Raw genomic sequence first — 64,063 nt, 5'->3', positions numbered from 1 at the left:
GTTTTTTTAAAGGTTTAAAAAGTGAATGAATGTACTGATCTTTAGTTTCCAGTTACACAGTTTATATATGTGTATACCTGAGGAAGCACCCCAAATTAAGATATGAAGCCTTCTCTCACCCCAGAAGGCACCCTACTGTCTCTTCTTGTCTTAATTACATCCTCAGCCTGCCACGGAGCTCCTCATATGACTTCTGTCACCACAGCTTCCATCTTTCTATTCTTTAACTTCATATACTTGTAATCCTATAGCATCTGGCATTTTATGTCTGGTTTCCTTCGATGTCTTCCACATTTTTAAGATTCCTTTTTTTAAAAAAACTTGATTTTATTCACCTTTTTTTTAATGTGGTGCTGAGGATCGAACCCAGTGCCTCGCAAATGCTAGGTAAACTCTCTAACGCTGAGCAATAACCCCAGTTCCCCTCAGTTTTAAGATTTCTTGTCTGTACCTCCATATCCTCTCTCTGTATTCCTTCTGGGAACTGCCCTTTCGCTTTGCCACATTCTAGCCACAAGGGGGCAGCAGAGGCCGGGTAAACCAGGTGAGACTGCCTGGGTGGCCTTTCCATTGGCCCAAGAGTGATCTGGCATCCATGGAGCACCCTCTTGCTGGGTGCTTGTCTTTCCTTCCTCTCTGGGAGGGAGTTTCCAAATCGTTCTGGACATGCCCTCCTTTTTTTTTTTTTTTAATAATTTTTAGTTATCAATGAACTTTTATTGTATTTATTTATATGTGGTGCTGACAGTTGAACCAAGTGCCTCACACATGCTAGGAAAGCACTCTACCTCTGAGCCACAACCCAGCCCCACATGCCCTCATTTTAAAGTTATGTATTTTTAACATGCAGCTAACAAATATGTATACATTTATTCAGCTTATAAAAACAAATAGATGTAAGGGTAAAATTTTTATGATAGAAGTTCTGATGTACTCTTTTCCTTCCCTTTTGCCAAGAACTGCTGACCCCAACTCTTGGAGTTAGACTGTGCCTTGTGGCAGACCTGCCCCTGTCAGTGTTTGTCCACGTGACCCTATGACCTTGGATAGCTTCCAAATATTGTAGAGGCTCCATCCTTCAGCTCTAGAATGAGAACAGTGAGAACCAACTCATGGTACTGTACTAAATCATCATGGGGATGAGGTATAAAATGTTCAAGGTAAAATGACCCTCAGTGAATGGTGTGCCTAAGTATTTCTTGGTGGTTATTAGAGAGCAGAGGCCCTGGCTGTGCCTGGGGGGAGGAGTCTCTGTGACAGGAGAGGAACAGGGTGTGCAGCATCCTACGGACTGGTAGAATGTGCTTCTTGTGGCTGAATAGGGCCTCTTCTGCCCTAGGTCCCTGTCTATTTCTCTGAAGGGTAGAGGTCCACCTTTGAGACATCTAGGCCTTTTTCCATGAACCAGTTCTAAAATCCCTCTACTTGGACTCATCTGTTTTACCCTTGACCATACATGGGCCTGACCTACCTGGGATTGGGAAGGTCAGTAAATTCTTCTCGGGTCACTGTTGGGTCACACATATGGTCAGTGCCTGTGCTGGCTTTCTGCAAGTGATCTGGCATTGCAGTAATTGGGGAACATGTTTCAGATATTCTGGGCCAATGTGTCCATTATGGTGTCTCATCTTCTGATAGGCAGACCAAATGCCAGGTCCTTCCAGCTTCCCTTTTCTTAAAAAAATATTTTTAGTTGTAGATGGACTCAATACCTTTATTTTATCTATTTTTATGTGGTGCTGAGGGTTTAACTCAGTGCCTCACATGTGCTGGGCAAGAGCTCTACCACTGAGCCACACCCCCAGCTCTCCTCCTTCCTTTTATATGGCAGCTTTCTCTCACTCTGCTGTCATTCCTTTTAAATTTTTAGTTATTGTTTGCTTTTCATTAGTCTATTGCATTTCATTCAATTCTCTATAGGCATGTATATTTTTTCCCTCTGGCTTCACTCCCTTACTCTTTTCTATCTCAGAGCTTGAGTGGGAGGGATACTTTACCTCCCCTGGAAGTTCAGATGAGGAAAGGGGTGGATTGCTCATGCAGAGGGTGGTGGGGCAGGTGCTCAGCCAGGAGGGCTCAGCTGCTGAGTTCAGAGTGGGGCTGGGCCAGACCCTGGCTTCACTAAATGAGAGAGGCATAAGGAGGTCTGTCAGACACTTCTGGTTGGATATTTGAGGATGTGTTCAATCCGCAGTATGAACAGAATTGGGGGTCTGGGGGATTAACTACTTTATATCAACCATCACATTTTAAAAATATTAATGCATTTCATACATTTTACATTAAGCATTGTTTTGTGGTTTAGGCATTTATCCAAAGCTATTTAGAAAACACTTAATATAGGAAAAAGAAGAGGTATTTATTACAGGTTGGTCATAAAAGAAAGTTAATATTAACCTCATTAGTATTAGGGTCATTTAAGTTTATACATGAAAAATTATTTGTGGTTCAGTGAATAGTGTTTCTTGTCAAAGCAGCTGAACGGTGATCCTGATGAGCTGGGAGAGGACAGTGCTGATGTTAGGTGTCCCCTGCCAGTGCTGTTCAAGGATTCTGCCACTGTTCTTTAAGGAGACCTGACCTGCACTTTGTCACTGCTTCCACCCCCTCCTCCCCAAATGGAAGGCAACCTTGGAAGGTAGAATGCTCAGGTCAAGGTGAGATAAACTTTCTGGCCATGTAATTGAGGCAACTGAGAGTCCAAAGTCCCTTTCAGGATCTTGCTCACTTGAGTTACCTGGGGCAGAGGCTGGGCTGGGCTGGAGATATGGTGGTGGGAGGCAGTCTCCTGGTACATTTAACCTCTCCCTCATGTAGGAAGTTACTAGGTTGATGTTACTAGATGGCAGGGCTCATGGCTTTACTTCTGCAACTGTGATAATGAAATGGCATAAGTAAAATTTATGTAGCACAGTTCTTGATACTTAGTAGCGATTCAATATAATTTTGTTTTCTTCTTTTTGTCAGATTTCCCTTATGATTTTAGGCCTTGGGGAGTCTGCCCTCTGGGCAGTGATTGGTGGTGGCATTGTGGGGTGGTGGCGGCATTTCACCTCTAAGTGCATTTTTTCTGCAGTGTTCCAGGAAAATTGTGGGCATCCTTTCTTGCTGCTCTGCTCTGCTGCCTTCTTCCTGGTAAAGAGAGTGATGTCCAGAGGGCAGGGCACACTCTGCCCAGGCTCCTTTTGTAAGCTTTCACTTTAGATATTGGAAGGAGCCAGAGAGGGGCTGCTCCTATGACTGGGAGTGCTTAGTGGGGGTCCCAGTTTCAGAGACTCTGCAGAGATCACTGCAACTTATGTCCAGCTCTGCCTTTTCCCCATTTCCTCGGGACCAACTGCCTCTTGGAAGTAAGGAATATGGGGCCTCAGCATTAGACTGAGAAGCAGATGATTGGGCTCTGAGAGCAGCTTGAGGCAGTTGCAAATTCTGAGAGAAGTTTTGGGGCCTTCTGGGGTCCTTGTGATTCTGATCTATCTCCACCTGCTGTGTTTTGAATGCTTCTGGAAGTCACAGCCTTTCATAGGGGGGAGATCAAAGAAGCAGGTAAATTGGCTTTGAAGACACTTGTGACCTAAGAGGAGGAAACCAGGGAGAAGCTGGTGGCAGGAAGGAACAGAGGATCAGGTGGTGGCACAGGAAGTGGTGTATGGGTAAATGGAACAGTTTTGATCTAGGAAGACCCAGGGAAGCTTAATGAGGGTTCTTCCTTTATTCACTTGTTTTAATGATATTATTGTAAAATTTTCTGGGACTAGGCCCTGTTCTAATTACATGTAGTGACTATAAATTCTCATCATTTTCATTACAATCTTGGGATATAGATGTTGTAACTATGCCCATCATACAGATAAGAAAACTGAGGCCAAGAAGTTCATTTTGAGAGTGGCTGAGCCTGGAGGGCAGCATAGAAGATGTCTCCCAGAATTTATTTTTCCTTATACCACAGACTGCCTTCTCCCTGCTCCTTCCAAACAGTAGGTGATGTGGGGTCTTTTTTCTGACTAGGGCTCTTTTATCTCTATGCTCTGTCTCCAGGAATGGTCCCTTACCTCTCAGGCAGAAATCTTTCTCAAAGAAACAGAAGGCAAGGACAATCCTGTTGGTGGGGAAGTGCTTGGCACCTGCCAAATGAAGCCCCATATCTGAGCCCACAGTGGAAGAGATGGGGCTGAGATTCAGGTTTAGGTGAACTCCATGTCTAAGAAAGCAGGACAGGGTTCTGGGCTCCTGTGATGGGCACCACAGCCTCCTTGAGAATGTGTGTGTCTCTGACACTGCCCAGGCCAAACCTGGGCATAATTAGGGGGAAGAACAAGAGCAAAGTAGGAGCAGGATGTCATTCCTGATAGGGGCCCTGAATCTGGGCCCTCCTTTCTGGGAGAGTCATGAGTGGTGAATAACCGAGAGATATAGGAATCGTTTTCACCACACAGCTCCAGGTATGGGGAAAGAAAAGGCCAAGTAGAGCTGCCCTGTGTTTGGGGTGGGAAAGAAAGGAACAGTTTCTTACCAGATAATTCTATGGTTTCTTGGTCCCACAGTCTTCTCAAAAGAGCTGGAAGGATCCTGGGCTCAGCTGTTTGTCAGTGTCAGGGTTGTGGGGGGCTCAGCACCCTGTTAGTATGATGTGCTAATAGGAAATGCTTTGCTCCAGCAGGGGACTGCTGTCCAGCCCTGAGCCCTGCTCTCTATGCTGAGGTGCTGGAGCTCTGGGCTGGACCTGCCTCCTACCTGCAGGTCTTGGCCCTCATCCCCATCTCTCTCCCCAGCTCTAAAGATATGGAAGGGTGCTGCAGTCGCTCCTTGCTCTGCTGTCTCACTTCCCTGCTTCTCCTTGTCCAGCTGTCCATGGGTAAGTGTCCCCATCTGTCTTCCTTTGTGGTTTTAAAAAGCAAGATATGAAAACATTTGAAAATATATTTTCCCTCATTTTTTCTTGCCATTTTTTTTGTGTGTGCTGCAAGCATTCATTCATTCATTTTATCCCTGAAATATTAATGAAATGTTGATTGTTAGGTGCTATTCTATGAAAGCATCAGACAGAAATCTTGTCATAAATTTTACCTTCTGGCAGGAGATAGTGATAATAATTGCAACTAGGCAGAGAGGCCTAAGTGTGTTGGAGGAGATGACCATGATGGGAAATACAGCAGGGCAGGGTGTGGGCATTCAGGGGCATGTAGGCAGGTATGGGCAGGCAGCAGTGTTCAGTGAGGTGGTGTGTAGATGGGAACATCATGCAGGAGAAGGAGGAGTGAGTTGTAGGACCATTTGGAAGGAGGATTCCTGCAGGGGGAGCCTGTGCAGAGCTGGCAGTGTGCTGAGTGTGAGGAAGCACAGAGGCCAGTGTTGCTGGACTAGAGCCCATGGGGAGAGAAGCCACAGGTAAGTTCAGAGGGGTCTTGCCTTGTGTTGCCTGGGGAGTAGTGGGGAGCCATGTGGAGGCTTTGAGCAGAGCAGCAACATGGATTAGCTCATGTGTTAAAAGGATCACTGAGGTCAGGATTCCTAGTCATCCTCCAGTTGAGATTTAATGGTGGCTGAGACCAGAGTGGAGTGGCACAGGGTTTGAGAGTAGCTCTTTGGAAGCGCATTGCAGATATTCCACAGAGGAGTCATGTGGTAGCCTCAGAAGACCAAGAGCACCATGGGGTGGAGAGTGAGGTGAACTTGCTTCTTGAACATACAGTGATGGGAGTTTTCGTGAATGAGGAGAGCAGGATCTTCATGGCAGTAATTAGCATTTGACTCTGTGTTTTAATGTACATATATATTTCTCTCCTCCATCATTGGAGGAGAAAAATATAGAATGAAGTCAAAAAATTAAAATTGGAAGAGGGGAATTTCCTGGGTGTGGCTGAATGACCACAGTCTGATCTCACTGTAGGTGTGCTCTTTTTGTGTTTCCAGCTTTGTCCTGAGACAGGGCAATTTAGGCCTGGTGTTCCGAAGGTGTGCTCCCCAGACCACCCTTGGAACTCCTTGTACATGCACGTTCATTGGCCCACCCCAGATCTAGTGAATTAGACGGTCTGGATTGGGCCCAATGATGTGTGCTCTATAAGGCATCCTAGTGGTTCAGGTGCATAAATGCTTGAGAACCACTGAATTAGAAATTACTTCATAGAAGGGTCTGGGACCAGGAGCAGATGCCAGTGAGGGAGTGTCTTTGGCATCATTTTAGGTCCACATCATATGATCAGAAAATCTATTCCAATCCATCAAACCTCGGGTATCATCTCATGTGGCCCCTGCCCCAGCTTTCCTGGCCTTCCCACCTGATAGTGTGTGTTCTCTGTTTTTTGGTCTGTGTCTCTCTAGCTTTTTCCCCCATGTCTGTGTCCACAGAGCAGTTCCAGGTTATTAGCCCTGATTGCCCCATTGTGGCAGTGCTGGGAGAGGATGTCATACTGCCCTGTGCCCTAGTCCCAGGCATCAATGCAGAGAACATGGAACTGAGGTGGTTCTGCATCAATTATCACAAGCAGTGTTCATGTACTGGAACAAATGGGAACAGACTGAGGAGCAGATGGCTGAGTACAGAGGGCGGACCTCACTGGTGAGGGACTTCCTCACCCAGGAGCAGGCTACTGTGCACATCCACAAGGTCCAGGTTTCTGACAATGGAATGTATACCTGCTCCTTCAGACATGGAGGCTTCTCTGAAGAGGCTGATTTGGAACTAAGGGTGGCAGGTTAGTTAATTGATATCTATCCTGGAGACCTTGGGAGTACTGGGTTTGGTGGGAATATCAGGGATCATCTAATTTAGCCTCACATTTAATAGGTGAAATAGAGAAAAAAATGGTTCATTCAGTTTTTCATTGATCAATACAAACACTGTAGATTGGGCGTCTCAAATATGGGGGGACATATTCTGTGCACCAGAGATATATCAGTATAGCATAGATCCCACCAGTGAGGAGTTTACCTTCTAGAGACAAAGGAAGAATAATTATAATAAATAATTCAGTACAACATGTGATAAGGTGATAAGTACTTAAGAGAAAAGACCAAGTAGAATTAAAAAGGGGGCTCAGGATGTGGGCTGCGAATTTAGGACAAGCTGCAGTGTTATATAGAGTCCAAGGCAGAGCCTTACTGACAGTCTGAGCAAGGTTCAAAGGAAGTAGGTATTTAGCCAGGGGGCTATCTGGGGGAGGGGCAGAATTTAACACTGAGGGAGCACCTGGAATGAAACCTTTGAGTTAGAAATATTGTTGATTGTTCTGGGTATAATGAGGCCATCATGGTTGGTAGGAGGAATGAGGAGGAGGATGGTAACAAGTAGCAATGATGGAATAAAGAGATGGTCCTCTAATAACACCACTCTCAGGTGTCAGGATGAAGTCATTAGGAGTGGACACCTGGGCTGATACAAGAGCCCTGGATGTTGATGGGCTGGAAGGTGAAAAGGCAGAGGGCATACAACATGGTGATTGTGGCTACTTGCATTTTACCAGATAGTTCTTGGGATTGAGTGTATGGGACTTGAGGGTCTCAGATGGTGGAGTTTGGGGAGAATTGTTGGAGAGAAAGGCAGTTACCAGGTCAGTAAAGGCTTTGTGTGCTGTGTTATTGAGTTTGGATGCAGAGTAGGGGGAATCCTAAACAGAGCCATGCTGGGAATGCTCATGTTGGCAATTGTGAATGGATGGATGGGAGGTGAGAAGAAGGAGGCATGGAGTGCAGTTATGGTGTGGAGAGAATGAGTGCCTGACCTGAGGCATGGCACTGGGGTGGGGGAGGAGGTGTCAGACAGGTTTAGAAACCAGATTCAACTGAGTAGACTTGTGAGCACAAAATTTGGAGGGGGAAGAAAATACTTGAGAGACTTTCAGAATTTTATTTAAAGCATTTGTTGTTTCATGGCAGGACTATTGATAATTATGTGTCAGTTCTACTGCTGTAATTATGCTGTGTAACAGCCACAATTTCAGGTGTGTTTGGCAATAAAAATGTATTTAATTTAGGCACTAACCAAATTCAACTAATTGGGACTGATCTTGGCTAATAATCACCTGGGTTTAGTTATGCATACTTGGTTATATTTCATAAATATAATTAAAAACAAAATCTCCCATACTAGGAGAAAATACTTTTAATATTGATTGAGCATCAAACCAGAATGATACATATCATGCATTATCTCCTAAGGAATTACACAACCAGAAAGGAATTTCATCTTTCTTTTTATAGCCTGTATACTTGTTTTCAAGATGAACAATAAGTAATTCTCTACTAAGAGGGCTCAAAGCAATTTGTTCTGCATATGTCATTCTAAATTTACCTGATAGTTTGGAGACCATCCGTACCATATAACAGGCTTTATCTGGAAGAAGAATAAACTCCTCCAGCTTTATGACATGAGGTGGTTTTACAGCTTGGAACAAGATGCCCACATAAGTTTGACTCCTACCTTTACACAGAAAAGGGGCCAAAGGGTTGGTATCTTCCCTGATGTTTACATTTCAAATAAATGATTCCCAGATCCTTGAGAAAGAAATTCCTTAGCTACAAAGCTGGCAAAATCCTAGCCAGTTTTCAAAATCATGTGTAAACATTTCAAATGAGGAGAAAGTGCCATTGTGTAATTGCAGTTTCTCAAAGCAAATGGTAGAATAAAAAGAGAAGAATCTTCTTTTATTCAACAGGGAGAATTGAGATTTTCACTTTTATTTTTCATTTGTTCTTAAGTCAGCTGAAACATTCACCAGGTGCACCTTGGTTAAGTGTGCTCACGTTTCAGGTGGTCATTTGACTGAACTAGGGCAGCTGAAGCAGGTGGACCAGCAATGTCACATGATCCATCCTCAACTGGGTAGCCCAGGATTGTCCTCCTGTGGGAATGGCAAGGTTCAAGTGCTTTTCAAACTTCTGTGGTCACATTAGCTAATTTTTCATTGCCAATTTGAATCCCATGACTGGGCCCAGAGGCAAAAGGTAAAGGCAGTAAAAAGTGGAAGTGGAAGAACTGACTATAAATAAGGGTGAAGAATTGGGATTTTTAATAATCATTTTATCACAAGTGGTCCAAATTATGAAGTCAGTTTTGGAGTTTTGAGTTGAAACGTTTGTGAGGAAACCTGGTAGAGATAACTCATGGGAACATGGGTGTAGGGGAAGAGAATTCAGGAAACTAAGTAGTCATGCAATACAATTTTGGAAGTGATATACACAAAGAGGCAGATGTCCCAGGAGAGTGTGTGAGGTGAGAAGACTGAGATTCATGGAGGGAGCCTTGGGACCAAATTCTTCCTGTTGCCTCTGGCCTCACAATTTTGGAAAAGAGCCCACTGCCCTATGTGGATCATGCTCCTCGTTTAATTCCCTCTGGTAGGTGACCCTTCTGATAGAACCCCCAGAATTCAACATGGAAAACCTTCCCCCTGAAGTTGTGTAACTCGTAGGCAACTCTGGGGTCTCAGGGCCCAAGGAGGCCTCCTGGGGCTCCATAGCTTCCTTCCTTCCAGGGATGGGTGCTGATCCTCAAGTGCACATAGAAGGGCCAGAAGAGGAAGAAGTGTGTGTGATGTGCAAAGCCTCAGGATGGTTCCAAAAGCCCCAGGTGCAGTGGAGAGACCTCAGTGGAAAGAAGTCCCCAGCGCTTTTTGAAGCTCACACCCAAGACAGTGAGGAGCTGTTTAGTGTGGAGGCCACTCTGGTGGTGAGAGACAGTTCTGTGGGGAATGTGACCTGCTCTGTCCTCAACCCTGTCCTGGGCCAGGAGAAGGCCATGGCTATTTATATCCCAGGTCAGTGCTGCTTCCCACTCCCAGCAGAGCTGTGGGGAGGGCTGGCCTCTCTGAGTGTGCTGGCTCTCCTGGGTGTGCCCCTGACCTGCTGTCTGCCTGGCCACAGAGCCCTTCTTCCCTCAGGCTTCTCCCTGGAAGCCAGCATTTGCTGTGATCCTGACCATGCTGGGGCTCCTACTCTTGGGGTCTTGTTATTTTATCAGAAAAGAACATTCCAGAAGGAGGTAGAAAAAGGAGCATCTGCGGCAGCTTAAGGAGGAGGAACAGCAGGCAAAGGAAGAGGCGCTGAAGGCCATTGGTAAGACCCCACAGGGCAAGGGCAGACCTGGTGGTGAGTGGGGCAGCTGACAGGGGCCAGAGTCTGGGGTCCAGCTCTCTAGGGACACCCATGGTCCTGGGCCCTGAGGAGGTGACTGAAGAGATTAAAGGGGATAGGTAGAGTCAGTGGGGTTGGGTGGGTTTGAAGTTAGAAATTCAATAAACAGAAACATTTTCCTGGGGTTTTTCAGGTACACAGTCTTTCCTTTTCTTGGGGATGGGCGTTCATGCTGTTTTTCATTTTCTTTCAGATGAACTCCAGGCAGATATCAGCAAGTTCTGCTTTCCTGCCTGAATTTTGTATGTTTCTTTGTTAGCAGACATTCTAGTTCCTAGCTCCCCTATTTCTTGTGTTGTTTTTCAGATCATAGAAAAGCTGCTTATCTGTCTGGTAAGTGACTCTCCAGGCATCTCTTGTTTTCTTATCCTACCTGGTGTCCCATCTCCTACTTTCTATCTAGGCAGACATTTGGGTCCCCGTACATGGGAAGCTAATTGGAAGCTAGTGGAAGCCAGAACCCTGCTCCCTGAGCTTTCCTAGCTGTTGGCTGCTATTTCCTACCTAGAGCTTGGAAACTTGGGTGTGATGGTGGCCCCTTGTCTGTCATGTATTCTGCATCTCATTTCAACCTTGGCTTCCCCACGTTATATTGTTCAGGAAGCCATCCATGAATTATTTGAGGGTCTTCTTTAGTTTTGGCAGTCAGGAAGGTTTTAGGATTAACCTTGGAAACTATCTGTGGCTCTCCCATGCATTAGATTTCCCAAGACACATAACCTTTATCCACAACCTACTAGATAACCTCATAGTAGCTGTGGAGGTGGGTGTAACCCTTTGGGAACTGGACAGCCCACCTATAACCTTTTTGGTGAAGGACATTCTATGGAAGGCCTTTGATGTTCCCTGATATAAAAAAAAAAGCAAGCATGGGCTCCATTTTGCAGGTTTAGAATAGAAGCTCGATCTGTATGATCGACTACCCTGTCCCACCCCTGCTTTCTAAAAATATTTTCTGTGTCCTGTAGTTTTTTTCATCATTTTATTTTTCTTAGGTTTCATTTTGCAGCCAGCATATTCCACTTATGGGAACCACATTACCATCACCTGTGTGGGTCTCATGTGAGAATATGAATTTTTAGCTTTCAGTGCATCTAGCTGTTGGTTTGCACTTAGAAGCTTAAAGGCAAATACTAAAAGTTTGTTAAATTATCTGTATAAGTAAATGGAGTCATTAAGTTTAGGAATGTGACCTTCTGTTCATCTCCCAACAAATCACCATTGAGAGATTATTTTTTCTCCAGCTCCCAAAGGTGCTAATCCAAGTAGGCTGCCCACTACAAGTGAGGATGTGGCAGAGTAAACCAAGTACTTCTTGAAATAGTGGTTCTTATTCTCTAGAAAAATTTCACCTGTGAAAAGTGGGGTTTTTAAAATTTATTTTTATTTTTTTTTTTGGTTGTAGTTGGACACAATACTTTTATTTTATTTATTTATTTTTATGTGGTACTGAGGATTGAACCCAGGGCCCCGCATGTGCAAGGTGAATGCTGAACCACTGAGCCACAATCCCAGCCCCCAAAGTTGGGTATTTTTACCGAAGAACTCACCTTACATTCCTGTCTTTAAATCATTCTTCATTTTTGGTAATTTCCCAAATTATTTTTTTATTTTTACTTTTTTATTTTGTGGTGGTTAGTGTGAATCTGGTGCCTCCTGCATGCTAGGCAAGCCCTCTACCATGGGCTACATTCTCACCCCTTTCCAAATATATCTTTGCCAGAGAAGGCCTGGATATAATAATATCTCTGACAATTGTTGAGTAAATTATATTTTATCCTCTCAAATATATACACACATAGTATAACTTTTATCCTTAGTAGCAAAACTGAATAAAGAGAGATAGAATATGGACTTTTATGAGTTTTGAGGCAGATAGTTTTCTGACAGAGAGCAAGGAGTGGAACAGTGGTAGAAGTTGGCTTGTCAAGCAGCCATCTTGATCTGTGGTCCAGGGAATTTCCCACAATACCCTGCAGTCCCTGAAAACTGTATGAGGCCATCTCCTTTCTGGCTCTCTTCTCCTGTGGGTAGTCTCATCTTTAGAATGGAGGGAGGTCAGGGCAGGTACATTCATGCTGAACAGGCTTGTTTTAGCTGTGGTCTCACCACCATGTGTTCCCTTTCAGCCTGGAAGAAGGCCCACCTGTATGCAGGTAAGTGACTCTGATGTTTCCTTGGCCTTCTCTCCTCCTGGCTCCTCCTCTGCCTTCTGTATCAGTGGCCTCCACCCAGGATGGGATGGGTTTTCATGCTCTCTCTTCTCTAATTTGTTTCCCACCCCTCCCAGTAAACACTTTTAACTTCTCTTGGTTTTTTCTTTAATAATCGTCACACATCAATCTGCCCTGTCTCCAAACTAACCAAAAGCCAAGAAAAATAGGAAAGCAAAATTCTCCTAAAAGGAGAGAAAAATGATTATAACTTGTACTGGAAGATCACAAGGACTTTTCCTTGGGTTTGGACCACAGAACTCACCTCACATTTCTGTATTTTAATCATGCTTCATTTATTTTATTTTATTTTTTTACTTTTAGGTGGACACGATATCTTAATTTTATTTTTATGTGGTGCTGAGGTTCAAATCCAGTGCCTCTCACATGCTAGATGAGCACTGTACTACTGAGCCACAACCTCAGTCATAAATAATTCTTCATTGTTGGTAATTTCCAAAATGTCTTTTTTAATTTTGATTTTAGTTTTTCATGTTCTGGAGCTAAGGAATAAACATATTCTAGGCCCACCATATACTGCAGGCTAGCATTAGTTGCAGATCTTGAAAACATCAGGTTCAACTGGTATTTGTTGTTGGTGCAGTGACACTGGAGAGTTCAGTTGTGAGGAGAGCCTGGATGGAGCAGGGTTGCAACTGGGGATAGGATTTGCTGGTCTCTATAAAATTTCAGAAATCATATTTGACAGCTTAGGACTTACATCTTTCTAATGTGGGGCCTTGGTTCTGTATTCTCTTTACCCCAGATTCATACTGTTTAGGTCCAGGTTTGGTTTTCTTCTTTCTTCCTGTTCGTTGGTAATTGGTCTCCTCTCAGCCACCTCATGCTCTGACTTGCTGTCGTAGCTGGGTTTCTTCTGAGCACCTTAATTGTTGAGAAATTAGTTTTTGGTATTCTGAGTTTGGGGTCCAGGATGCTTAGGGGGTCTGGAACCACTTGAAAGTATATGCAAAGTTCTGTGTTTGTGTTTCTGTTATAGGAACAAAATGAAATTAATAATGTTCACAAAAATTTCTCTGCTTTTAAGAGAATTTTGCTTTGTTGAGCTTGATCTTGGAGATATATATATATATATATATATACACACACACACCTTTATTTTATTATGTATTTGTTATATATTATATATTATAATATATAATATATGATATATAAATATATTATATATTTATATTAATGATATATTATATATATATATTTTTTGATTCATGAAAATTATAAAGGGAAGAATCTGGAGATGTTAAAATTGTTTACGTGAGGAAGGGTGTGGAACAAATGAGAGAAGAAAAGATGATGTGGAAAGAGTGAGGAGGTGAGAAGGAAAGTAGAGTGCTCAAGATTCATGTATTAATTTTAGGTGTGCTGAAGCAGTGAGAGATGGAAAATCACATCCTAGGTGGTGTGAATTGAGTGTGAAGAGGATTTGCGGGTTAATTGTGTGCATGAAATATAACCAACTCCTTGACATATCTTTGAGAGATTTCAGTGAATACATTGTGTGTGTGTGTGTGTGTGTGTGTGTGTGTGTGTGTGAATTCCATTAAGCCATTTCCAAGTGATTATCTCATTGAGTTTTCCTGTAATAGTGAGACCACTTCAACCTTCCAGAGCAGTTAGGACAGGCACATGCTAAGGCAGTTTCCAATGCAATGAAAGATTGTCCAGAGGACTCTTTAACTCTGGGGGTGAGTTTAGGACCTGTGCCATCTGAATTTGTCTAATATGCCCTTTCTTCTTTGGTTGTATCTTTTTTACATCAGGGATGTAGACTGTGAGAGACAGAGAAGTGTGAGCCATGGCATCAAGGAGGCTTTGGGATCAGATGTATGAGGAACACTCTGAGAATCTTAATAATTTTTCTGAGGACAAGTTTATTTAAAAAAGAAGTATCAAATAGTCTTTTTTATAACCATCTCCCCATTACTTGATGAATTAATGTCTATATGTTTTCATGTATAACTTGCATACTCTTTTATTTTGTATGGATAAACACTATTACTATACTAGAATCCACACTTTCATATTGATAGGTCCATAGTGTGAGGTGGACAAATGTCTGATCTCATCTTGTTTATGAAATTGTAACAATGAGTTATAAACTAAAATTTTCTGTGGGAATTATGTGAACAGTGCATTATAAGGCACACAGCATAGTACTTGATACACTGGGAAGTCTCAAAGTTTTTTTTTCTTTCAGTCCTTCTCTTTTTCTCCCCTGTCTGCTTCTTTGACCTCCCTTTGCTTCTCCTTTGATAATCTCAGTCAGTTAGTATATATAAAATTATAATTCTATACCAACTAATGAGTTGGTGAAAAATGAGCAAAATTTACTTTTCTCCAAAAATCATCTGGGTCTGCTCAGCCATTTTATATGATCTAGTTTCTATCAAGCAACTCAACAAAGATGGAAATAGCAATGTATGTGATTGAACCTGTATTAGTGGAAATGGAGGGCACAAATTTAAACACAAATCTTTAAGAAAGAAAAGATCTTGTTTATTTATTATTTTCATCATTCTGATCTTGTTCCTGAGGCTTTGGGATCTCTGCCCTGTTGGAGGCAAAAGCTTTTCAAATGAAGACATTTTCAAGTGTGTGACATATGTAGAATTTGCTTTGGTCAATGACCTTCCTATCTTCTTCCCAAAAGAGAGTATGGAAATTGGAGGAGACTTATATGGCCTTGGGACAGTGGGGGAAGAGGGACCATGTGTTTTCTCTTAGTTATTTCAGGTCCTCATCATCAGGATGCTAGTGTGAAGTGTTTCATAAGACCCTTGGTTTGGTGTCTCCTGAGAAAAGGCAGGGCTCATCTCATTGCTTGGTCTCCTTTCTCCTGACCCTGAAGTAAAGTCCAAGGTCTGTGTCACTTATTCCTGGTTGCCATTAGGCTTTTTCCTATGACCTTCAGACATTTACTGGTTCACTGACTCACTGGGCACCTATATGTCTCTTCATTTTCTAGCAGAGCATGTTATATTTTCTGGGTCCTCAGCTTCCTGTGTGCAGGAAACAGGCAGTTTTATGTTTTCTGCAAGCACATTTCTCTGCCAGTACTTTGTTCTATGTTGGGTGTGTCACCTATGTAGGCATATTAGTTTTCTATTTGCTGTCAAATTACTACAAAATTAGTGACTTAAACCAACACAAATATATTATCTTACATGTTTGTAGGCCAGAAGTCCAAGAAGGTGTGGACAAGGCTGTGTTCCTTTCTGGAGGCTGTTGTCTTGTGCGGTTTCTAGAGGCCATCTGTATTCTCTCATTTGGAGTCCCATTCTTCCATCTTCAAAGCCAGCAGCACAGCATATTTTTGACCTTGTTTCTGTTTCTCTATCTGCTTCTCCAACACAGCCAAGAAAGGTCTGTTTTACAAGTGTTTATGTTATTCATTTGGATTGATCCAGAGAATCCAGAATAATCTCCCCTTACTCAAGAACCTGAATCTTAATCACATTGATAAAGTTGCCTAGTCATATATTTAACATATTCACACACTCTGGAGTTTAGGAATATGGGTTCTATCATAGCTGGAAGCTTTAAAACTCTTCAGGCAATTCTTATGGTAGGCAAATGATTAGGTCCAATATTTTTGGGTTCTCCCATATCTGTAAGGATGCTTTTCTCCTATTTGTCTGTGAGAAGTGTAAGAAAAGTCACTAGTGTTGACCTCTCACTGGATATATTTGTTTCCTGTTTTGAACTTCTTTCCCTTCCATCTTAAAACCCTCTCCATTGCCACCTAAATGGGTAAGATTTCGCTGAGTTCCCTACACTCATGATTTATTGTCATCCTCCAAATTCAACTAAGCTGGATGTAATTCTCTACTCATGGCTTAGAATTAACCTTACAAGTTCAGCATAGTCAGTTCTTTATAAGTAAATGGAGGTCTTAGAAATTTTGATAACCTCAATTGTATCACAAGATGACCTAGTTGTTAGGATGGTTGTGTGTCTGTATCTTGAGAAGGTATTATTTGGTAGTTAAATCTGAACAGTGACCTTTCATATTGACATCCAGCATTTTGATCCTGGGGTGTTAAGCTTTTTGGCTTAGTCTTCATGGAAGGCTGCAACAGGATGTGTGAGCGGTGTGTGTGTGTGTGTGTGTGTGTGTGTGTGTGTGTAAGAAATAAATACAGCAGCTGAATATTTTCTCACAGATTTTCCCTTCTTCCTCCCACATTGCTGTTTCAGAAGACTGAATGCTGACCTTGATGTGTAGAGACTCTGCAAATCCCTGATATGAGATCTGTGTTCTCTTGTAGATTGGCAGAAGGAACAATTACAAGCCTGTGAGTGACTGTGTGCTTCTAGATGTTCCTCCTGTTGCCCTCATGGTTTCTGGCGTCTCCTTAAATTCTCTGTGGTGATTCAGGTGCTGGCATCACCAATGGTGTTGATGTGGCAGAAGTGATGGTCACAATACTGGTACTGGTTCTCAAGGGACCTGTCACAAGTCTAACCCCCAAATAAGTCTCTGGCTCCTTTCTCCTGGTTGAGGACATGGGCTTGAGTTATAAGACTCGTATCTCAGGAAGCTTACCCCCTCCTCAGCTCAGGCAGCAATGTGGCTGGGGAGGCTGTGTGCTTTGTTTTGGGGCAGGGGAGGACTTTGCATGTTCGATAACTCTCTCAACAGGGCCTGTCACTCTGGATCCAGAGTCTGCTCACCACAGATTTTCTGTTTGTCGTGAAAAGATGTGTCTGACCTGGAAGGATCCCTGTGTGTATCATGATTAAAAATGCAGTGTGTTGGGTCTTGAGGGCATCACATCAGGAAGATGGTTCTTGGAAGTGGAGATAGAGAATGACCTCATAAGCAAGTGGACTCTGGGAGTCTGTAGGAAAGATGTGAGCAGAACAGGCTGGCACAAGGTAGTACCAGATAGGGTGTTTTGGGTCATGGGGCACTTTAACAATAGATATTTTGCCTGGACTGGTTCTATGACTTTGTAATCTTCTAGGCAGGATCTTTGCAGAGTGGGGGTCTTCCTGGCCTACAGTGAAGGGAGTGTCTCCTTCTATAACATGATGTCTGGTTCTCACATTTTCTCTTTTCCTCCAAATTCCTTCTCTGGAACTCTCTTTCCATACTTCATGTTTATGTATGGAGATGTGTCCATGTCAATCTGCTGTATGCCAAGTGAGTCTGAGGGGCTCCCTATACCCCTTCACAATTCACCTCTTTTGGAGGAGATCCTGAGCACCCCAACAGAGAGGATCAGCTTGGGCTGTGGTGTTGATGGTGCTCCCCCAGAGGCTGAATCTCCATTACTTCCCTGACATTCCAAGGTTTTATCTTCATAGTGTCCCTTGCTGTCTATGATCCTTTACTCTGGCTGTTCCTTTGGCTACAGACTCATGTGGCAAAATCCCCTGAGATGATGCTTATGAGGCTTAGTGGGCTTTTCCTCCTGTTCTTTGTTCAGACTTTAGATGTGTGAGAGTTCTGTTCATGTCTTATATTCAGGTAGCAGAAGATAAAAGTTGACTGTTTTGTAACTGGTTTAGGGAATATGGAATTTAACTCTGAGGATATATATCAGACAGGTGTGTCAGCACATTCATGTAGTCCCATCTAATGGGGAGGCTGAGGCAAGAGGATCACTTTAGCACATACATTTGAGACCAGGTAGGGCACATACTGCTACTCTATCTCAAAAAAGAAAAAAAATCAAACAAAGGGGATACCCCAATACTGGACTTGAATGTTTGTATAGGAACCTTGAGGTTGTGAACAGTCCCCTGTTCTATTTTTGCAGATTTGTACTATCAGATGATAGAAGTTTATTATCCAGAAATTTCCAAGGAAATGATTAGTCTGTTAGTCACCTTTTGTTCTCTGTGAGAAAATCAACCTATAAGGAGGAGAGATTTATTTTCTTCACAGTCTTAGAGGTTTCAGTCCTTAGTCACCTGGCTTCATTGTTTCTGAGGCAGAATGTCAGTCATATCATGACAGGGAGCAGGTGGTGGAGTGAGTGTGTTACCTATGGCAGATAGAAGGAGAGAGAGAGAGAGAGAAGAGAAGAGGAGGGGAGGGGAGGGGAGGGGAGGGGAGGGGAGGAGAGGAGAGGAGAGGAGAGGAGAGGAGAGGAGAGGAGAAGAGAAAAGAAGAGAAGAGAAGAGAAGAGAAGAGAAGAGAAGAAAAGGAGAGAGGAGAGAGGAGAGAGGAGATAGGAAAGAGGAGAGAGGATAGAGGAGAGAGGAGAGAGAGACAAGGAGCCGGGACAAGACAGTCTTCAAGAACACATCCAAGTTTTCTACTTCCTTCCTGTTCTAAGTCCCCACCTCCTAAAGTTTCTACCACCTCCAAAAGGGCAACCAGCTGGGGACCAAGCTTTTAACACATGACCTTTTGAGGGTATTTCAATTCAAACTCCAATGAAAGATGGAGTTTAAAAGTCCAACATTCTATGTAACCTGCTTCATATTCTGGGATGAATGGAACATACCTATTTTTACATAACTCAGTAAATTTCTGGTACCATTGAGAATGTGTGATATGTTAATACAGGGAATAAAGGAAAGGAATTGATCCCACCCCTCTTATAAAAAAATCAGTACATATCCAATATACAGATTATTGGGTTTTATTGTGATGATTTTATACATGCATGTAATATACTTTGATCATATCCACCATTCCTGCTACCCTCTTGACTTTTTGTGTCAATACTGCAACTGAAGAAAGAGAAGAAACACTAGAGTAAACATAAATGAAAATGAGAATTTTCAGATTCAAGATGAATTGCAGATCATGAGTTATTATATTTCCTCTTAGTATTCCAAGTCTGATGTTAAGGGTGTATAGAAAACCATAGCAAACAAGAAGAAACAGGACTATTGAGGTCTTAGACCCTGCAGGAATAAAGGTGTGTTCACTCTACCAGTTGTTCTGACTGGGGGAGAGAAGACACAGAATGAGAATTGGAAGATAGAAAGTACATGTAACTACACAGTCCTTCTAGAAATGAGGACTGTAAAAATTTGTATATTTTCTCTTTGCTTGTGGCTTATATGTGTGTATTTGTATGTATTGAGCATTTGCTTCCTCTCTCTTTTTATATTTATTAGTTTATACACAAATTGTTATCTTTCAGGTAACAGTATAGTCAATGAGACTGAGTGAATCTGAAGAGTAAATACTATAGTAGTGTTGTATACAGTGACTGGAGTGCTTCTTTCCTTTGTGGGGGAACAGATGAGAACCTCTTCATTTGTCAGGTGGCTTTGTTATGATAGATTTGTTGTCTTATGGAAATTCAAATGTTTGTAAAATGGTGTAACATGTAGGCATAGATAAATAAAATCAAAGGTATGGACAGAGTCCATTATCATTTCATTGCATTTCTGTTCCAAATACACTCCATGTTGGTCTTCTTTGTGTTCTTGGAACTGGACCTTGTATACACTTCTTTGCCATCTGACACAATGTGAGATTGTTGGTACAATGCACTGGAGGGGCCACTGCAATGCAAGGTACTTCTGTTTCTCTCTTTCTTTCTTGTTTTTGGTACTAGGGATTGAACTCAGGTGTGTTTAACCATTGAGCTACATCCCCAACCTTTTTAAAAAACATATATTTTTCTTTAGTTGTGGATGGATGCCATGCCTTTATTTAGTTTATTTTTTAATGTGGTGCTCAGGATCTAAGCCAGTGCCTCACACATGCTCCACCATGAGCTACAATTATAGCAACCCCAATCCTTTTTAATTTTTATTTTGAGACAGTGTTTTTCTGTGTTACTCAGGGCCTGGATAAATTGCTGAGGCTGGCTTTGAACATGTGATACTCCTGCCTCAGCCTCCTAAATTCTGTGATTGCAGTCATGGGCCACCATACTAGGCTAGGGTCCAAGCTTTTAACACATGAGACTTTGGAGGGTATTTCAGTTCCAACCTCCAATGAATGATGAATTTTTAAGAGTCCAACTTCCAGTGGTGTGCGGAGGGATCAAATATAGAAATGACTATATTGATATCTTTATCTGTATTTTTAGTCTCTGCCCTGAGATCCTGAAAAGTCGTTTCTCTCCCTGATCCCTGAAAATAGCTCTTAAACCCCTTGGAATTTCCTGATGGAGATGAAAGGAGAGTCTTTTGTTATCAAAAATAAGCCCCTTTCAGCCATCTGTGTTTATGATAGTAAGATAACTTTTAGAAAAACCTGGTCCCCTCAGGATGGGGGCAGGTTGCCAAAGAACAAATTTTATAAGTAGAAAGTTAAAATCAGGGAGGAAATAGGGCTGAAAGTTGAGTTAATTTAATTTACAGCATTCAATGATTTAATCAATCATAATTACACAGTGAAACCTCCATAACAGCTTTGAAGGAGCTTCTGACTTGATGAATAACAATGTATCCATGTGTGTGTTGGGGTGGTGCCTCTCAAACTCCACCATGGAGACTGGTACCTCTGTGCTCGACACATTTCTCAGCCTCACCCTATGTACATGTTCATTTGGCTATTCACTATGTCCTTTGCAATATCTTTTGTAATAAATAATAAATTGGTTAGTAAACAAAGTTATTTCTCTTGTGAGTCATTTTAGAAAATCACTCTCGAAAATCATCTAATCTGATGGATCTTGGGAATGGAGGATGGGCCTTGGGAATGAGATAGAAATTTAGGGATACTAAGGAAAAAGTCTCTCCAGGAGAAATGTGCCTGTTGGGATGTGGAACAATAACTTGTAAACTGCTCTTGACTTGGAATAAGAAGCTAAAGGGACAGAAAGAGACCAAAATATAAAAATGCACCAAACAATTCCATAAATTACTTTATAACTTTCCAGTTCCATATAAATTTTCTGTAATAGAGCAAAGCAGGAACAAGATTTCAATACAAATACACACTAACCTCATGAAGCTTGGTGCTCACGTTGTTGGATCAATTGCCTGTCCAATCAGCTGAAAACAACACAGAAGACCAGATTCCCTAACGGAAAACCATCTTGCTGAATATTCTCCAATCTTCAAGGAAGACCTTTCCCTTTGGATCATATATTCTACCTTTGTACCCTAATAAAATAACCTGAACTTTATCCCTGGTAGTGCGTCTCTTATTGCTCTTGAGATTGCCCATTTTATTCTCTGAGTGTTCCTATATTCTCTTTTCACTTTCTAATGATGCTCTTCCTCTTTTTGATAAAGTGCAACACATCCTTAAGTCTTTTCTACAGTATGGGCAAAGGTCTGAATGATCTAAGCAGTGATTTCCTCTTCCACTGGAGAGACTTCATTGGACCTCCTTACAGTGACAGAAACTTCAGAAATAGTTGGGTAACTTAAGGAGGCATCTTGTGTATATCAACTGAAGTCATGGGGGGGCATTTTTGCAAGAGTGTGATGTCCACTTAACTTGTGGGGTCTCTGCTAATTCCTTAATGGAATTATAGGACACCCAGAAATATGCAGAGAATTGGAGAATAACTTGGTGTGGAAAACCCAATACATTTGGTATTATAAGTGTTCTGTGGGTTATTATGAAAGAGAACACCTGATTAATTGGAGCATTACAGAACCCTTTCAAACTTCCAGTGGGCCATGATCCATTTTTCCCCAATGAGTTCTCATTGGGGTCCCTATTGTATATTGCTTCTTTTCTTGGCTACCCTGCCTCATCCCAAGAAGTAGTATCTGCTCCCTATATATGCAATTTCTGCATTCTTCAGAAACTTCTTTTAGTAGTTATCCACCTTTTATTAGTTAATTCTTCTTCAGGAATGAATCAATCTATGTTAAATTTTTCTTGTTGAAATGATTTCTGTGGTTTCTGGACTTTGATATAAGCATCTAAACCACAATAACTTAGTACCTTTTGAAGGAGGACACTGAATTGCTTACAGCCTGCAAGAACGTGTAACTGAGGCATTTATTAACTTACTAAAATGGTTAACTTCATCAATAAGGTTTTATAAATATCTTGAGGTTTTTGTGAATTTTAAGTATTTCCTACATGTAAATATGTTATTTTTCAGTTTAATGAAGGAGTGTCAGCAACAGTGGAGGAAGGAAAGGAGAAGGAGAAGGATGGAGGCAGTAGTGTTGTTCTCCTCACTCCACAATTGTTGCACCCCTATTTCCCTCTCAGTCTACTTCAAAATTATATTGTCTGATTTAGATGGTGATGACATTAATGTTAGATCATGTTGCTTAGGATTTCATGGTCATATGATTGTCACTGTATTTTGCTTGTTTCATTGCACTGCTTAATCTTCCCTCTCAAATTACCTGTTGCTACTTGGAATATAGATTGGTTCATTGTGATGCCAAATGGAAACATGGGAATGCATTACAATTCTTATTACACATATAGAGAACAATTTTTCATATCTCTGGTTGTATACATAGAAATACAAAACTGAGGGCAACTGAACTCACACATGAAAGAAGCCATGATCAGGCTTGGTTTCCACTTGCTTTGTTTCTTCATGTATTTTTATGGTATGATTTTAGCTTTGATAAATGACTGAAGCCATAGAAGCTCTGGTTGGAGTTAAGATAGACTTCAGTAGCATATGATCAACCCAAATGGAGTCAAGAGGGCATACACAACTTAACCAGATCAATTTCAAGCAAGGAAATAGAAGACACCATCAAAAGCCTACCAACAAAAAAATCTTGGGACCAGATGGGTTCACAGCTGAGTTCTACAAGACCTACAAGGAAGAAATAATGCCAACACTTCCCAGGTTGCTGGACACCCCCTTACTAGTTTCTCACAAACATGTGTCCAATATAGTAGTTTGTAAAAATGAGTAAACAAGGCCTCTGGCCTTGAGCTGGGTCTTCACACAGAAATCTACATTTCTAAGATAAGAGAAGTTACCATTTGGGCTCTGTGGTAATAGATGGAGGGGAAGGAAATTTTTGTAAAATTTATATATGAGAGTGGAGTGCATTACAATTCTCATTACACATATAGAGCGTATTTTTTCATATCTCTGGTTGTATACATAGTATATTCACACCAATTTGTGTCTTCATACCTGTACTTTGGATATAATGATCATCACATTCCACCATCATCAATAACCCCATGCCCTCTCCCTTCCCCTCCAACCCCTCTGCCCTATCTAGAATTTGTCTATTCTTCCCATGTTCCTGCTTCCTATCTCACTATGAATCAGCCTCCTTATATCAAGGAAAACATTCAGCATTTGTTTTTGGGGATTTGCTAACTTCACTTAGCATTCTCTTCTCTAACTCCATCCATTTATCTGCAGATGCCATGATTTTACTCTCTTTTATTGCTGAGTAATATTGCATTGTGTATATATGCCACATTTTTAATCCATTCATCTATTGAAGGGTATCTAGGTTGGTTGCACAGATTAGATATTGTGTATTGTACCAGCCATTTTTATTTTGAGAAAGGGTCTCACTAAGTTTCTTAGGGCCTGGCTAAGTTGCTGAAGCTGGCCTCAAATTTGCAATCTTCTTGTCTTGACCTTCTAAATTCCTGGTATTACAGGTATATGCCACTGTGCCCAGCATCATGAAGTACTTTCTATTACTATAAATAAATAATTATTCTAGTTGAAGACTCATTTATTTTCAACACTACTTTTACAAATAAATTCTTGTGGTTCATTTTAGGGAAAAGGTGAATCATTAAAATGAATTTTAAGTTTAAATTGGGTAATATATATTTCATAAAGCTGCATTTCCATCCAACCAATTTACATAAATTTAAGGCATTAAAATTTGAGATGGTGTTCTGATGGTCTAGGAATTGTTAATAACATCTGCTCATCATCACTCACTTAACTTTTTAAAGATAATATTTATTAAATGAGGCATTTTTCAGAATCATTAATTTATTTAATCTTCACTAGGACTCTATGAGGGAGATGCACTATTTTATAAGTGGAGAAATAGAGGCATAATTAATCTAACTTTCCAATGATTAAAAATTTACATGATAGAATTTGGATTTATATTGAGATTTCTTAACTCTACCCCTCCTTCCCTCTACCAAATTATCTTTCCTAATACATATAATGATGCTTTAAACTATTCAATTATTATGTGTTGGGAACAATGTAGACAAAATTTCCTAAAGAGTTAAACTTTTACAAGACACAGAAAGTACATAATTAACTGGTCCAACAACCTTAACCTCTATATTTAGGCTAGACACTTGGGATTCCTTGCTATTCCTAGAAAAATAGCACACAACATGCTGTCTTTATATGGAATGAATTCTCTGCTTGGAACTGTTTTTGCTTTATTTTTCTCCATATGAAGTCCTGCTATCAGGCTCAATCTCTTCTGGGTGTTCTTCCTTAACCATTCTTATCTAGGTCTATCCTTTCCACTCCTGAAATAAACTGATTTAGCCTTGGTACTGTAGTAATGGAAATACACATCTTATGTGAGAGCATGTGTCCCAGGGGGTATTTCTTTTGCTATGTCAGTGTCTACACAAAAGGAGAACTCTCCATCTCTTATTTTTCTCCCCCAAACCCAATACAGTGACTAGAATATAATAAGGTTTCAAAAAATGTAGTTATTCTTAGTGTATGAAAATCATGGTAGTCATTACTATATGTAGGTTCTATTTAGTATTAAAAACATAATTTTATCTCAATACACATCCTTATGAAAACATTGAATAATTATTTTTTATAGATTTTTGCAGATCATTTGAAGCTCAGAATGATTTAGTAATTTGCTAAAGTTCATATTGTCCTGTGGACATTTTTCCCTGTAATGAAAAATTATTCAAAACCATGATTTTTAAAAACAAATATTTATTTTTTAGTTGTAGGGGGACAAAATACCTTTATTTATTTATTTATTTATTTATTCATTCATTTATTTATTTAGATTCAAACGGTGTATAAATTCTTATTTTTTCATGTGTACAGATTGCAGGATCACATTGGTTATACAGCCACGTTTATACATACTGCCATACTAGTGTCTGTTGTATTCTACTGCCCTTCCTATCCCTGCGTCCCCTCCCCTCCCATCACCTCTCTCTATCCCATCTATTATAACACATTTCTCTCTCTCCCTCCTTTTTTCTTCCCCCTCACACCATCTTATATGTAATTTTGTATAACAATGAGGGTCCCCTCAATCATTAGGGATTGGCTAACTTCACTTAGCATAATCTGCTCTAATGCCACCCATTTCCCTGCAAATGCCATGATTTTGTTATTTTTTACTGCTGAGTAATATTCCATTGTGTATAAATGTTGCATTTTTTTATCCATTCATCTATTGAAGTGCATATAGGTTGGTTCCACAGTCTAGCTATTGTGAATTATGCTGCTATGAACACTGATGTAGCTGTATCCCAGTAGTATGCTCTTTTTAGGTCTTTTCAGTATAGTCCAAGAAGGGGGAATAGCTGGGTCAAATGGTGGTTCCATTCCCAGCTTTCCAAGGAATCTCCATACTGCTTTCCAAATTGGCTGCACCAATTTGAAGTCCCACAAGGAATGTACAAGTGTAACCTTTTCCCCACATCCTTGCCAGCACTTGTTATTGTTTGACTTCATAATGGCTGCCATTCTTACTGGAGTGAGATGGTATCTTAGAGTGGTTTTAATTTGCATTTCTCTGATTGCTAGAGATGGTAAGAATTTTTTTGTGTAATTGTTGATAGATTGTGTATCCTCCTCTGAGAAATGTCTGTTAGGATCCTTGGCCCATTTGTTGATTGAGTTATTTGTTTTCTTGTTGTTTAACTTTTTGAATTCTTCGTATACTCTGGAGATTAGTGCTCTATCTGAAGTGTGAGGGGTAAAAATTTGTTCCTAGGATGTAGGTTCCCTATTTACCTCACTTATTATTTCTCTTGATGAGAAAAAAAACTTTTTAATTTGAATATGTCCCATTTGTTGATTCTTGATTTTAACTCTTGTCCTTTAGATGTCCTATTAAGGAATTTGGAGCTCGACTCCACTAGATGGAGATTAGGACCAATTTTTTTCTTCTATCAGACACAGAGTTTCTGGTTTGGTTCTGAGCTCCTTGATCCATTTTGAGTTAACTTTTGTGCGTGTTGAGAGAAAGGGATTCACTTTCATTTTGTTGCATATGGATTTCCAGTTCTCCCAGCACCATTTGTTGAAGATGCTCTATTGCATGGTTTTAGCACCTTTGTCTAATATAAGGTAATTGTAGTTTTGTGGATTGGTCTCTGTGTCCTCTATTCTGTACCATTGGTCTACCTGCCTGTTTTGGTACCAGTACCATGTTATTTTTGTTACTATTGCTCTGTAGTATAGTTTAAAATCTGGTATTGCTATATCTCCTGTTTCACTCTTCCTTCTTAGAATTGCTTTGCTATTCTGGGTTTTTTATTTTTCCAGATGAATTTCATGATTGCTTTATCTATTTCTACAAGAAATGCCGTTGAGATTTTAATTGACATTGCATTAAACCTATAGAGTACTTTTGGTAATATTGCCATTTTAATGATGTTAGTTCTGCCTATCCATAAACAGGGTATATCTTTCCATCTTCTAAGGTCTTCTTCTGTTTCTCTCTTTAGGGTTCTGTAGTTTTCATTGTATAAGTCTTTCACCTCTTGTATTAGGTTGATTCCCAAGTATTTTATTTATTTTTTGATGATATTGTGAATGGGGTGGTTGTCTTCCTTTTCATTTCAGAGCATTTGTCACTGATATACAGGAATACCTTTGATTTATGGGTGTTGATTTTATATCCTGCGACTTTTCTGTATTCATTTACTAGCTCTAGAAGTTTCATGGTAGAACCTTTTGAGTCTTCTAGGTATAGGATCATGTCAGCCACAAATAGTGCTAATTTAAGTTCTTCTTTTCCTATCTTTATGCCTTTAACTTATTTCATCTGTCTAATTGCTCTGGCCAGTGTTTTGAGAACTATGTTGAATAGAAGTGGTGAGAGAGGGCATTCCTGTCTTGTTCCAGATTTTAGAGGGAATGCCTTCAATTTTTCTCTGTTTAAAATGAAGCTAGCCTGAGGCTTAGCATAGATAGCTTTTACAATGTTGAGGTAAGATCCTGTTATCCCTAGTTTTTCTAGTGTTTTGAACATAAAGGAATGTTGTACTTTGTCAAATGCTTTTTCTGTATCTATCGAGATGATCATATGGTTCATATCTTTAAGTCTATTGATGTGGTGAATAACATTTATTGATTTCCTTATATTGAACCAGCCTTGCATCCCAGGTATGAATCCTACTTGATCATGGTGCACAATTTTTGGATATGTTTTTGTATCCAATTTGCCAGCATTTTGTTGAGGATTTTTGCATCTAAGTTTATTAGAGATATTGGTCTGTAGTTTTCTTTCTTTGAAGTGTCTTTGTCTGGTTTTGGAATCAGGGTGACGTTGGCCTGATAGAATGAATTTGGAAGAGCTTCCTCTTTTTCTATTTCCTGAAATAACTTGAAAAGTATTGGTATTAGTTCTTCTTTAAAGGTTTTGTAAAACTCTGCTGTATACTTATCCAGTCCTGGGATTTTCTTGGTTGGTAGTCTTTTGATGGCTTCTTCTATTTCCTCCACTGATAATGGTCTGTTTAAGTTGTGTGTATCCTCCTGACTCAATCTGGGCAAATCATGACTTAAGAAATTTATCGATGTCTTCACTATCTTCTATTTTATTGGAATATAAAGTTTCAAAATAATTTCAAATTATCTTCTGATTTCTGTAGTGTCTGTGTCTGTGGTATTGCCTTTTTCATCCCGTATGCTAGTAATTTGAGTTCTCTCTCTTCTTCTCTTCTTTAGCATGGCTAAGGGGCTGTCGATCTTATTTATTTTTTCAAAGAACCAACTTTTAGTTTTGTCAATATTTTCAGTTGTTTCTTTTGTTTCAATTTCATTGATTTCAGCTCTGATTTGAATTATTTCTTGCCTTCTGCTACATTTGCTATTGTTTTGCTCTTCTTTTTCTAGGGTTTTGAGATGAAGTGTGAGATCATTTATTTGTTGCTTTTTTTCTTTTTCGTTTTTTTTTTTTTTTTTTTTTTGTGGACTGAACTCCAAGCACTGAATTTTCCTCTTAGAACTGCTTTTATTGTGTCCCATAGATTTGAATATGTTGTGTCTGTGTTTTCATTTCTCTCTAAGAATTTTTCAATTTTCTCCTTGATGTCTTCTGTAACCCATTGATCATTCAGTAACATATTGTTTATTCTCCAAGTGATGTAGGATTTTTCCTTCCTTCTTTTATCATTGACTTCCAGTTTCATTCCATTATGATCAGATCAGATGCATGGTATTATCTCTACTCCTTTATAATTTCTAAGAGTTTCCCTATGGCATAATATATTGTCTATTTTTGAGAAGGATCCATGTGCTTCTGAGAAGAAAGTATATCTGCTTGATGATGGTTGATATATTCTATATATGTCACTTAAGTCTATGTTATTAATTGTGTTATTGAGTTTTATAGTTTCTTTATTCAACTTTTGTTTGCAAGATCTGTCCAATGGTGAGAGAGGTGTGTTGAAGTGACACATAATTATTGTGTTGTGGTCTATTTGTCTCTTGAACTTGAGGAGAGTTTGTTTTATGAACGTAGCAGCACCATTGTTTGGGGCATATATATTGATAATTGTTATGTCTTGTTGGTTCCTTTTAACAGTATATAGTGTCCTTCTTTATCCCTTTTGATTAATTTAGGATTGAAGTCGATTTTATTTTATATGAGTGTGGCCACCCCTGCTTGCTTCCGAGGTCCATGTGAGTGGCATGATTTTTCCCAATCTTTCACCTTCAGCCTGTGTATGTCTTTTCCTATCAGATGAGTCTCCTGAAGGCAGCATATTGTTGGATCTGTTTTTTTAATCCAGGTTAACATCCTATGTTGCTTAAGTGGTGAGTTTAAGCCATTAACATTTAGGGTTACTATTGATGTATGGTTTGTTCTTCCAGTCATGTTTGTTTGTTTGTTTGTTTATTTATTTTTAATTTGGTTTGTTTTTCCCTCTTGGATTAGTTCCCTGCCTTTACTAAGGTACTTCCCACTGTTGGTTTTGGTTGTTGTTTTTCATTTCCTCTTTGTGTAGTGTTTTGCCCACAATTCTTTCAGTGCTGGTTTTCTGGCTGCAAATTTTTTTAACTTTTGTTTATCTTGAAAGATTTTTATTTCATCGTCAAAACTGAAGCTTAATTTTGCTGGATACAATATTCTTGGTTGGCACCCATTATCTTTCAGCGTTTGAAATATGTTGTTCCAGGATCTTCTGCTTTCAGTATCTGTGATGAAAATTCAGCCATTAACCTAATTGGTTTACCCCTGAATCTAATCTGCCTCCTTTCTCTTGTAGCTTTTAATATTCTCGCCTTTTTCTGTATGTTGTATATCTTCATAATAATGTGTCTTGTGGTTTTGTACATTCGGTGTCTGTAGGCTTCTAGGATTTGGACATCTGTTTCATTTTTAATGTCTGGAAAGTTTTCTAAAATTATTTCATTTAAAAGATTGCTCATTCCTTTTGTTTTGACCTATATACCTTCCTCTATCCCAATGCCTCTTAAGTTTGTTTTTTTTTATGATATCTCATATCTCTTGGATGTTTTGCTAATGGTTTCTTACCAGCCTTTCTGAGTTGACTAGACTCTTTCAAGATGATATATATTTGTCTTCATTGTCTGATGTTCTAACTTCTACGTGATCTTATCTACCTGTAATACTCTCATTTGAGTTTTTAATTTGGTTTATAATTTCCTTCATTTCTAAGATTTCTGTTTGATTTTTAATGACCTCTATCTCCTGGTAGAGTTGTTCTTTTGCTTCTTGAATTTGTTTATGTAATTCATTGTTGAAGTGATCTTTCATTGTTTGCATTTGCTGTCTTATGACCTCTTTAAGATTCCATTCCCATCTGAATCAGGTATACCTTGTGTTCTTTATCTGACTATTTCTCTGATGCCTCTAGGTTCTCCTGTAAATTTAAGCTGTCCCGCCTTTTTTGTGTTCCTTTTTTCCTTGTTTTTTCATGATGCTTGCGCTACTTTTCAGCTCTGTTTGACTGCTGTGTTACTATTTTTTCCTATAAATTTGTTTTGGTTTTGTATAGCTCCAGGATCTCTCCTTTGTGATGGGAGACAATGTCTAGAGATGTTGGGTTTTATTGTAATTTAAAGTAAATTCATTTGTTTCATAAAAGGCATATGGATTCTGATGGCATATAGGGAACTGCGGTTTGGTCTTAGGACTTTAGGTTTATGTCGGGTGATGTGATGGTATGGGGGTTAGTATATCTTAGCTACCTTGGAAGATTGCTGTACTGAAGGAGGATCTTAACAGGAGAATGGACCAGCATATTTGGGGGTAGCTATGGACTTGGGAGCACTATAGACAGCCTTGGAACATTCAACTATTTGCATTTAGTAAATTACATGTAATAGAAGTCGTAATGCTTGGGAGGAAAGGTAGGAGAAGGGGAGGAAGAAATCAATAAAGAGAGAGAGAAAAAATAAGTAGAAAAACAGAAAAGGAAAAATAAAAATTAGAAAAGAAAATAAAAGAAAAATGCACTCTTATAATTCTATTATCTTCTCTTCCATAGGTAGAGCTGTGCTTTCCCGGCCACGTTTCTGCCCTCAAGATGCAGAAAACCATCCATGTGAGGTGGCTTTTCCTCCCCAGCTGGGCAACTCTCCAATCCACATTGCCCAGGGCTGCTCCTGGTCCCCAAACCTGCTGTGTCTCCTGCCAGCCAGGCCCCACTAACTGGTGGCATTTTCCACAGACTAGCTACACTCTGGGCCTGCAGCCTCCTGGATGTGTTGCTCTCTTGAATGACTGGGTATTCTTTCTGTTTTCCATTCACCCAAGCCCCAAGGTTGTGGAATGTGGGAGTTGGGAACCACCCAGAGAGCTGGCGAGAAAGGTTTCGTTTTTTTGTCCCTGGTGGGAGGGGGAGTTGGAGGTCAGGTGCCTTTCCTGTTTCCCTCGGCTCCGATAATCATGCCCACGGAGAGCTGGGGAGAGATTTTTGAGTTTTCCCAGCTGTATGGATATGGTGGGCTGAGGGTCACACACCTGTTGTTGCTGAATTTTCTGTAAAGCAATCCCATCTACCGAACTCTGATGATGTCAGTTCTCTGCTATGGTGGATGCCAGTTTCCTTGCCTGGGTGCTGGATGGGAAGGGTGGGTCTGAGCTGTTTCTCTCCTAAGTCTCAATCTCAGATCTTGGTCTCCTGGCCTGTGGAGGTGCAGCTGACATCTCCTCACAGGATCTGAAGTTTTGTTTCTCTAGGCCTCTTGTGGATCACCATAGCAATGAGTCACCTCCAGCTGCGGCAGGGTGTTGATCAACCAGCCAGTACCTCCACACATGGGGTGGCTCCGATTCACTCTTGTCTGAGCACCCTGCAGCTTCTGAGATGTTCAAACTCCTCCCCTACGTTTCATTGTAGCCCAACTTCATTGAATGTTCCTGACAAGACAGCATCCAGACATTCTGAACTGGCTCTCTGCCAGTGCATCAGAGCAGATCATGGGAGTGCCATCTCCCCACCCGCTGCCATGTTGAATTCCCCCTATTTATTTATTTATGTGGTGTTGAAGATCGAACCCAGAGCGTCACATGTGCTAGACGAGTGCTCTACTGCTTAGTCACAACCCCAGTCCTCAAAACCATGATTTTTTACTAATATGAAATTCTATGGTATGGACCTGCTGTAATTTAATCTCTTATTTATTGTTGGAAAGTACTTGCTTAGTCTGCTCTTACTGGGAATTTGGTTGATTAAAATACTCTTGTTATAAGAAAGTACAGTAAACAATTTAAGCCTATATATGTGTGCTTCAGTTTTCTTTCAGAAATTTATAAATTATAAGAGTACTTACCTCAAAGAATTATAGCATCAGATAAAATGCTTTGCTGTTGCCAGTGAATATCTGATACGGTACAGATACCTTGTTGTTAGTGCAGTTGTGGCTATTGGAAGTTCCACAATTCACAAGGGCTTATAGACTAATTAAATAAATAAATGGAAATCTGCCTAATAACCTTTTTTGGGAAAAGGATTTCACATCATGGCCCAATGAACCCTAAGGTGTTGTATCCAGGAGCCATCTTGAGAAAAAAAACAAACAAACTATAGTCTGATTTTGGACTACTGTAGGGGTCAGAAACCCTCTGCACATTCCTATCTCAGGGACTTCACAGACTTTTCACTGCAGTGGCTCAGTGGGTAACTGTCTCCTGAACCAAACTTGGTCCAGGAGAGTGACTGACTCAAGCCCTCTAGCTTCCCTGTAGGGGATGGATGTTGCAAGATGGAGAGAAATGAAGGACACTGTCCTCAAGTACCAGGAGATTAGGGAGCTTGCATTCTAAGACCAGGAACTTGTTCAGTTGTGGGCAGATTCCCACCAGTGACAGGACTGAAGGCAGTAACCTACTACCAGTCCCTCCCAGCACCACACACAGTTCTTTCCCTGTTTATGGGGAAAGAACATAGTGGTTCCACTGTTGTCCTGCCCACAGGGGCCTGATGGGGTAATTTGGAACAAGCCCTGCTTCAGCTGTTGTCTTGCCTCTGAGTTGCTTAGTCTAGGGAGGTCCAGAAAAAACTTTACCCTGTGCTGACCATGTCCCACTCTCAGCCACTGCTGCAAGCACTTCAGCTGAAGGAGTTTGGAGTTGGGGAGAAAGGTGCTGACCACCACCCTACCCCTGGGTTCACACAGCCAAGGGAGGCCCTGAGAGAAATTTTGCCTGGCTCTGGCCATATATTACTCTTGCTTGCTCCGTGGTGGGCACAAGAGCTGAAGGAACTTATTGGGGGGTAAAAGCCTCACCCATTGCCTTATTCCTAGGTGTGCACACCTGAAGGTCCCAAGGTACCACTCCTTGGCTAGCACTCCCTCCTAGCAGCAGAGAGAAATACAACAGTTCCTGCTGCCACCACACCTATTGGTTTCTAACTGCTGTCACCCCAGCACCTTGTCTGACCACTTCTGTCATGACTGAGTGAGCTCCATAGAGAGGATGGTGTAGTTTGTGCTATTGCCTTTTCCTATGAAGTCCCTGAGTTTCCAACACTGATAAGTCACAGAGCACTCACTATTATAGGTATAGCCATTGCCAAGGGTACTGTCAAGTATTAAAACCAATATCATCAGCTCTTGACTGATATCAGGAATATTGGTCCATAGTTTTCTTTCCTTTTTGGTTTTGGTATCAAGGTGATACTGGTTTAATTGGATGAATTTGGGAATGTTCCTCCAATTTTTAATACACAGAAAAATTTGAGAAGGCTTGACATTAGTTCTTCTTTACAGGTCTGGTATAATTCAGCTGACAATCCATCTGGTCCTGGGGAATCCTTTGTTAGATGGCTTTATATTAAACCTTTAATCTTATTGCTTGTTTTTGGTCTGTTTAGATTTTCTATTCCCCAGTGGTTCAATTTAGGTAGATCTTATGTGTCTATAAATTTGTCAGTATCTTATAGGTTTTCCACTTTATTGGAATAAAAATTTTTGTAATAAATCCTAACGATCCTCTGAATTTCAGAAATGTCTGTGATGATATCTCCCTTCTCATCTTTGATTTTGTTGATTTGGGTCTTCTTTCTCTTTTGGTTAATTTAACTAAGGGCTAATTAATTTTGTTTATCTTTTCAAAGAACCAATTCTTTGTTATGTTGTAATTATTATTATTATTATTATTATTATTATTGTACTGGGGATTGAAGTCAGGGTCACGTGCCTACTGAGCCATATCCTCAGCCCTATTTCATATTTTTTTTATTTAGAGACAAGGTCTCACTGAGTTGCTTAGCACCCTGCTTTTGCTGATGCTGGCTTTGAACTCATGATCCTCCTGCCTCAGCCTCCTGAGTCACTGGGATTACAGAAGTACACCACTGTGTACAGCTCAGTTCATTAATTTTGACTCTGATGTTTACTATTGGGATTAGTTCATTCTTTATTTTCTAGGGCTCTGAGATGTAAAATGGGCAATGAGCTAAACAGACTTTTCTATAAAGAAGACATGCAAATGACTAAAATACATATGAAAATATTGAACATTATTAGCATTTGAAGATGCAAATCAAAGCTACCCTGAAATTTCATCTCATCCCAGTTAGAATGGCAAACATCAAGAATGTAAATAATAATAAATTCTGGCAAGGATATGGGAGGAAAGGAACAATTATTCATTGTTGGTGGGACTACAAATTAATACAACCACTATGGATATCAGTATGGAGTTTTCTCAAGAGATTGGAAGGGAAGCACCACATGACTTAGCTAATCTATTCCTTGGCATTTATATAATCAGTATACTATAGTGATACATGCATTTCATTGTTTTTGGTAGCACAATGGTAACTAAGTTATGAAACTAGCCTAGGTATCTATCACAGATGAATGGGTAAAGAAAATTTGACATATAATACACAATGGAGTTCTACTTAGCCATAAAAAGAATGAAATTCTGTCATTTGCTGGTATATGTATAGAACTTGAGAACATGAAATGAAATAAACCAGATTCAGAAAATCAAGAGTGGAATGTTTTCTCTCATATGCAGAGGGTAGAGAGAAAAAAGAAAGAAAAAGTGAGAATCTCATAAAAAATAGAAGGGAGATCAGTAATGTAGAGGGGAGGGAGGAGGAAAGGGAATAGAAAAGAACTGGGGAATGAAATTGACCAAATTATGGTATCTGCATATATGAACATATCACCATGAATACTACTTTTATGTATAATTATAATGCAGTGTTTCAGACAGCTTTTTTGCTGCTGTGACTAAAAGACTTGACCAGAACAATTTTAGAAGAGAAAAAGTTTATTTAAGGCTTCATGGTTTCAGAGGTCTCAGTCCATTGATGCTCACGGTGAGGCAGGATATGGCAGCAGAAAAGTGTGGTGGATAAAAGCAGCTCAAATTATGATCAGAATGCAGAGAGAGAGAGGGAGAGCGCTATTTGCAAATACAAATATATACCCAAAGCCTTGCCCCCAATGACCCACCTCCTTCAGCCACATTCCTCCTGCTCCAATTACCACTCAGTTAATCCTATCAGGGGATTAATTCACTGGTTGGGTTAAGTTGCTTACAACCCAATCATCTTCTGAACCCTCTCTTCTTGTCTCACATGTGAGCTATTGGAGGACACCTCACATCCAGATTATAACATGTACTAATTAAAAGATATATAAATAAATAGAAAGGATATCAGTAGATTAGAGGGAGAGAAACAAGGGGAGGAGGAATGAAAGGGGAAGGGAAAATACTGGAGAATAATATGGAACAAATTATGTTATGTACATATATGAGTATGTAACAATAAAATCCACTATTATATATAGTTATAATGTACCAATAAAACAAAATAGGTTTCATTGAACCTCATTTTAATTTTCTAATAAAGAGAATCAAACATTATCAATACAGTAAACCTGTCAAGTTATAAAGATAAACAAAAAGGGAACAAAAAATATTTAAAACAACTGGAAGAAAATCAACAAAATGACAGGAGGAAATCCTTACCTATCAACAATAATCTTGAGTATAAATGGACTAATCTTTCCATTGAAAATATATAGGCTAGCAGAATGAATAAAAACATGGAACCCAACAATATACTCCCCATAAGAAACTCAGCTCATCAATAAAGACACACAGACTGAAAAAGAAAGGGTAGAAAATGACATTCTAAGCAAATGGAAAGTTAAACGAGGAGCAGTAGCAATAACTATATCTGATAAAATAGACTTTAGGACAAAAACTACAAGAAGAGACAAAGAAGATCATTATATAATGATGACCGTTCATTATTGTTTATGGTAGCACAATTCATAGTAGCTAAGTTGTGAAACTAGCCTAGGTATCCTTCATCTTTTTATTTTTTTCCATATATTTGTTAGTCATTTGATGCCTTCTTTATAGAAAAGTCTGTTTAGCTCATTGCCCATTTTATATCTCAAAGCCCTAGAAAAGAAAGATGACCCTTCATCATTATATAGTGACCTTCTTTGTCTCTTCTTATAGTTTTTGTCCTAAAGTCTATTTTGTAAGATAATATAATAATTCAACAGATCATATAATCATTATAAATCTGTATGCACCTCATATTGGAGCACCTAGTGTTACCAAATATATGCTATTAGACTTAAATGAGAGATGGACTCCAACCTAGTAATCAGAGTACTTCAACACATCACTTTTGTCAATAGATCATCCAAACAAAAAAAGCAAAACAAAACAAAAAAAAAAACAACAACAGGACTTTGTTGTTTGGGGTTGTGGCTCAGTGGCAGAGCACATGCCTCACACATGAGGCACTGGGTTTGATCCTCAGTACCACATAAAAATAAATAAAACAAAAAAAGATATTGTGTCTATGTATAAATAAAAAATATTAAAAGCAAAACAACAATAACAACAACAAATATCAGGTTAAACTATGTTGTAGACCAAATGTACATAACAGACATGTATAAATCATCCCATTAAACAGCTACAGAATACACATTCTTTTCATTGGCACATGGAACTTGATCTAGAATGGATTATATATTAGGCCATAATACAAGTTTTAACAAATTAAAAAATGGAATCATATGTTTCTTGATTATAATGGAATAAAACTAGAAGTCAACAGAAAAGAAAATTTGAGCTGGGTGGTGCATGCCTGTAATCCCTGCAGCTTAGGAGGCTAAACCAGGAGGATAACAAGTTCAAATCCAGGCTCAGCAACTTAGTGAGGCCATAGGCAACTTATCAAGACACTGTCACAAAATAAAAAATAAAGAATGAATTGGGATGTAGTTCAGTGGTTAAGTGTCCTTGGGTACACACACACACACACACACACACACACACACACACACAAATATATATATATATATATATATATATATATATATATATATGAAATTATACAACTGCATGGAGACTGAATAACACACTTTTGAATGAACAAAATATCGTTGAGGAAACACAAAGGTTAATTTTTTTGAAAGAACAGAACATACCAAAACTTATGGAATATAGCAAATGCAGTACTAAAAATGAAGTTTATAGCAATAAATGACTATATAAAAATAGAAATATCTCAAACAAACGACCTAATGATGCATCTTAGTGATTCAGAAAAGCAAGAAAAGCCAAACTCCAAATTAGTAGAAGGAAAGAAGATCCTAAAAGATTAGAGCAGAAATAGATGAAATATAGAAAAAAGTCCAATAGAGATGATCAATGAAACAAAGAGTTGGTGTTTGAAAACATAAATTAAGTTGACAAACCTTTAGGTAGGCCTACGAAGGCCTATATGATATATGATTCAACATATACGAATCAATAAGTAACATAGCACATTAACAAAATTAAGGATAAAAAAACCACACGATCATCTCAATAGATACAGCAAAAGCATTTTAAAAGATATAAAAAATTGTACTCTATATGTGTCATAAGAATTGTAATGCATTCCGCTATCATGTATTTAAAAAATAAAATCACTAAAAAATTATTTTAAAAATTCAAAGACTCCACCAAAAGTATAGTAGAATTGGTTAATGAATTTAGTGAGTAGCAACAGACATCAACAAAATCAAGTAACAAAAATCAATAACATTTTTATACATAGAATAAACTTGCTGAAAATAAATAATAAAGCAATCCCATTCACAATAGCAAAAACCCCAAAGCAAACAAATAAATAGGAATAGGAATAAAATTAAGCAAGGAAATGAAATTTCTCTACAATGAAAAGTACAAAATAATGATGAGAGAAAATGAAAATGACACAAAAAAGTAGAAATACCTCCAATGTTCATGAATTGGAAGAATTAATACTGTGAAAATACTCATACTACTCAAAACAATCTGCAGATTCATTTCAGTCACCATCAAAATACCAATGATATTCCTCACAAAACTAGAAACATCAGTCCTAAAATTCATATGGAACACCAAAGATCCTGAATAGATAAAACAGTCAAGGAAAAGCGACAAAGCTGGAGAGATAACAATACATGCTTTTAAGACATACTTCGGAGCCATAGTAACCAAAACAGCATAGTATTGGTATAAAAACAGGCATATAGACCAAAGAAACACAGTAGAGATTTCAGGAATAAACACGTCTATCAACAGTGTTCTTAACAAAGACACCAAAACATACATCCAGAGAGGACAGCTTCTTCAGTCAGTGGTGCCAGGAAGACTGGATGCCCACACACAGAAAACTGAAACTTGATCTGTCTCTAACCCTGTACAAAAATAAACTCAAAATGGAATGAAATTACTAAAAGAAAACATATGGGAAAAATTTCAAGGCATTAATGCAGGCAATGATTTTTCTGGATAGAACCCTCAGAGCATAGGAAGCAAAATCATAAGTTGACAAGTGAAATTACATCACACACGTTTGGACAGCAAATAATCAACAGAGTACAGAGAAAACTTACAGAATGGAAGAAAATATTTTCCAAATATTTTTCTCACAGATAGTTCATATCAAGAACACAAGGGACTCAAAAAACTTGGGTTCCTAACCAGGCAGCCACAGCTACTCGGCAATAAAGGTGCCCTCGTGGTGGGTGCAGAAGTTAAGTCCTGCAGACGCCAGCCACCTTTGCAACTCGCGGGAACCCTGAGCGGCTTGGCCCGCCCCGCCCGAACCGGCGGCGGGTGCAGAAGTTAAGTCCTGCAGACGCCAGCCACCTTTGCAACCCGCGGGATCCCGGAGCGGCTTGGCCCGCCCCGCCTGAACCGGCAGTCCTCCGCCATCCGGGCTCCCCCGGGAGGCCCAGCTCTCGCCCTGGGAGAAGCGGCCCCACCCGCCCGGGTCCCAACCACGCGACCGCAGCTACTCGGCGATAAAGGTGCCCCCGCAGCGGGTGCAGGAGTTAAGTCCTGCTGATACCAGCCGCGTTTGCAAGCCGCCGGCACCCAGTGCGGCTTGGCCCACCCCGCCTGAACCGGCAGTCGGCCTCCACCATCCGGGCTCCCCCGGGAGGCCTAGCTCTCGCTCCGGGAGCAGCCCCCTGCAAGCTAGGGGAACCTTTGACCCATCGGGAGGTTAGGCCCAGCAACCTGCGGAGTGATAGAGGTGACCCTCGTACCTGCTGGGTAGGCGGACCTTTGACCGACCAGCAGAGCAGACCTAGGGCCTCCCAGCGTGGTAGACGGATCACACCAATTGGAGGAGGATCACAGCCACTACATGCCCTGCAAGGGTGATTATTCAACTATACAAGAGCAATATAAATAAATAGAGGGAAAATTTCAAAACACAACAGTTTCACCAAGCAGAAAGAAACGCCAGCAGTATGAAAAGACAAGGAAAGAAAGGACCACAGGCAATGCAGGTCAACTCAACTTTAGAAGAGGTAATAGGTGCAACAGATGGAATGTCAGATAGAGAGATCAGGATATACATGCTTCAGATGATCTGGAGTCTCAAGGAAGACATGAGACAGCAAAATCAGATAATGAAAGATCACATTGACAAACAAATCCAGGAAGTAAAAGATCAATTTCACAGGGAGATAGAGGAAATAAAAAACAAACAAATAGAAATACTAGAATTGCAGGAAAAAATAAACCAACGTAAAAACTCAATTGAGAATACTACCAGCAGAGTAGATCACTTAGAAGAGAGAACATCAGACAATGAAGACAAAGTATTTCAACTGGAAAAGAACATAGACAGCTCAGCAAGTCTGCTAAGAAACCATGAACAGAACATCCAAGAAATATGGGACAATATCAAAAGACCAAATTTAAGAGTCATTGGGATACAGGAAGGCACAGAGCTCCAAACCAGAGGAATACACAGCCTATTCAATGAAATAATACGAGAAAACTTCCCAGACTTGAAGAATGAGACAGAATCCCAAATCCTAGAAGCCTACAGGACGCCGAATGTACAAAACCATAAGAGATCCACACCTAGACACATTATAGTGAAGATGTCCAACATACAGAATAAGGAAAGAATTTTAAAAGCTACAAGGGAAAGGAAGCAGATTACATTTAGGGGTAAACCAATCAGGATAACAGCTGATCTCTCAACACAGACTCTGAAAGCTAGAAGATCCTGGAATAACATATTTCAAACACTGAAAGAAAATGGGTTCCAACCAAGAATCGTGTATCCGGCAAAATTAAGCTTCAGGTTAGAAGATGAAACTAAAACCTTCCATGATAAACAAAAGTTAAAAGAATTCGCAACTAGAAAACCATCTCTTCAAAAAATCCTTGGCAAAACATTGCAGGAAGAGGAAATGGAAAATAACATTGAAAACCAACAATGGGAGGTAGGACAGTAAAGGGGGGAAAGTAGTCAAAGAGGATAACAAATCAGGTTTAGTAACATTAACAAACAAATATGGATAGAAGTACAAACCATATCTCAATAATAACCCTAAATGTCAATGGCTTAAACTCACCAATTAAGAGACACAGGCTAGTAGAATGGATCACAAAACAAGACCCAACAATATGCTGTCTACAGGAGACGCATCTGATAGAAAAAGATATCCATAGACTGAAGGTGAAAGGTTGGGAAAAATCATACCACTCATATGGACAGCGGAAACAAGCAGGCGTGTCCATACTCATATCTAATAAAATAGATTTCAAGCCAAAGCTAATCAAAAGGGATAAAGAAGGACACTTCATACTGCTCAAGGGAACCATAAACCAACAAGACATAACAATCATAAATATATATGCCCCAAATAATGGTGCAGCGGTGTTCATCCAGCAAACTCTTCTCAAGTTCAAGAGTCTGATAGACCACCATACAATCATCATGGGAGACTTCAACACACCTCTCTCACCACTGGACAGATCTTCCAAACAAAAGTTAAACAAGGAAACTATAGAACTCAACAACACAATTAATAACCTAGACTTAATTGACATATATAGACTTTACCACCCAACATCAAGTAGTTACACTTTTTTTTCAGCAGCACATGGAACCTTCTCAAAAATAGACCATATATTATGTCACAGGGCAACTCTTAGACAATATAAAGGGGTAGAGATAATACCATGCATCTTATCTGATCATAATGGAATGAAACTGAAAATCAATGATAAAAGAAGAAAGGAAAAATCAAGCATCACTTGGAGAATGAACAACAGGTTGCTGAGTGACATATGGGTTATTGAAGACATCAAGGAGGAAATTAAAAAATTCCTAGAGTTAAATGAAAACACGGACACAACATATCGGAATCTATGGGACACATTGAAAGCAGTCCTAAGAGGAAAATTCATTGCTTGGAGTTCATTCCTCAAAAAAAGAAAAAAACAACAAATAAATGATCTCATACTTCATCTCAAAATCCTAGAAAAAGAGGAGCAAAACAACAGCAAAAGAAGTAGAAGGCAAGAAATAATCAAAATCAGAGCTGAAATTAATGAAATTGAAACAAAAGAAACAATTGAAAAAATTGACAAAACTAAAAGCTGGTTCTTTGAAAAAATAAATAAAATTGACAGACCCTTAGCCATGCTAACGAAGAGAAGAAGAGAGAGAACCCAGATTACTAGCATACGGGATGAAAAAGGCAATATCACAACAGACACTTCAGAAATACAGAAGATAATCAGAGACTATTTTGAAGCCTTATACTCCAATAAAATAGAAGATAGTGAAGGCATAGATAAATTCCTTAAGTCTTACGATCTGCCCAGATTGAACCAGGAGGATATAGACAACCTAAACAGACCAATAACAATAGAAGAAATAGAAGAAACCATCAAAAGACTACCAACTAAGAAAAGCCCAGGACCGGATGGGTATACAGCAGAGTTTTACAAAACCTTTAAAGAGGAACTAACACCAATACTTTTCAAGCTATTTCAGGAAATAGAAAAAGAGGGAGAACTTCCAAATTCATTCTACGAGGCCAACATCACCCTGATTCCGAAACCAGACAAAGACACTTCAAAGAAAGAAAACTACAGACCAATATCTCTAATGAACCTTGACGCAAAAATTCTCAATAAAATTCTGGCGAACCGGATTCAAATACATATCAAAAAAATTATACACCATGATCAAGTAGGATTCATCCATGGGATGCAAGGCTGGTTCAATATACGGAAATCAATAAATGTTATCCACCACATCAATAGACTAAAAAATAAGAACCATATGATAGTCTCGATAGACGCAGAAAAAGCATTCGACAAAGTACAGCATCCCTTTATGTTCAAAACTCTAGAAAAATTAGGGATAACAGGATCATACCTCAACATTGTAAAAGCAATATATGATAAGCCACAGGCCAGCATCATTCTGAATGGAGAAAAATTGAAGGCATTCCCTCTAAGATCTGGTACAAGACAGGGATGCCCTCTCTCACCACTTCTGTTCAACATAGTCCTCGAAACACTGGCAAGAGCAATTAGACAGACGAAAGAAATTAAAGGGATAAAAATTGGAAAAGAAGAACTTAAATTATCACTATTTGCAGATGATATGATTCTATACCTAGCAGACCCAAAAGGGTCTACAGAGAAGCTATTAGAGCTAATAAATGAATTCAGCAAAGTGGCAGGATATAAAATCAACACGCATAAATCAAAGGCATTCCTGTATATCAGCGACAAATCCTCTGAAACGGAAATGAGGACAACTACTCCATTCACAATATCCCCCCAAAAAATAAAATACTTGGGAATCAACCTAACAAAAGAGGTGAAAGATTTATACAATGAAAATTACAAAACCCTAAAGAAAGACATAGAAGAAGACCTTAGAAGATGGAAAAATATACCCTGCTCATGGATAGGCAGATCCAACATCATCAAAATGGCGATATTACCAAAAGTTCTCTATAAGTTCAATGCAATGCCAATCAAAATCCCAGCTGCATTTCTTGTAGAAATAGATAAAAGAATCATGAAATTCATATGGAATAATAAAAGACCCAGAATAGCAAAAACAATACTAAGCAGGAAGTGTGAATCAGGCGGTATAGCGATACCAGACTTCAAACTATACTACAGAGCAATAGTAACGAAAACAGCATGGTACTGGTACCAAAACAGGCGGGTGGACCAATGGTATAGAATAGAGGACACAGTAACCAATCCACAAAACTACAACTATCTTATATTTGATAAAGGGGCTAAAAGCATGCAATGGAGGAAGGATAGCATCTTCAACAAATGGTGCTGGGAAAACTGGAAATCCATTTGCATCAAAATGAATCTGAATCCCTATCTCTCGCCTTGCACAAAAGTTAACTCAAAATGGATCAAGGAGCTTGATATTAAATCAGAGACACGGCATCTGATAGAAGAAAAAGTTGGTTATGATCTACATACTGTGGGAGCAGGCTCCAAATTCCTCAATAGGACACCCATAGCGCAAGAGTTAACAACTAGAATCAACAAATGGGACTTACTCAAACTAAAAAGTTTTTTCTCAGCAAAAGAAACAATAAGAGAGATAAACAGGGAGCCTACATCCTGGGAACAAATCTTTACTCCACACACTTCAGATAGAGCCCTAATAACCAGAATATACAAAGAACTCAAAAAATTAGACAATAAGACAACAAGTAACCCAATCAATAAATGGGCAAAGGACCTGAACAGACACTTCTCAGAAGAGGACATACAATCAATCAATAAGTACATGAAAAAATGCTCACCATCGCTAGCAGTCAGAGAAATGCAAATCAAAACTACCCTAAGATACCATCTCACTCCAGTAAGATTGGCAGCCATTAGGAAGTCAAACAACAATAAGTGCTGGAGAGGATGTGGGGAAAAGGGCACTCTTGTTCATTGCTGGTGGGACTGCAAATTGGTGCAGCCAATTTGGAAAGCAGTATGGAGATTTCTTGGAAAGCTGGGAATGGAACCACCATTTGATCCAGCTATTCCCCTTCTCGGTCTATTCCCTAAAGACCTAATAAGAGCATGCTACAGGGACACTGCTACATCGATGTTCATAGCAGCACAATTCACGATAGCAAGATTGTGGAATCAGCCTAGATGCCCTTCAATAGATGAATGGATTAAAAAAATGTGGCATTTATACACAATGGAGTATTACTCTGCATTTAAAAATGATAAAATCATAGAATTTGGAGGGAAATGGATGGCATTAGAGCAGATTATGCTAAGTGAAACTAGTCAATCTTTAAAAAACAAATACCAAATGACTCCTCTGATATAAGGGGAGGAAACAAGGACAGGGTAGGGACGAAGAGCTTGAGACGAAGATTTTCATTAACAGGGTTGAGAGGTGGGAGGGAAAGGAAACGAGAAGGGGAATCGCATGGAAATGGAAGGCGATCCTCAGGGTTATACAAAATGACATATAAGAGGAAAGGAGGGGTAAGACAAGATAATTCAAATGGAAGAAGTGATTTACAGTAGAAGGGGTAGAGAGAGAAAAGGGGAGGGGAGGGGAGGGGAGGGGGGATAGTAGAGAATAATACAGACAGCAGAATACATCAGACACTAGAAAGGCAATATGTCAATCAATGGAAGGGTAACTGATGTGATACAGCAATCTGTATACGGGATAAAATTGGGAGTTCATAACTCATTTGAATCAAACTGTGAAATATGATGTATGAGGAACTATGTAATGTTTTGAATGACCAACAATAAAAAAAAAAAAAAAAAAACTTAACAAAAAGAAATCCAATTTAAAATGGGTAAATGATCCATGTAGATCCTTCTCAAAAGAAAAATTAAAAATGGCCAACAAATATATGAAAAAATGCTCAATATCATTAGTTATCAAAGAAACATAAATCAAAATTGCAAAGAAATACTATGTCATCCCAATTACTATGACTATTGCTTTAAAAGAAAAAGCAACAACAGATGTTGTTGAGGATGGGGTGAAAAAGGAACTCTTATACACTATTGGTGGGAATGTGAATTAGTGCAGTTATTATAGAAAACAGTATGGAGCTTTCTCAAAAATCTAAAACCAGATATACCATATGATATTTCCATCCAACTTACAAATATGTGTCCAAAGGAAATGAAATCAGTATGCCAAAAAGATTCCTGCACAACCATATTTATTGCAGCACTTCACAACAGCTAAAATAAGGAATCAGTCTAGGTGTTAATCAATAAATGAATGGATAAAGAACAATGTGGTAAATATAGACAATGGAATAGTATTCAGGCATAAAGAAAAATAAAACCCTGTCATTTGCAACAAAATGAATGGAATTAGAGGATATCATTTTAGTGAAATTAGCCAAACCCAGAAAGAGAAGTAACACATGTTCTTTTTTATATGTGGGGGTGGGTGGTAGAAAAAAGGAGGTTGAATTTTATCTGTGCATGCTATTTACATGTATGGAAATATCACACTGAGTTCTATTACTATGTGTCAATAAAAATTAAAAACATAATACATTTAAAATTATTATACAAAAATACTGGCTCACTAAATAAAAGAAAACCACCAGTTTGAATGAAAGATTAATTTACAGAAAACAATATGCAATATACCAATAAACTTATGAAATAATGCTTGGTCCCACTAGTAGTCTGAAAATATAACTGAATTAATAGTAGACACCACCAATTGTCTCATGAATAGCTATGGTTTATACTACCATTGATTATGTAGAATACTCATATACTCCTGTAGGAATATGAATTATCACAAATTTGGGAGAAGAGTTGGGGATATCATTTAGTGGTAGAATGCTTGCCTAGGTTGTATGAGGCCCTGGATTCTATTCTCAGCACTGATTTTTTTTTGGGGGGGGGGAAGTAATTAGGTACTATCTATTACCATTAAAATACATATTTCCTTTGATCTTGCAATTCAAATTCTGGAAATCTAAACATAGGTTTGTATTACAGCATCATTTGGCAATGGCAGCAGTACTTAACCAGTGACAAACAAGTTGGAAACAAGCTAAATCTCTTTTTTTAAGGAAATGGTTAATGCAGTAATTATCTTGGATGCTATGCTATTAAAATGTTTTAGATTGATGATTGTTGGCCTGAAGGGATGCTTATGATGCATTGTTAGGTAAAGATGTCATGTTGCAGAAATACTATGAACCCATTTAGAAAAATATCTGTATATATGCATATATTTAATGTGAACAAGGAGTAAGATATGAAGAGATTCATAGGAAGTTAACATTGTGATTTTTTTAATTCTTAAGATTTAATGTAGATTGAAAGAAAAGTTTGAGATCTGGGATATAATATGTGTAATCGGTAGTGTGGTGTCAGTCTTGGCAAGTGTCAGGCTTCTGGATGATAATGGACATCATCTTTATTGCTTAAACACTAGGAAAATGGTCTTTTATTTTATTCAGAATCATAATTGAAACTTGTCAGGTATAGTATATAAACACTCACTGGTTCTATTATTTCTAATGTTCTAAAGCAAAGAGTGATGGAATTTCATCAAATATAAAACTGAATATTTTGATGATTTTTTTTTAGTTTATCTTTTTATCTCTTTGAATCTTGTTTTCTTTCTTCTGCACCTTGTCTCATTTACCAGCTCCCTGATTTCACTTTCTAGGTATGTCAGTTATAACCAAGGTGAAAGATATTTGAAAGTAATAAAAATTGCATTTTTATGTACTAACAATTGTAGAAATTTTTTTATACCAAAAAAAATTAGGATTGATTTTGACATAATTATAAAAGCATGGAATATAATTTGCTCTAATTCACTTCCCCTTCCCCTTTCGTCCTTCCTCCCCCTGTTCCCTTCTCTATACTGATCTTTTTTTTTGCTATTACTTGCATTTATTTTGAAAATTAGTGCCTTGTGGAAATACATAATGATGAGATTCACTCTGGTATAGTCATATATGTTAGGTCAGATTCATTCCATTTTTATTCTTCTCTTATCCTGTCCTACTTCCCTTCCCCTCAGTGCTCCTTTACCAATCTTTTTTTTTTTATTGTTGGTCGTTCAAAACTTTACATCTAACTTGATATATCATATTTCACAGTTTGATTTAAAAGGGTTATGAACTCCCATTTTTACCCCGTATACAAATTGCTGAATCACATCAGTTACATCAATTACATTTCCATTGATTTACATATTGCCATTCTAGTGTCTGATGAATTCTGCTCTCTATCCTAACCTCTACTATCCCCCCTCCCCTCCCCACCCCTCCCCTCTTCTCTCTCAACCCCCTCTACTGCAAAACATTTCTTCCACTTGTATTATTCTTCCCTTACTCCTCACTTCCTCTTGTATGTAATTTTGTATAACCCTGAGGATCACCTTCCCTTTCCATGCAATTTCCCTTCTCTCTCCCTTTCCCTCTCCCCTCTTATCCCTATTAATGTTAATCTTCTTCTCCTGCTCTTCGTCCCTACTCTGTCCTTAGTTACTCCCCTTATATCAAAGAAGTCATTTGGCATTTGTTTTTTAAGGATTGGCTAGCTTCACTTAGCATAATCTGCTCTAATGCCATCCATTTCCCTCCAAATTCTATGAATTTGTCATTTCTTAATGCAGAGTAATACTCCATTGTGTATAAATGCCACATTTTTTTATCCATTCATCTATTGAAGGGCATCTAGGTTGGTTCCACAATCTTGCTATAGTGAATTGTGCTGCTATGAACATCGATGTAGCAGTGTCCCTGTAGCATGCTCTTATTAGGTCTTTGGGGAGTAGACCTAGAAGGGGAATAGCTGGGTCAAATTATGGTTCCATTCCCAGCTTTCCAAGAAATCTCCATACTGCTTTCCACATTGGCTGCACCAATTTGCAGTCCCACCAACAATGAACAAGTGTACCCTTTTCCCCACATCCTCTCCAGCACTTGTTGTTATTGGACTTCCTAATGGCTGCCAATCTTACTGGAGTGAGATGGTATCTTAGGGTGGTTTTGATTTGCATTTCTCTGACTGCTAGCGATGGTGAGCATTTTTTCATGTACTTGTTGATTGATTGTATGTCCTCCTCTGAGAAGTGTCTGTTCAGGTCCTTTGCCCATTTGTTGATTGGGTTATTCGTTGTCTTTTTGTCTAATTTTTTGAGTTCCTTGTATACTCTGGATATTAGGGCTCTATCTGAAGTGTGAGGAGTAAAGATTTGTTCCCAGGATGTAGGCTCCCTATTTACCTCTCTTATTGTTTCTTTTGCTGAGAAAAAACTTTTTAGTTTCAGTAAGTCCCATTGGTTAATTTCAGTTGTTAACTCTTGCACTATGGGTGTCCTATTGAGGAATTTGGAGCCCGACCCCACGGTATGTAGATCATAGCCAACTTTTTCTTCTATCAGACACCGTGTCTCTGTTTTGATATCAAGCTCCTTGATCCATTTTGAGTTAACTTTTGTGCATGGTGAGAGAAAGGGATTCAGTTTTATTTTGATGCATATGGATTTCCAGTTTTCCCAGCACCATTTGTTGAAGATGCTATCCTTCCTCCATTGCATGCTTTTAGCCCCTTTATCAAATATAAGATAATTGTAGTTTTGTGGATTGGTTTCTGTGTCCTCTATTCTGTACCATTGGTCCACCCGCCTGTTTTGGTACCAGTACCATGCTGTTTTTGTTACTATTGCTCTGTAGTATAGTTTGAAGTCTGGTATCGCTATCCCACCTGATTCACACTTCCTGCTTAGCATTGTTTTTGCTATTCTGGGTCTTCTATTATTCCATATGAATTTCATGATTGTTTTATCTATTTCTACAAGAAATGCTGTTGGGATTTTGATTGGCATTGCATTGAACTTATAGAGAACTTTTGGTAATATCGCCATTTTGATGATGTTAGTTCGGCCTATCCATGAACAGGGTATATTTTTCCATCTTCTAAGGTCTTCTTCTATATCTTTCTTTAGGGTTCTGTAGTTTTCATTGTATAAGTCTTTCACCTCTTTTGTTAGGTTGATTCCCAAGTATTTTATTTTTGGGGGGGATATTGTGAATGGAGTAGTTGTCCTCATTTCCGCTTCAGAGGATTTGTCGCTGATATACAGGAATGTCTTTGATTTATGCGTGTTGATCTTATATCCTGCCACTTTGCTGAATTCATTTATTAGCTCTAATATTTTCTTTGTAGACCCTTTTGGGTCTGCTAGGTAAAGAATAATGTCATCTGCAAATAGTGACAATTTAAGTTCTTCTTTTCCTATTTTTATGCCTTTAATTTCTTTTGTCTGTCTAATTGCTCTGGCCAGTGTTTCGAGGACTATGTTGAACAGAAGTGGTGAGAGAGGGCATCCCTGTCTTGTACCAGATCTTAGAGGGAATGCCTTCAATTTTTCTCCATTCAGCATGATGCTGGCCTGTGGCTTATCATAGATTGCTTTTACAATGTTGAGGTATGATCCTGTTATCCCTAATTTTTCTAGAGTTTTGAACATAAAGGGATGCTGTACTTTGTCGAATGCTTTTTCTGCATCTATGGAGATGATCATATGCTTCTTATTTTTAAGTCTATTGATGTGGTGAATAACATTTTGATTTCCGTATGTTGAACCAGCCTTGCATCCCAGGGATGAATCCTACTTGATCATGGTGTATGATTTTTTGATATGTTTTTGAATCCAATTCGCCAGGATTTTATTGAGGATTTTTGTGTCTAGGTTCATTAGAGATATTGGTCTATAGTTTTCTTTCTTTGAAGTGTCTTTGTCTGGTTTAGGGATCAGGGTGATATTGGCCTGATAGAATGAATTTGGAAGAGCTTCCTCTTTTTCTATTTCCTGAAATATTTTGAAAAGTATTGGTGTTAGTTCCTCTTTAAAGGTTTTGTAAAACTCTGTTGTATACCCCTCCGGTCCTGGGCTTTTCTTAATTGGTAGTCTTTTGATGGTTTCTTCTATTTGCTCTATTGTTATTGGTCTGTTTAGGTTGTCTATATCCTTTTGATGTCTTTTGATGTTATCCCATAATTCCTGGATGTTCTGCTCATGGTTTCTTAGCAGACTTGCTGAGCTGTCTATGTTCTTTTCCAGTTGAAATACTTTGTCTTCATTGTCTGATGTTCTCTCTTCTAAGTGATCTACTCTGCTGGTAGTATTCTCAATTGAGTTTTTAAGTTGGTTTATTGCTTCCTGCATTTCTAGGATTTCTATTTGTTTGTTTTTTATTACCTCTATCTCCCTGTGAAATTGATCTTTTACTTCCTGGATTTGTTTATGTAGTTCCTTGTCAATGTGATCTTTCATTGTCTGATTTTGCTGTCGCATGTCTTCCTTGAGACACCAGATCATCTGTAGCATGTATATCCTGAACTCTTTCTCTGACATTTCCTCTGTTGCAGCTATTACCTCTTCTAAAGTTGAGTTGACCTGCATTGCTTGTGGTCCTTTCTTTCCTTGTCTTTTCATACTGCTCGTGTTTCTTTTTGCTTGGTGAAACTGTTGTGTTTTTAAAATTTTCCCCTAATTATTTATATTGCTCTTGTATAGTTGAAAAATCTCCCTTGCAGGGTGGGTAGTGGCTGTGCTCCTCCTCTAATTGGGGTGATCTGTCTACTGCGCAGACGGGCCGCTAGGCCTGCTCTACTGGTTGTTCGCAGGTCTGCCCACCCTGCGAGTGCAGGTGGTGGCTCTGCTCTGCCCCCACTCCAATTGTGGCAACGTGACTACCATCCCCTCGGGTCGTTGGGCCCGATCCGGATGCGGGCAGCTGCTCTGCTCTGCCCCTACTCCAATTGGAGTGACGTGTCTACCATGCTGGCAGGCCTCTAGGCCTGTTCCGCTGGTGGGTCTCAGGTCTGCCTGACTCTGGCAGTAGGGGGAGTTGGGCGTCGAGACTCCTTTAGTCCTTTCGGTCATGCCCTCGGAGAGATTTTGAAGTTTCCCGGTTGTTCGCCAGGTGGGCGGGGCTGTTAGCAGAGCCCGGAGGACATGGCCATGTGCTGGGCCATGCGGGGACCCTTCTAGCTGAGTCGGGCCGCCAGGGGCCGCCTGAAGAGCGGGGTAGCTGCGTCTGTGTGGCTAAGATCCGGGCGGGTGGTGTGGCTGTTCGCAGAGCGAGAGCAGGGCCTCCCGGGAGAGCCGGGATGGCTGAGGTGTCTGCTGGTTTGCGCTGCCACTCTGCTCCGGGGCCGCCGCCGCTTGCAGAAGCTGTGGGTGGCCGCGGGATTGGACCTTCGGGGGGGGGCACCTGTTGAGTCGGGCAGTTGTGGCTGCTTGGTTAATAGCCAGGCGGGTGTGGCAGGCGCTTGCAGGGTGGGTGTGGCTGCCACTCACGGGCCTCCCGTGAGAGCCCGGTTGGCGGGGCCGTCTGCCGGTTCAGGCTTGGCAGGCCAAGCCGCTCCGGGTGCTGGCCGCTTGCAAAAGCGGCTGCTGGCTGAAGAACTGGACTTCTGCACCCGCCGTGGGGCCGCCTGTAGAGTCGGGTAGTTGTGGCCACGTGGTTAAGAACCAGGCGGGTGGGGCGGCCACTCGCAGAGCGAGACCTGGGCCTCCCGTGAGAGCCCGGATGGCGGAGGCCGACTGCTTTTTCGGGCGGGGCGGGCCAAGCCGCTCTGGGTGCCTGCCGCTTGCGAAAGCGGCTGCTGGGTGCAGGACATGACTTCTGCACCTGCCGCGGGGCTGCCTGTAGAGCCGGGTAGCTGTGGCCGCATGGTTAAGAACCTGGCGGGTGGGGCGGCTGATGGCTGCGGGACTAGACCTCTGTGTCCGCGTGGCCGGCCAAGATCCACTTCTCTGGGACAAACTGTCACTTTGAATAAACCTACCAGTTCACGGCAGCTCTCCTCCTAAGGGAATTTTGCTAGAAGTTCCTCCGTAGGTAGGTTGCATCTGTTCCAATGGGTCTTTCTTATCCCGTTAAAGTGGAGACATTGGAATCGCTGCTTCCTCGGCGGCCGCCATGTTGGATCTCCTCCTTTACCAATGTTTCTTCTGTTTTGTTAGGATCCTGTATACCCTTCTCTTTTTTCTCCTTATTTTGGGACTAGCTTCTTCTTATCAGATAAAACATTTGAATTTGACTTTCTGAGTCTCACTTGTTTCATTTAGCATTATGGTCTCTAGTTCCACCCATTTACCAGAAATTTTCATAAAGGCATTCTTCTATATAGGTGAGTAATATTCCACTGTGTATCTATACCACATTTTCTTTATTTATTAATCTGTTGAAGGGCACCTAAATTGGTTAAATAGCTTGGCTATTATGAATTGTGTTGGTGTATTCCTATAGTATGCTGATTTTAGATCTTTGGAGTATATACAGAGGAGTGGGCTTTATACCCTACTGAGTCATATGCTGGATCTTATGGTGGTCCCAGTCCTAATTTTTTGAGGAATCTCCATATTGCTTTCCAAAGTGTTTGCTCTAAATTATAGTCCCATCAACATTCTTGCCAATAATTATAATTTCTATTCTTGATAAATGGCATTCTGACTGGAGTGAGATAAAATTGCAATGTAGTTTTGATGTGCACTTCTTTAGTTACTAGAGATGTCGAACATTTTTTCATATGTTTTTTGACCATTGGTATTTCTTCTTCTTCTTCTTCTTCTTCTTCTTCTTCTTCTTCTTCTTCTTCTTCTTCTTCTTCTTTTGTATTGGGAATCAAACTAAGGGGCATTTACCACTGAGCCATATCCCCAGTGATATTTTGTATCTTATTTAGAGACAGGGTTGAGTTGCTTATCACCTTGCTTTTTGCTGAGGCTGGCTTTGAACTTACCATCCTTCTATCTCAGTATCCTGAGCCTCTGGGATGTATTTCTTCTTTTGAGAAGTATCTGTATAAATCTTTTTCCCATTTATTAATTGGGTTATTTGTTTTATTGGTGTTAAGTTTTTTTGAGTTCTTTTTATATTCTAAATATTTCTGTCCTGAGAAGGTGATAAAAATATTTTCTCCCATCCTGTATGCTCTCTTTACATTTTTGTTTCCTTGGCTGTGCATAAGCTTTTTAATTTGATGCCCTCCCACTCATTGACTTTTGATTTTATGTCTTGTGCTTAGGAATCTTGTTAAAGAAGTTAATGCCTGTGCCAATATTTTGGAATGTTTGACCTACATTTTCTTCTAGGAGTTGCAGAGTTTCTTTTATAATCCCTAGATCTTTGATCCACTTTGAGTTGACTTTTGTGCAGGATGAAAGATAGGGGTCAAAAGCATTTTCTCTACAAATATGAACAAGACACAGATGCCCACTCTTACCACTCCTATTCAATGTAGTCCTTGAAACTCTAGCCAGAGAAATCATGCAAGAGCAGAAAATTAAAGGATACAAATAGATTAAGAATACATCAAATAATCTCTGTTGATAACAAGATCTTATATTTAGAAACCTCAAAAACTCCACTAGAAGACTCTAGAGCTCATAAACAAATTTAGTAAAGTAGCAGGACACAAGACAAACATACTTAAATCAATAATAAATCTGCTAATAAATCTGCCGAAAAAGAAATTAGGAAAACTATCCTCAAAAATATAACCTCAAAAATAAACTTGGATATTAAACTAATGAAGGAGGAGAAGGATCTTTATAATGAAAAATGTACAACACTGAAAAAAGCATTTGAAGAACTTAGAAGATGAAAAGACCTCACATGTTCTTGAATAGGGAGAATTAATATCATTAAAATGACCATAATACCCAAAGCATTATAGAGATTCAATGCAATACCCATCAAAATACCAATGGTATTTCTCACAGAATTAAAAGAGCAGTTCTACAATTCTTTAGTTAAGAGAGGAAGGAAGATGGCAGGCCAGAGGGAGACAGAATTCTGTGTTGCTCTGTGATCCAGATCTCATCTAGTAGAAATTCTGCATCTCTGAGAATGTTAGAAAACCCCTATACAGCTGAACTCTGCAGAAATCACCAGTGCCGTGATCCTTCACAGGGCTCTGGTACTCAGGGTGTGAGCAGGATGACTGGCATTCAAGTAGGATGCCTGGCTCCCAACACCCAAAGTTCAAAGTTCTATCAATGTAAGACTCTTGAGCACCTTAGCAGAATTAGCTATCAACAAATCTGCAGATCTCCAAGACTTCACTCTGCTCCCATGCAGGTGGACTCTGTTGCTACCTACCCACAGCACAATGCCATCACCCGTCTCCTCCCACCTCAGCAGACACCCCAGCAATGAAAGCAGACTGCCTCCATCTTGGCCCAACATTTGTGCCATATTTGTGGGGGAAGCTCCCAGATTGGGAGCTCTAGTGACCAGGTACCAGATTTCCAACCTCCCATTCTCCCTAGCGGTGGTAACTCAACACTGTAGCTGCCCAACACAGATGTGCAGTGCGACCAGGGAGCTGAGCATGGGAGCCCTGGTGTGACAGTTTCCTCTATTGGGAATTGCTAAGGGAAAGGGAGACAGGGCTAAAGTTTGGAGCCTAACAGAGAGACCAGGACCTGGGAAATCACCAGGCAAGATACAGAGATAGTATGGGGCACTCAAGTCAGACTAATGGTCCCAAAAAGAGATCTATGAGGTGCAATCACCCTGCAGGGACTGGCAGGTGCCACTCCCTGCTTCCCAGTGCCCTGCACCAGGAACAGTCTTCCAACACTGAGACACCAAATTATGACATGCAACCCCATCTATTGGGTGAGAAGAGAAGCAGGAAAGATACAGATCTCTAAAAATAGCAACAACCCTGATTTCTTCCTTAGAGTTTTTTTCCTCTCAATCTTCTACCCCTCTATCATCTGACCCTAACATCCCCAATATAGTTGAAACTAAGAACTTTGCATTAAATAGGATTTTGAGGACTGAGTCATCTGAATAATATAATTAATATAGACGTATTGCATAAGCCCTTTTTTCCTTTTCTCTTTTGTCTTCTTTCATTGTTCTTTCCCCCTCCAAATTTTACTATTTTAACATACTGTATTTTCCTAAATACATATGTGTGTTTTTTTATGTACTAAACTGTCTTCCCGTATACTTGTCTACCCTAAATTACATCCTGTCAATTCTCTTAATACTAACCCCCTTCATTAGATGTCTCTTTCACATTTCCTAAGATATTTTAACTCTATATTCTCACATCCTTCCTCTTCAGCATATCGTAGTATGCCCCACCCCCAGTTCATTGTCCACCATCAGAAACTGTAAACCTTTTTACAAAACTGATTACATTTTATGATATTTTGGATTTGTTTATGTAACTCCTTGTCAAAATGATCTTTCACTGCTTGTATTTGCTCTCCTATATATATTCCTTGAGTTCAAAAAATATTTTAACCATGTATATTCTGACATTTACAATTTCTGTATATTAAGACTAAACTGTAAATGTCTTAATAACAACCAATTGTTCATAGGTGATATGTTGTTGATATTGTGATCTGATAACATTGTCCTTCCCCACAAAGGAAGGATCTTGGAACCCGACAAGAGCATTAAAATCCTATAAGATGAAAACAATAACACATTAGATCCACAGAGTTGGAAAGGAAGACACAAGAGCAACATGAAAACACAAGGGGAGAAAGTACCCCAAACAAATCAAGACACCACATCATGAGAATCATTGACAGCCAAAGAAGAAAAAATGACACAGAAAGTGTTCAGAATATACATGGTTAAAATATTTTGTAAATTCAAGGAACATGTAAGAGAACAAATACAAGCAGCAAAAGATCACTTCAACAAGGAGCTACATAAACAAATCCAGTAAGCAAAAGATCACCTCAACAGGGAGAGAGAGGTTCAAAAAAAAAATCAAATAGATATCCTTGAAATGAAAGAAACAAACCAAATTAAAAGCTTAAATGAAAGCATCACCAAGAGAGGAGACCACTTGGAAGATAGGACATCAGACAATGAAGATAAAATATATACTCTTAAAAAGAACATAGACTACACAGCAATAATGGTAAGAAACAATGAGCAGAACATTCAATAAATAAGGATAGCATAAAAAGACCAAATTTAAGAGTTATTGGGAGAGAGGAAGGCATAGAGGTCCAAACCAAGGGAATTAACAATCTATTAAATGAAATAATATCAGAAAACTTTCCAAACATGAAGAATGAATTGGAAATCAAAATTCAAGAAGCCTACAGGATGCCGAATGTGAAAAATCACAACAGACCCACACCAAGGCACATTATAATAAAATGCCCAACATACATAATAAGGAGAGAATTTTAAAAGCCACAAGAGAAAGGAATCAGATTACATATAGGGGAAACCCAATTAGGATAACAGCAGATTTTCCAACACAGAGCTGAAAGCTAGAAAATCCTGGTAAAAAAAAAAAAATATATATATATATATATATATATATATCAAGTTCTGAAAGAACATGGGTGAAAGCCAATAATCTTCTGTGCAGCAAAATTAAGCTTTAGACTTGAAGATGAAATAAAAACCTTCCATGATAAACAAATTTAAGAGAGTTTATAGCTAGAAAACCAGTACTGCAAAAACATCCTTGGCAACATATTCCATGAAGAGGAAACAAAAAAACAAAAAGAAAATCAGCAGAGGGAGGTAGTACCCTAAAGGAAAAACTAATCAAAGAGGAAAATCAAGTCAAGTAAAATAACAAAAATAAACAAATATGTCTTGGAATACAAACCATGTCTCAATAATAATAATGAATATTAATGGCTTAAACTATCCAATCAAAAGACATAGGCTAGCAGAGTGGATTTTAAAAAAGACTCAATAATATGCTGCCTCAAGTAGACTCATCTGATAGAAAAAGACATACACAGACTGAAGGTGAAAGGTTAGGAAAAATCATACCACTCACATGGATTGTGGAAACAAGCAGGGGTTTCTATCCTCATATCAAATACAGACTATTTCAAGCCAAAGTTGATAAAAAATGATAAAGATGGACATTACATACTGTTCAAGGGAACCACACACCAACAAGACATATCAAGCATAAATATATATGCTCCAAACATGGTGCAGCTATGTTTATCAAACAAACTCTTCTCAAGTTCAAGGGTTAAATGGACCACCACACAATAATCACGGGTGACTTTAAAACACCTCTCTCATCACAGGATATATCTTCCAAACCAAAGTTGAATAAAGAAACTATAGAACTCAATAATACAATTAATAACTTAGACTTAACTGACACATGTAGAATATTTCAACCTGCATCAGGCGGATACACTTTCTTCTCAGCAGCACATGGATCCTTCTCTAAAATAGACCATATAATATGCCACAAAGCAACTCTTCACAAATATAAAAAAGTAGAAATAGTACCATGCATTTTATCAGATCATAATGGAATGAAATTGGAAATCAATGACAAAATAAAGAAAAAAATTCTCCATCACCTAGAGACTAAACGATTTGCTTCTGAATAAAAAATCGGTAGCAGAAGACAAGAAAAAGGAGATTAAAAAATCTTAGAGGTAAATAAGTAGATAGACAGAATGTATTGAAATCTCTGGGAGACTATGAAACAGTACTTAGAGGAAAATTCATTGCATGGAGTTCATTCATTAGAAGAAAAAAACCTCAACAAATAATGACCTCACATTACATCTCAAAGCCCTAGAAAAAGAAAAACGCATCAAACAGAAAAAGCAGTAGCAGGCAAGAAATAATTAAAACTATAGATGAAATCAAGGAAATTGAAACAAAATAAAGAATTGAAAAGGTTGACAAAACAAAAAGTTGGTTCTTTGAAAAAATAAATAAAATTGACAGATATTTAGCTACACTAATGAAGATAAGGAGAGAGAAAACTCAAATTACCAGCATACATGTTGAAAAAGGTAATATCACAACAGACACTACAGAAATACAGAGGATAATTAGACATTATTTTGAAAACTTATACTCCAATAAAACAGAAGACATTGAAAGCATTGACAAATTTCTTAAACCATACAATTTGCCCAGATTGAATCAGGAAGATATACACAATTTACACAGACTAATATCAAGTGATGAAATACAAGACACCATCAGAAGGCCTACCAACCAAAAAAAGCCCAGGACCAGATGGACACACAGCTGAGTTGTATAAGATCTTTAAAGAAGAAATAATACCAATATTCTTCAATTTATTTCAGGAAATAGAAAAAAATGCAGCACTTCCAAACTCAGATTCTATGAAGCCAATATCACCCTGATTGCAAAACCAGGCAAAGACACATCAAAGAAAGAAAACTTTAGAACAATATCTCTAATGAATATAGTTGCAAAAATTCTCAATAAAATTTGGCAAATCTAATACAAAAACATATCTAAAAGATCATGCACCATGATCAAGTGGGATTCATCCCAGGGATGCAAGGTTGATTCAACATATGGAAATCAATAAATGTAATTCATCACATCAGGAGACTCAAAGATAAGAATCATATTCATATGATCAACTCAAAAGATTCAGAAAAAGCATTTGACAAAGTGCACCACCTTTACATGTTCAAAAACTAGAAAAAAACTAGAGATAACAGAAGCATATCTCAACATCATAAAGGTTATTTACACTAACCCTCAGGCCAAAATCATTCTAAATGGAGAAAAATTAAAGGCATTCCCTCTAAAAACTGGAACAAGACAGGGATGCCCTCTTTCACCACTTCTATTCAACATAGTTCTTGAAACACTGTCTACACCAAATAGACAGATGAAAGAAATTAAAGGAATAGATATAGGAAAATAAGAACTTAAATCAGCATTATTTGCTGACAATATAATTCTAGACCTAGTAGACCCAAAATATTCCACAACCAAATTTCTAGGACTAGTAAATGACTTCAGCAAAGTAGTAGGATATAAAATCAACACCCATAAATCAAAGGTATTTCTGTATATCTGTGATAAATCCTCTGAGAAGGAAATGAGGAAAATTACACCATTTTCCATAGCCTCAAAAATATTAAGAATCAACTTAAAGAAAGAGGTGAAAGATCTATACAATGAAAACTCCAGAATCCTAAAGAAAGAAACCAAAGAAGACCTTAGAAGATGGAAAGATCTACCTTGCTCTTGGATAGGCAGAATTAATATTATCGAAATCACCATACTTCCAAAAGCCCTATACAGATTTAATGCAATTCCACTCAAAATTCCAATGACATTCCTCATAGAAATAGAGGGCAATCATGAAATTCATCTAGAAAAATAAGAGACCCAGAATAGCTAAAGCAATCCTTACCAGGAAGAGTGAAGCAAGTGGCATGCCTATACCAGATGTTGAACTATACTACAGAGCATTAGTAACAAAAACAGCATGGTGTTGACAACAAAACATACTGGTAGTTCAAGGGTACAAAATAGAGGATACAGAGACTAACTCTCAAAATTACAATTATCTTATATTAGACAAAGGTGCCAAAAACATGCATTGGAGTAAAATTTTTACCTAGGTTGCTTACTTTTCTTGGGGTAAGATTAGCATTTTAATATTTCTCTGTATGTTTGTGTTTCTTTTGGGGGGAGGTGGGAGGGGGTCCATTTCATTATGGTGTAACATCTAAACTTGGCTAGAATTGTTAACCTGTGCAGATCTATTGGAATGTTTAGGGTTAACTGGATAATAAACTCATCTTTTGAAAATGGGTGGTCCCCTATAAATGTAGGGTGCTGTATTGTGTCTTTAATTCTCTATGAAAATAGAAGGATTTTTAAAAGTCTTACTAAAATTATTTTTTAGGAATTCTGTTTGCCTGTAGGATTCTGTGTCTCTAGGGAATTGTCTATGTCCCAGACAAACCATCAGGCCTGTTCCCATTTGTGTCATTGGGAAGTGGCCAAGATAAATTTCCTTTAAAACTGATTTTAAGATAGCCCTCTATTTTAAAGTTTAGCTAAGTAATATCATATTGTCTCTCTAGATAAGATTAGACATCTAGCAGAAATTTTGAAATATATATGAATTTAGATCCCCTGAAATTCTCACTGTATTTGTTTTGGTCTATATTAAGTTTGAGAGGTCCCCTTTCATTTTCGTTTCTATTAGTCAATTTTGTACTGCCTTCTTTGTTAATGGTAATTGAGGCAGATATGAAGATGAGATAATTTTTATTGATTATTGTAATTTTTCAGTATATAGACTAGTTGATCCATCCTAATAATTTAAAAAGAACACTCAATTTATTTTTGAGAATAGGTCTCAAAATATCTCTATATCTCAGAATATTATCCTTTAATTAGGTGTCTCAACTCTCTTTTAGAAAATATAATAAAGGTTACTTCCAAGTGTAGGAAGTAGTATATAAATCTTACCATATTTTTATGGATAATAGGTCCAGTCAGAGAACTTATAAAATACCAATGAATTTCCAATAAAGTTTCTAATTTTTATTGATCAAAACAAACATATGACTTTAATTTGGAGAACATCAGTCCTAATAAAATGTTCTCCTAAATCTCATAACTATCCAACAAACAGAAGTAATATGCAATAACCAAATTTAGTCTCCAAGGAGAAATGTCAAAATTGGAATTTAGTCAGTTGTTTAGAATATTTATTGCATAATTAAGGTAGTTAATTTATTCACTAAAATTAATCCTTGCTTAAACATTAAGAATAAAGTAGACAAATAAAAACCTTCTTAAATGAAATAAATGTAACATTTAATAGGTCTTCATCATGTCAAAATATGTACAAAACCTTAGTTCACATCAGCATAGTAAAATCAAAGAAATAGCCTGAAATATCCTTGAATTAATCAGTTCAAATTTTTATAATCAGTCCAGTTACATATAAATCTCTTTTTCAATTGTTTTGATTTTCTAATACATCTGTCTCGATAATTATATAAAGATTTCCCTATTTAGTAAAATGCTTTTATCATTAAAATCTAGAACATAAAGATCTTGTTTTACCAAAAGATGATTTTCTTCTGCTTAGGACCACCAATGTGTGCTTCCTCTTGGTGGAAGTGCCTTCTTGTCCTTTTAGAATTTTTTCTTTTGGTTATACTAGGGAATAATTTCTGTAAATCTTAGAATCTAAACAAATTATTGTACCTTACTAAGAAGAAATATCTTAATGAAAATATAGTTAAAGCCCTTATATATTCCTGTAGACAGAATTTTACTTGTTTATCATGTTATAAAGTTTGTAGAATAATTTGAGAATTAAAGATTACTTGATTATCTCTTGAAAGTAAATTTATAGTAAAATACATTTATCTTAAATATTTCTAATTACAAAAAACAGAGCATCAGATAAATATATACATAAATTATAGGTTTGCTGTAGAAGAAAAATGATTATATAAATTTATGTTAATTAAACAATTATATATGCTAATTATTTTATGAATTGATAATAAAGGTTATTCAAATACCTAGAAAATTATGTATTATGAATTAGGTATAACTCATAATTGTATTAATTTTATGTAACCATGCGGTTTTTAAGATATTTGAATCCACTTTAATTTTCCTTGGATTAGTAGTGAACTTTTTTATATTTGTGACATCACATAATAAGACCCTTGTGTATACATTTATTTATTCCTTATAATTATATAATCAGGAGTGAGGATAAGGATTTTTTGTTTATCACAGGAACATTGCCAGCTTTTTTCCTGTGGCAAGCAAATGTACCCTTATAACCTCCAAAATTAAAAGTAAATTACAAAGAAGCATGTGTTTGATACCTCTCATCAATAGAACATTATTTACTGATATTACCATAAAGAGGAAAAGGAAAGATTTTAAAGGAAGCTCTTGAGGAATAAAAAAAAATCAAATTATTTAACTTTGAGAACAAGTGAGGCTTAGGGCTGCAATATAGAAACCTGTGGAATCAATTGCCTGAAAAAGATATCTTTCATTAGTCTTTACAGGTGGGCAGTCTTAAAAACACAGGCTCTGTTTGGTTTTAGTAGCAGGTCTTTGTGAAAAAGGAAGTACAGGTTAGTGTCTAAAAGGCCAGATCAGAAGTCCTGTATGAATGACAGTGGGAGGATCAATGGGAAGCCTGCAAAAATACAGGAGGCCGGACCAGAAAGCTGGCCAGTCCATGGTGGTTATCATGGTGATGGAAACAACAAGGAGCCCACTGCATATTGTAGGGAACAAGGGTTCCCTGGAGCCTACCATGTTCCATTACAGCACGCAGTAGTTTGCCTTGTCTCTGAGACCTGTAATTGCAGGGCTTGTTCTCCTTTCTTTTGTACTTTCCCTTGCAGCACATGTGTGATTTAAAAGTGAGTTTTAATGGCAGATGCCAGTGTTAATATCAAATCTTAAAGCAGTTGGCTTTTGGCAACTAGGCCGGGTTGTTTGCTGGTGGTGGGTCTAGTTACAGACCCAATAGGGAACAGAGGCTAAAGTCTTTTTTTCACAGCAGCCAAGTTACAGTCATTCTGATCCAGCAGGACAAGAATGCAGTGAAAAGGTTGAATATTAATTGTTTGAGCACCTTTAAAAAACAGCAGAAAAATATGCCTCTCTAACAGTAGAAAATCTCCCATATTAACTCATCACAAAATTTTTTTTCTTTTTCTTTTTCAATTCTTCAAGTGCAGATTTCTAGCATATAACCCCCCATCTTTACCTGATATTTTAAAATATAAAGATTCATAAAAACAATCCAAAAAAGTCAATAAAAGCACTTTTTTCCATGGGAGAGGAGTGCTGAACTTAACATTATATCCCATTAATCATCTTAATAATTCTTTATATTTATTTAGGGTTTTTAGAATTGCAAAAATAATTTTTTTTATCTTTCTGAAGATGAAATATTCCCAGATATTAAAAAAGCTTAATGTCACAGATTTTTCTTCTAATTCACTTATTTTCTACAATTCAGCCCACAATACTCTGAAATCCTAAGCACACTTAACTTCTGTAGAGAAATTCTGGACACACTAAATTTCTAAAATTCACCCTGGAGTCTCTGTACTGGCCACTGACTGCTGTGTTTCACTACCAAACACTCAAGGTCACTCCAGGTGAACTGAGTTGCAGGAAATAATCACACAGAGACAGAGAAATACCTTTTTCTTTTGTCCTGTGATGGCTCCTCTAACCTTAGGGGTCCATTGAAAAACAGAGAGAAGCATGTGCTGAACCCTTTTATTGGGAAGAAGCCATTCAAATGAAGCAAGGTTAGGATTACAAAGGAATGGGTGAGTGTAGCTCAACCCCCCCCCCCTTGGGTGATGCCCACACCTGGAGCCACGCCTTGCTATCTGAGTGGGGACAAGGCCCAAGTCACCAGGACATATATTGACTGGTCAGAGCCTCATGCTCCAGGACTGGAAGGTGTGGTCATTCAGAGTGGCTTCCCTCAAACAACTTCAAGAAATCATGGCAAAACAATGTGAAAGTTTTCTTGAAAAAATTTAGTTAGTTCAAATAAATTTATACTTTGAATTATAAACTCTCATATTTGGAAGAAACCATAAAATTTATTTATTCCAAGTACTCAGTTTTTTCCTAAGATACATTCTATAGCAGTCTCACTAAATGATCATGAAGGCCTAAACTCTTTTAAGAGCCCCCACTTACCCTTATAATAGCAATAGAATTTGTTACCTCGTACTTTCTACTCACTGGTTTTTTATTCTTGCATCTGTATCAAACATTCTAATCTACGATGGATGCTCATGTATTTCAAAACAATTCTCATGCTTTTTCCTCAGGTGAATTGTGCAACTTCTGTTTACTTGAGTTTTTCTTCTCCAAAAGGCATTTTAGTTTATGCACATCTCATGACAGAAATAAATATAACATTCAGGATATATTAGGTTAACAAGCACAGAATTAAAATTAAAATCTGTAGCTTGGCATGGTGGAGCATGCCTATAATTCCAGTGACTTGGGAGCTGAGGCAGGAGCAGTGCAAGTTAGAGTCAGCAACTTAATGAAGTCCTA

At 38.7% G+C, this 64,063-nt stretch overlaps 2 pseudogenes; both read left to right on the top strand.

Annotated features, from left to right (window-relative positions):
* Window positions 1-5,369: 5,369 nt before the first annotated feature.
* Window positions 5,370-16,741, top strand: LOC113175607 (butyrophilin subfamily 1 member A1-like; annotated as a pseudogene).
* Window positions 16,742-22,406: 5,665 nt separating this feature from the next.
* On the top strand, window positions 22,407-22,849 carry LOC113175621 (protein cornichon homolog 4-like; annotated as a pseudogene).
* Window positions 22,850-64,063: the final 41,214 nt, after the last annotated feature.

This window comes from Urocitellus parryii, chromosome 8, assembly GCF_045843805.1.
Source record: "Urocitellus parryii isolate mUroPar1 chromosome 8, mUroPar1.hap1, whole genome shotgun sequence".
In the NCBI taxonomy this organism is placed as follows: Eukaryota; Metazoa; Chordata; class Mammalia; order Rodentia; family Sciuridae; genus Urocitellus; species Urocitellus parryii.
This window is presented reverse-complemented; position numbering and strand designations above follow the sequence as displayed.